Source organism: Pristiophorus japonicus, chromosome 3 (genome assembly GCF_044704955.1).
Source record: "Pristiophorus japonicus isolate sPriJap1 chromosome 3, sPriJap1.hap1, whole genome shotgun sequence".
NCBI lineage: Eukaryota > Metazoa > Chordata > Chondrichthyes > Pristiophoridae > Pristiophorus > Pristiophorus japonicus.
In genome coordinates this window covers 64,076,315-64,148,403 of record NC_091979.1, presented here as the reverse complement: position 1 = coordinate 64,148,403, position 72,089 = coordinate 64,076,315, and the positions used below count along the sequence as shown (strand labels likewise).

General features: G+C 46.3%; 1 protein-coding gene across 1 annotated transcript; it reads left to right on the top strand.

Moving 5' to 3' along the window:
- The first annotated feature begins 13,309 nt into the window (after positions 1–13,309).
- Positions 13,310–62,277, top strand: LOC139253887 (histamine N-methyltransferase-like). Its single transcript, XM_070873601.1, has 5 exons — positions 13,310–13,446; positions 23,639–23,694; positions 31,522–31,629; positions 38,988–39,106; positions 62,176–62,277. Exons 1-5 carry the CDS (start codon positions 13,310–13,312, stop codon positions 62,275–62,277), a joined length of 522 nt encoding a protein of 173 aa, XP_070729702.1.
- Positions 62,278–72,089: the final 9,812 nt, after the last annotated feature.

The window sequence follows — 72,089 nt, the reverse complement described above, 5'->3', positions numbered from 1 at the left end:
ATTGCTATTTTCCCACTTCCCTCTTCTGGAGACTCCCCTTCTCAGGCACCTTTCTGAGCTGAAAGGCAGCAAGCTATCTGCCAGTGTCCCAATATAACCAGTTACTCGGAGGTGTGTCTGAACATAAGAACATAAGAACATAAGAATTAGGAACAGGAGTAGGACATCTAGCCCCTCGAGCCTGCTCCGCCATTTAACAAGATCATGGCTGATCTGGCCATGGACTCAGCTCCACTTACCCGCCCGCTCCCCGTAACCCTTAATTCCCTTATTGGTTAAAAATCTATCTATCTGTGACTTGAATACATTCAATGAGCTCGCCTCAACTGCTTCCTTGGACAGAGAATTCCACAGATTCACAACCCTCTGGGAGAAGAAATTCCTTCTCAACTCGGTTTTAAATTGGCTCCCCCATATTTTGAGGCTGTGCCCCCTAGTTCTAGTCTCCCCGACCAGTGGAAACAACCTCTCTGCCTCTATCTTGTCTATCCCTTTCATTATTTTAAATGTTTCTAGAAGATCACCCCTCATCCTTCTGAACTCCAACAAGTAAAGACCCAGGCTACTCAATCTATCATCATAAGGTAACCCCCTCATCTCTGGAATCAGCCTCGTGAATCGTGTCTGCACCCCCTCCAAAGCTAGTATATCCTTCCTTAAGTAAGGTGCTCAAAACTGCATGCAGTACTCCAGGTGCGGCCTCACCAATACCCTTTACAGTTGCAGAAGGACCTCCCTGCTTTTGTAATCCATCCCTCTCGCAATGAAGGCCAACATTCCATTCACCTTCCTGATTACCTGCTGCACCTGCAAACTAACATTTTGGGATTCATGCACAAGGACCCCAGGTCCCTCTGCACCGCAGCATGTTGTAATTTCTCCCCATTCAAATAATATTCCCTTTTACTGTTTTTTTTCCCAAGGTGGATGACCTCACACTTTCCGACATTGTATTCCATCTACCAAACCTTAGCCCATTCGCTTAACCTATCCAAATCTCTTTGCAGCCTTTCTGTGTCCTCTACACAACCCGCTTTCCCACTAATCTTTGTGTCATCTGCAAATTTTGTTACACTACACTCTGTCCTCTCTTCCAGGTCATCTATGTATATTGTAAACAGTTGTGGTCCCAGCACCGATCCCTGTGGCACACCACTAACCACCGATTTCCAACCCGAAAAGGTTACCCATTTATCCCGACTCTCTGCTTACTGTTTGCCAGCCAATTCTCTATCCATGCTAATACATTTCCTCTGACTCCGCGTACCTCTATCTTCTGCAGTAACCTTTTGTGTGGCACCTTATCGAATGCCTTTTGAATATCTAAATACACCACATCCATCAGTACACCTCTATCCACCATGCTCGTTATATCCTCAAAGAATTCCAGTAAATTAGTTAAACATGATTTCCCCTTCATGAATCCATGCTGCGTCTGCTTGATTGCACTATTCCTTTCCAGATGTCCCGCTATTTCTTCCTTAATGATAGCTTCAAGCATTTTCCCCACTACAGATGTTAAACTAACCGGCCTATAGTTATCTGCCTTTTGTCTGACCCCTTTTTTAAACAGAGGCGTTACATTAGCTGCTTTCCAATCCGCTGGTACCTCCCCAGAGTCCAGAGAATTTTGGTAGATTATAACGAATGCATCTGCTATAACTTCCGCCATCTCTTTTAATACCCTGGGATGCATTTCATCAGGACCAGGGGACTTGTCTACCTTGAGTCCCATTAGCCTGTCCAACACTAAACTCCCTAGTGATAGTGATTGTCTCAAGTTCCTCTCTTCCCACATTCCTGTGACCAGCAATTTTTGGCATGGTTTTTGTGTCTTCCACTGTGAAGTCCGAAGCAAAATATTTGATTAAGGTTTCAGCCATTTCCACATTTCCCATTATTAAATTCCCCCTTCTCATCTTCTAAGGGACCAACATTTACTTTAGTCACTCTTTTCCATTTTATATATCTGTAAAAGCTTTTACTATCCGTTTTTATGTTTCGCGCAAGTTTACCTTCGTAATCTATCTTTCCTTTCTTTATTGCTTTCCTAGTCATTCTTTGCTGTCGTTTAAAATTTTCCCACTCTTCTATTTTCCCACTAACCTTGGCCACCTTATACACATAGGTTTTTAATTTGATACTCTCCTTTATTTCCTTGGTTATCCACGGCTGGTTATCCCTTCTCTTTCCGCCCTTCTTTTTCACTGGAATATATTTTTGTTGAGCACGATGAAAGAGCTCCTTAAAAGTCCTCCACTGTTCCTCAATTGTGCCACCGTTTAGTCTGTGTTTCCAGTCTACTTTAGCCAACTCTGCCCTCATCCCACTGTAGTGAAGCATAGTACGCTCGTTTGAGACACTACTTCCTCGTCTATATTACAAATTCAACCATACTGTGATGACTCATTCCGAGAGGATCTTTTACTAGGAGATCGTTTATTATTCCTGTCTCATTACACAAGACCAGATCTAAGATAGCTTACTCCCTTGTAGGTTCTGTAACATATTGTTCTAAGAAACAATCCCGTATGCATTCTATGAATTCCTCCTCCAGGCTACCCCGTGCGATTTGATTTGACCAATCGATATGTAGTTAAAATCCCCCATGATTACTGCCGTTCCTTTTCACATGCCTCCATTATTCTCTTGATTATTGCCCTCCCCACCATGAAGTTATTATTTGGGGCCTATAAACTACGCCTACCAGTGACTTTTTCCCCTTACTATCTCGAATCTCCACCCACAATGATTCAACATTTTGTTCATTCGAGCCAATATCATCTCTCACAACTGCCCTGATATCATCTTTTATTAACAGAGCTACGCCACCTCCTTTCCCTTCTTGTCTATCTTTCCGAATCGTCAGATACCCCTGTATGTTTAATTCCCAGTCTTGGCCACCCTGCAACCATGTTTCTGTAATGGCCACCAAATCATACTCATTTGTAATGATTTGTGCCTTCAACTCATTTACTTTATTTCGAATGCTGCGTGCGTTTAGGCAGAGTGTTTTAATCCTAGTTTTTAAACCATGATTTTTAGTTTTGACCCCTCCTGCAGCCCCTTTATATTCAGTGGTCCTTTTTGTTTTGCCTTGGGTTTCTCTGCCTCCCTCTCTACCTCACTGTAAGGATGTGTCTAGTCTTTGCTCAGTGCTTCAATAAGACCTGTTCTTCTCAATGTACTTCAGAAAGGAAACAAGTTACAATAAATGAGTAACATTTTCAAGCTGTTCTGATCATACATAAAATGAGTTATGGGAGTTAGCTTTATATATTTGTCAAATTTTTGAATTCATGGAATTCAAGACATTGAAGATAATGCCTGTTTAAATGGATGATTTAATGAGCGATTTATCTCAAAAACGATAGCTGGTTGAAAGCAAACATTTTTGAAGATGTTTCATACTTGCAAATGCCAAAATAATCATTTTGTTTTTTTCATTTTTAGTGAATAATAACCTGATATTTCTAAATCTGAGCTGACTGATATATTCCGAGAATAAAAACATAGAAACATAGAGAATTGGAGCAGTATTAGGCCATTTGGCCCTTCGCGCCTGCATCGCCATTCAATATGATCCTCTATCTCAACACCATATTCCCGCTTTCTTCCCATACCCCGTGATGCCTTTTGTGTCTAGAAATCTGTCTATCTCCTTCTTAAATATATTCAGTGACTTGGCCTCCACAGCCTTCTGTGGTAGAGAATTCCACAGGTTCACCACCTTCTGAATGAAGAAATATCTCCTCATCTCAGTCCTAAATTTACGACCCCATATCTTGAGACTGTGACCCCTTGTTCTAGACTTCCCAGCCAGGGAAAACATCCTCCCAGCATCCAGTCTGTCCAGCCCTGTCAGAATGTTAGATGTTTTAATGAGATCCCCTTTCATTCTTCTAAACTCTAGTGAATACAGGCCTCGTTGACCCAATGTCTCCTTGTACGAAAGTCCTGCCATCCCAAGAATCAGTCTGGTGAACCTTTGCTGCACTCCCTCTATGGGAAGTACATCCTTTCTTCAGTAAGGAGACCAAAACTGCACACAATACTCTAGGTGTGGTCCCATCAAGGCCCTGCATAACTGTAGTAAGACATCCTTGCCCCTGTACTCAAATCCTCTTGCAATGAAGGCCAACATACCATTTGCCTTTCTAACTGCTTGCTGCACCTGCATGTTTGCTTTCAATGACTGGTGTACAAGGACACCCAGGTCCCTTTGGACATCGACAGTTCCCAAGCTATCACCATTTAAGTTATGTCTGTAATGTACTTATGAATGACTCCATGAGGCAATGTGTTGTACTCAAACTGTAGCGACGTTGGTCCTTCATTCCAAATTCCAGAGTGAGGAACAAGCATGGTGTGCAGCCTTTTATACTGGCCCCTACCACCAGGGCAGGAAACCCCCGGTCTCCAGTTGCACCCTTGTGGTGCCAGCATGTATATACACAGTGTAAACCTTATTGAAAATACATCAGGTAAACAAGTCTCCATCTTATGCAACCACACAGTGACTACACAGAGAGTACATCCATAGTCTGCATTTACAACATCACTCTCCCCCAAGTCCTTTGTGCCAATTACCTTTGCACTATGTGCTCTGGCTTAGCTCTCCCCAGACTTAAGTGCCAATAGCCCTTGCACCTTGGCTGTGCTTTGGCTTGGCTCTCTCCCTGTTAAACCCCAAGTTCTTTTGCCACAATGTTGGGTGGTGGTTACCAGATTTGATGGTTCGATGATACAGTGGAGGTTCCAGTGGGTTCTGGGTGTGAGCCATGTGTGTGTCCATGGCTACATACATCCACTTCCCCCACCCCCCGCCCCCCCAGCGAGGTCATGCATAGAAACATAGAAACATAGAAAATAGGTGCAGGAGTAGGTCATTCGACCCTTCGAGCCTGCACCACCATTCAATAAGATCATGGCTAATCATTCCCTCAGTACCCCTTTCCTGCTTTCTCTCCATACCCCTTGATCCCCTTAGCCATAAGGGCCATATCTAACTCCCTCTTGAATATATCCAATGAACTGGCATCAACAACTCTCTGCGGCAGGGAATTCCACATGTTAACAACTCTCTAAGTGAAGAAGTTTCTCCTCATCTCAGTCCTAAATGGCCTACCCCTTATCCTAAGACTATGTCCCCTGCTTCTGGACTTCCCCAACATCGGGAACATTCTTCCTGCATCTAACCTTTCCAGTCCTGTCAGAATCTTATACATTTCTATGAGATCCCCTCTCATCCTTCTAAACTCAGGTGAATAAAGGCCCAGTTGATCCAATCTTTCCTCATATTGCAGTCCAGCCATCCCTGGAATTAGTTTGGTGAACCTTTGCTGCACTCCCTCAATAGCAAGAATGTCCTTCCTCAGATCAGGAGAACAAAACTGAACACAATATTCCAGGTGAGGCCTCACTAAGGCTCAGTACAACTGCAGTAAGATCTGCCTGCTCTTATACTCAAATCCCCTAGCTATGAAGGCCAACATAATGTCATGTATTCAACTGTCTTTGTAACCCATGTATAATCTGACCTAAGTTGTACACTGTGAGAACAATGACCACTAGATGGGAGACACTCCTAACCTGGGCCTTCAGGTACAAAAAGGGAAGCTTCACCCACCTTCATCACTTGAGTGCTAAGGAATAAAGGACAGGTCACAGACTGACCTTCTCTCAAGCATGGGCCTCGTGGGCATTTATACTGTATAGTAAGGACCTATCAATGGCGACGAGAAACTTGGATTTAAACCACGCGAGCATGGCCACTAGCAGAACAGACAAGAGGTACTGTGTTAAGGAATGCTTGGGACAGAGACTTAACATTGTTAAAGCAGCACACAGTTCTCCAGGCAGACAGGGGCAATCGGGCATGCCCCAACATGTAGTCGAACCAAGAGGGGGAGTTCGACAGAGACAATGGCAAGCTGAACGGTGATTCACGCCATTGCAAGGGACAATGCGGACAGTAATGGGGCCATCAACACCTGTTAATGGTGCACTCAAGGACAATAACAGGGGCAGTCAGCGACGATCGACTGGCAAGGAACCTTTTGTTTCCAACAACAGCTCATGTTGGAGGTGTGGAGGCACACACTCAGCCGGAGTTTGCAGAGATGAGCAAAATACCTGCAGAAATTGCAGAAATGAATGCTGGGGGAAATCGCTGGAAGCTGAAGTTCAGCGAGTTCATGTGGAGCACATATACAGTTCATACACCAGGACGCCACCGATAATGATGAAAGTGCTCCTCAATGGCATCCCAGTATCAATGGAGCTAGACATGGGGGCCAGCCAGTCTCTGATGGGTATCAAACAGTTCGAAAAGTTGTGGCCGTCCAAGGCCAGGAGGCCAAAATTAGCGCCGATTGATGCACAGCTATGGACTTATACAAAGCAGATCATTCCGGTGCTAGGCAGCACCACGGTAGTCGTGACCCACAAAGATTTGGAAAACAGGTTGTCACTCTGGATTGTCCCAGGGGACGGTCCCGCACTACTGGAGAGGAGTTGGCTTGCTGTCATGAACTGGAAATAGGGCGATGTCAATGCAATTTCCTCTGTGGAGCGAGTATCATGCTCACAGATCCTGGACAAATTTAACTCACTATTTCAACCCGGCATCGGCACTTTCATGGGGGCCAAAGTAGTGATTCACATAAACCCGGACGCCAGGCCAGTACACCACAAGGCCAGAGCGGTGCCGTACATGATGCGAGAAAAGATGGAAGGCGAATTGGACCGCCTGCTGAGGGAAGGCATCATTTCGCCAGTTGAATTCAGTGACTGGGCGAGCCCGATTGTGCCGGTGCTCAAGACGGATGGGTCGGTCAGGATATGTGGTGATTACAAGGCCACCATCAATCGGGTGTCACTCCAAGACCAGTACCCGCTTCCGAGAGCGGAGGACTTCTTTGCGACGCTATCCGGTGGCAAACATTTTTCAAAATTGGACCTGACCTCAGCTTACATGACCCAGGAGCTGGCGAGTGAGTTGAAGAAGCTGACCACCATCACGATACACAAGGTGTTGTTTGAGTACAACAGATGTCCGTTCGGGATTCGCTCGGCCACCGCGGTCTTCCAACTAAATATGGAAAGCCTCCTCAAGTCGATTCCAGGGACGGTGGTTTTTCAGGGCGACATCCTCATCACGGGTTATGATACTGAAGAACACCTCCACAACCTGGAGGAGGTGCTACGCAGACTTGACCAGATAGGGCTGCGACTGAAAAAGGTGAAGTGCGTCCTCCTAGCTTCAGAGGTAGAATTCCTGGGGATGAGGGTAGCAGCAGTCGGGATCAGCCCTACTGCGTCCAAGACGGAAGCGATCCAGAGAGCACCCAGACCCCGTAACACGACGGAGCTGCATTCGTTCCTGGGACTCCTGAACTATTTTGGTAACTTTCTTCCCAAATTGAGCATGCTGCTGGAGCCGCTACATGTGCTCCTACGCAAAGGTCGCGAATGGGTCTGGGGGGACAGCCAGGAAAGGGCTTTTAATAAAGCACGCAATTTGTTATGTTCCAACAATCTGTTAACGCGATATGACCCATGTAAGAAACTTGTGTTAACGTGCGATGCGTCATCCTGTGGTGTCGGGTATGTGTTGCAGCATGTCAGTGTCAAGGGTCAGTTACAGCTGGTAGCTTATGCCTCCAGGAGTCTGTCCCAGACAGAAAGGGGTTATGGGATGGTAGAAAAGGAGGTGCTCGCATGTGTATATGCTGTAAAGAAAATGCACCAGTACCTGTTTGGCAGGAAATTTGAGCTGGAGACAGATCACAAACCCCTAACGTCTCTTTTGGCCGACAACAAGGCCATAAATGCAAACGCATCGGCCCGCATACAGAGGTGGGCACTCACGTTACTCGCCTATGACTACACAATTCGGCAAAGACCGGGCACCGAAAATTGCGCTGATGCACTCAGCAGGCTCCCACTAGCCACCACTGAAGGGGCTACCGAGCATGCTGCTGAGATGGTCATGGCTGTTGAAGCTTTCGGAAGTGAAGGCTCACCCGTGACAGCCCGTCAGATTAAAGTCTGGTCAAATAGAGACCCGCTATTGTCTCTAGTCAAGAAATGTGTCCTGAATGGGGACTGGGCAGCCACGTACAGGGCATGCCCTGAGGAATTTAAACCGTTTCACAGGCGCAGGGATGAACTCTCGATTCAGGCCGATTGCCTACTGTGGGGAAACCGTGTAGTCATGCCCCAGATGGGCAGAGAGGTGTTCATCAGAGAACTCCACAATGAGCACCCGGGCATTGTCATGATGAAGACAATTGCCAGGTCACACGTTTGGTGGCCAGGGATAGATGCAGATCTGGAACTTTGTGTTTGCAGGTGCAACACGTGTGCCCAGCTGGGCAATACGCCCAGGGAAGCCCCCCTTAGCCCCCGGTCATGGCCCGCCAAGCCTTGGTCATGCATCCATGTGGACTACGCAAGTCCTTTCATGGGAAAAATATTTTTGGTTGCAGTAGATGCCTACTCCCAAATGGATCGAGTGTAACATTTTAAATTCAAGCACATCCTCTGCCACGGTAGAAAGTCTACGGGCAATGTTCGCCACCCACGGTCTACCGGACGTCTTGGTCAGCGACAATGGCCCGTGTTCACAAGCACTGAATTCCAGGACTTCATGGCAGGCAATGGAATTAACCATGTCAGAACGGCACCATTCAAGCCGGCCTCAAATGGCCAGGCAGAACGAGCAGTGCAGATAATCAAACAGGGGATGCTCAGAATCCAAGGGGATTCCCTACAAAGACACTTATCATGCCTTCTGTTGGCCTATAGATCCCGACCACACTCGCTCACATGGGTTCCACCCGCAGAGCTGCTAATGAAAAGGACGCTCAAAACTCGGTTATCCCTTATATACCCCACCATGAAAGAAATTGTCGAGAGCAGGCACCAGCCACAATATGACTACCATGACAGGAATGCGAGGGCGCGATGTATTGATGTAAATGATCCTGTTTTTGTCCTCAACTATGCTGCAGGGCCCAAATGGCTCGCAGGCACTGTGATTGCAAAAGAGGGAAATAGGATTCTGGTAGTTAAACTTACCAATGGACAAATCTGCCGCAAACATGTGGATCAAACAAAAAGGAGGTTCAGCAACCCCATAGAAGAAGCAGAGGAAGAACACGATGTAGAGTTCACTCCACCACAGGTGACCAAACACCGGAACCAAAGGGAGGAGAGCCCAATCACTGTGGGCAGTCTGGACAGGCCTGAGGCACTACAAACAGCGGACACTCAGGCCAGCATCCAATAACCGGAGCCCCAACTCACACGCTCCACAAGAGAGCGTAAACCACCAGAGAAACTCAACCTGTGATCCCAATAAGACTTTGGGGGGGAGGTGATGTCATGTATTCAACTATCCATTCTAACCCATGTATAATCTGACCTAAGTTGTACACTGTGAGAACAATGACCACTAGGTGGGAGACACTCCTAACCTGGGCTTTCAGGTACAAAAAGGTAAGCTTCACCCACCTTCATCACTTGAATGCGAAGGAATAAAGGACAGGTCACAGACTGACCTCTCAAGCATGGGCCTCATGTGCATTTATACTGTAGAGTAAGGACCTATCAATAACATTTGCCTTCTTCACCACTTGTACCTGCATGCCAACCTTCAATGACTGATGAACCATGACACCCAGGTCTCGTTGCACCTTCCCTTTTACTAATCTGTCACCATTCAGATAATCTGCCTTCCTGTTTTTGCCACCAAAGTGGATAACCTCACATTTATCCACATTATACTGCATCTGCCATGCACTTGTCCACTCACCTAACATGTCCAAGTCACCCTGCAGCCTCTCTAGCATCCTCCTCACAGCTCACATTGCCACCCAGCTTAGTGTCATCTGCAAACTTGGAGATATTACATTCAGTTCCTTCGTCTAAATCATTAATGTATATTGTAGATAGCTGGGGTCCCAGAACTGAACCTTGTGGCACCCCACTAGTCACTGCCTGCCATTCTGAAAAGGGCCCGTTTATTCACACTCTTTGCTTCCTGTCTGCCAACTAGTTCTCTATCCACATCAGTACATTACCCCCAATACCATGTGCCTTAATTTTGCACACTAATCTCTTGTGTGGGACCTTGTCAAAAGCCTTTTGAAAGTCCAAATACACCACATCTACTGGTTCTCCCTTATCCACTCTACTAGTTACATCCTCAAAAAACTCTCAAAGATTTGTCAAGCATGATTTCCCTTTCATAAATCCATGCTGACTTGGACCGATCCTGTCACTGCTTCCCAAATGCGCTGCTATTACATCTTTAATAATTGATTCCAGCATTTTCCCCACCACCGATGTCAGGCTAGCTGGTCTATAATTCCCTGTTTTATTTCTTCCCTCTTTTTTTTAAAAAGTGGGTTACATTAGGTATCCTCCAATCCACAGGTACCGATCCAGAGTCCATGCAATTTTGAAAAACGATCACCAATGCATCTACTATTTCTAGGGCCACTTTCTTAAGTACCCTGGGATGCAGACCCTGGGGATTTATCGGCCTTCAGTCCCATCAGTTTCCCTAACACCATTTCCTGACTAAAGGATTTCCCTCAGTTCCTCCTTCTCGCTCGACCTTCAGTCCCGTAGTATTTTCGGGAGGTTATTCGTGCCTTCCTTCGTGAAGACAGAACAAAAGTATTTGTTTAAGTGGTCTACCAGTTCCTTGTTCCCCATTATGAATTCACCTGATTCTGACTGCAAGGGACCTACATTAGTCTTCACTTGTGCACCATGCCATTATGGATTACACTTACATCTGCACTACCAAGGACTGGGATCAACTCCTTGGTGCAGCGCGCAACTTTTCCTGTACTGGAACTAGCTCGGGTCATTTTTTGTTCCATAGCCTCTCGAGGGCATCCTGGCTCATCACTGACTGGCTCGCTCCCATGTCCATTTCCATGAAGACTGGAATGCCGTTTATCTCGACTTCCATCTTCACTGGAGGAAAATCGGTGGTGCAGGTATACACTCCATACAAATTTTCTTGGGGCTGAGCTGCCTCTCTGGCCAAATCATCATACTCCCTGCTGGATTCAAAGTCATCTACCGACTCATCTGCTAGATAGTGAGTCGTATTTCTTTTACACATACGCTGGAGGTGGCCCTTCGTGTTACAGGCTTTGCATACGTACTCAGCAAACTGACACTGGTAAGCCCTATGGTTTCCTCCGCAATGCCAGCATGGTGCTACTCGATTAGCACCCCTCGATGGACTCTGAGTTCTGGAACCCTGAGGTCTGTGCTCTCTGCCCTGGGCAGAGCCACGTTCTACAGTCTTGCCTATGAAAGGCACCATCCTGTGTACAGTACTTGCCAGGTTTGAGTCCACAGAATGAATGATTTGTTTTGTGCTGCAGTTCAAGGATATGAATGCCTGACTGATGCTGATGGCCTTCTGCAGGTTGACTGTGGTGTCGGCAGATAATAGCTTGTGAAGGTGGTCCTCGTGGTCAATTCCTATAATGAAGATGTCTCGCAATGCTTCGTTGAGGTGCATGCCAAACTCACACGGTGCCGCAAGTCTCCTGAGGTCGGCAGCATATTTTGCAATCGCCTGACCCTCAGGTTTGCAGTGAGTGTAGCATCTGTACCTGGCCGTAAGGAAGCTCCCTTTTGGTTTCAGTTGGTCGCGATTAATTCAGTCAGCTCATCGTATGTCTTGTCCTTGGCCTTCGTGGGTACCAGCAAGTCCCTGATGAGGCAGTATAGCCTTGTGCTTCTCCGCCAATGTGTCCGTCTCCCCTGCCAGGTCGTTTGCCACGAAATATTGCTCGAGCCTTTCCATGAAGGCATCCCAATCATCACCCTCTGCAAAGTCTTTTAGTGTGCCAAAGCCAGCCACGATCGCGTGGAAGTCCTTATTCTCGTCGCCAGTTATTATGTCTGTAATGTACTTGTGAATGACTCCACGAGGCAATGTGTTGTTCTCAAACTGTAGTGACCTTGGTCCTTTATTCCAAACTCCAGAGTGAGGCACAAACATGGTGTGCAGACTTTTATACTGGGCCCTGCCACCAGGGCAGGAACCTCCCAGTCTCCACCAGTTGCACCCTCGAGTGGTGCCAGCATGTATATATACAGTGTAAACCTTATTGAAAGTACATCAGGTAAACAAGTCTCCATCTTATGCAACCACACAGTGACTACACAGAGAGTACGTCCATAGTCTGCATATACAACATATACAACATAAATAATACTTTGTCTTTATGTTTTTCCTCCCAAAATGGATAACTTCACATTTATCCATGTTATACTGCATCGGCCATGTGTTTACCCACTCACTTCACCTATCTAAATCGCCTTGCAGTGTTGTCAGCAAACTTGGAAATATTACACTGGAGTTCCCTCATCCAAATCATTTATTTATAGATATATATATTTATTGTGATCCCTGTGGTACCCCACTAGTCACTGCCCACCACCCCGAAAAAGACCAGTTTATTCCTACTCTCTGTTTCCTGTCAGTTAACCAATTTTCAATCCATGCCAGTATATTACCCCCAAATCCTATGTGCTTTAATTTTGCACACTAACCTTTTATGTGGCACTTTATCAAAGGCCTTCTGAAAATCCAAATACATTACTTCCACTGGTTCTCCCTTATCTATTCTATCAGTTACATTCTCAAAAAGCTCCAGTAGGTTTGTCAAACACAAATATTTTAGGTTGCTTTACTTGAGTGCAGACAATATCTTGGCAGAGGTCCAACAACAGTCGATCCATTGACAGTTTTGGTGTTCTGAGGAGCTTTCCGTTCTCTAGGTTTCACACAATAAGTATTGTACTCACCTAAGTGTTACTACACAATGTGAGATCAACTTCTGTGGCCTTATATTGAAAAGATTTGTTAGGTAGAACTTTTAATTGGAGCTTTGTGGAAACTAAATTGTTAGTAATCATTCCTGTGCTTATTCAATTTTTAACTGCAGATAATGGGTTCAAAGGTTTTGTGTTAATTTTGTTTTACTAAGAATTCACAAGCGAGCCTGGTGCTGGTAGGTACATATATTAAGAAGATCGAGGCTGCTGATGGAAAGGAGGCTAAGGTTGAGGAAGATAATTGAGTGGGCCAGGCAGGTGGGAGTTAATGTGTGCTAGCTGTGGACAGTACTGGAGTGTTTCAAAGTTTTACGATTAAAGCAGTTAGAGCAATAATTGTTCAAGGCAAGGTCTACATCCTGATTTCGGCAGATAGCAACATTGAGAGTGAACTGAATTGTCACCCTTTCTTAACTGCAGGAAACCAGAGATGGAGTCATCTATGAAATCCCTCTCCTCAGATTTCAACAATTATGTGAAGACTTTTAACCTCTTCTTAGACCGCTCCACTGAACATATGTGCATGCAAAAATTCATTGATGAGAAGCTGCCAGACATAGTAGCCAGGTACAGCATGTTTAGTGTTTTGTTCAAAACCGAGGAATCTGTAAAGACTATGAGCAATGTAAGTTTTAACTTAATGGTAGACATCTACGTTTAGTTACTTATAAATGTTTTTCTGTTGTTATTTATACATCGGCTTGTGATTGTTGATATCGGTACAACGTTCGAAATTCCGAATCCTCAGGACTGACTCCATTCCGTTTTCCGGATTTCAGACTAGAAAATCAATAATCTGAAATCTGGAATGCTCAACTGAATCCGTGCCGGGTTTTGAGTGGCGAGGTCTGAAATCCGGCAAAACTAGAAATCCGGCGCAGATTCAGTTAAGGATTTAAGATTTCAAACTTGATTTTCTTGCCTGAAATCCGGAATTCTTGACTGAAACCATGCCGGACTATGGGTTTTGCCTCAAAAATGTCAGGTTTTCGGACAATAATTCCGGATTCCGGAAGACTCCATCAGCTATATGCAAAATGTCCGGTTTTTGGACAATTCTGGTTTTCAGAGTTCCGGAGTCGGGACGTTGCACCTGTAACACTCTTGCTCTGAGTTAAAAGATTGTAGCCTATAAATTCAGGTCGGCAGTGCCTGTTTTTCGGGTGCTAACCAGTTAATGAGCCCCCAATATAGGGGCCGGAAGAGCGCACGCATTTCCAGACGGAAGTGCGCCACCCGCCATATTGGGAAAGGGAAAGAAACTGTCGTACAGGGCCTAAAGCCGGTTTGAGGGGACGCTTTATCTGCAACAGAAAAATGCTTTGATTGGGTTCACTTGATCACATGACCTGATTGCTGATTGGTCCCTTGGAGGATAAGACACACCCAGCTGTTTCTCTGGAATGTGTAATTAGAACCGCCCTGCCTATGTAATCTGTGTCTTCCCAAAGTGTAATTCGAGCCATTCTCACTGCCGATCCAGACAGAAGAGAGTTGACTTGGAACAGACAGGGCTCACTCTCGTGGGCTAAGACTTTCTCCCACCCCACCCCTCCAAATAAGTTCCTGCTCCCACCGCCCAAGTGCCTGACCTTGTGAGCCTGATCTGGCAGTCAGCCGACAAAAAAAATAACATGGTATCGTCGGCAGCGCCACCTCCACTTTAAGGGTGGCCACACCGCCAAGCCACAGATAGTATACCGACAGCAAAAGCTGTCAGTGGCACCGACCAGCGGCGGGGCTGCTCCCATGGGGCAATTCTTGAAAATGGGTAATTTCCCGAGGGGCAATTTCAGGAAGAGGCCCCCGCCAATTGTTGACTGATCGGCGGTTGCATGCCCCAGCAGGAAAATGGGCGGAGCGATCCTGGACACTACTCCAAAGCTGAGGAAGGGCAATTTAAAAAATGGCGACCCCTCCATGGAGACTCGGTGGTCATTCTGCACTGATGCATGGCCGCTGCTTTCATGCGGCCAGAGGCTGTATAGAAACGGACAATTTCGGCCCAGTGCAGTTTAAGCATAATCAGATACTACATGCAATGAGATAGATATAGTAGGCATACATCACGTGACATATGAGAATGATCTACGGCCCTGGAACGGAACGGACGGACGTTGAGGCAGAATGTGGTTTCTGAACAGGTCCCCACTGGCGGAGATGTGAGACTGAAGCCTGCATGATATCCACCTTGAGGAAACTCTCTCCTCGGTTTGCCTGTTTCTCTCTCTCCGTTGCCCGTTTTTATACCCTATTTTGGTGGTCAGGTGGATACCTTGCATCAATTATCTTTTACCCATTCAATTGTCCAATCATATGGGAAAGGGTACTTATGAGGTCATTTGCTACCTTTTCTCTGTCTGAATGTCTTGTTGCCCTTTCAAAACACAGCTTGTTTATAGAATCATAGAAATTTACAGCATGGAAGGAGGCCGTTTCAGCCCATCATGTCCGCACCGGCCAACAAGAGGATAGCCAGCCTAATCCCACTAACCCCTGCAGGTTACAGCACTTCAAGTGCACATCCATGTACTTTTTAAATGTGGTGAGGGATTCTGCCTCCAACATCCTTTCAGCCAGTGAATTCCAGACCCATATAACCCTCTGAGTGAAGAGATTTCCCCTCAAATCCCCTCTAAACCTCTACCAATTACTTGAAATGTATGGCCCCTGGTTGTGTTGACCCCTCTGCTAAGGGAAATAGGCCCTTTCTATCCACTATATGTAGGCCCCATATAATTTTATATACCTCAATGAGGTCTCCCCTCAGCCTCCTCTGTTCCATGGAAAACAAAGCCAGCCTATCCAATCTGTCCTTATGGCAAAGATTCTCCACACCCGCCAACACCCTTGTAAATCTCCTCTGTACCCTCTCCAGTGCAATCATATCCTTCCTGTAATGCGGTGACCAGAACTACACGCAGTACTCCAGTTGCAGCATAACCAGTGTTTTATACAGTTCAAGCATAACTACCCCCATGCCACTTCCGCTCTTGTATTCTCTACCTCGACTAATAAAGGCAACCATTCCGGATGCCTGCTTAACTACCTTATCTATTTTGCCTGCTACCTCCAGGGATCTGTGGACATGCACTCCAAGGTCCCTTTGTTCCTCTACACGTCTCAGTGTCCTAACATTTAATGTGTATTCCCTTTCCTTGTTAGCTCTCCCCAAATGCATTACCTCACACTTATCCGGATTAAATTCCATTTGCCACTGTTCTGCCACCTGGCCATTTGATATCTTCCTGCAGTCTATAACTTTCTTCATTATTAACCACACAGCCGATTTTAGTATCATCTGCAAACTTCTTAATCATATCCCCTATATTCAAGTCTCATAGGCCGTCCCTCGAAGCGAGGATGACTTGCTTCCTCACCAAAAAGGGATGAGTTCACAGGTGTTTCAATGAAGGACCTAATATTCCAGATCCTGAACTACATCTTGAAGAGTGGAAGATGCCTGTGTGTGGATTTTTTTAACGTGTAGTGACCGTTGCACACCAGCTTGACAGAGCTAGGTCTTGGTCCAGTGGCAAGGATTAACCAAGACGACTGGAGACCTGCTCTGCTGCACCGACCTAGTGCACACACATATCGCAGTGTGGGCTGGTCCGCGCTGCCCCTGGGCCCTCGCCTCTTCTGAGCCTCAAACTCACTCCTCTCCTTGGCCCTGGTCATTTCCCTCTACAAACTCTTGCCGCTGTTTCGCCCCTCCTGCTGTGCCTGCCCGCATTGCAATCAGCGACCTGGCTTCGCAGCCGTCGCCCTCCTGCAGCAGCAGGCACTGCTCCCTGCAATGGTATGCTGCTTGTAAGGGGTGGTTTGCAGGGGGTCAGCTTTCCCTTCTGACCTTATATGAGCAGTTCCGAATCACTCCCACACCCTTGGTTCTTGACACTGGAATTATGAAGGGAATGTGACAGACTTGGACAGACAATTGGTTTCAAGGTAGGAAGCAGATATGGCTTTATTGTGTTTAAAAAGAAGTAAAAGGCACACCTTTAATAACACACACAGACCAATACACACTGAGGGGTACAACACATTGAATAAAATGTCAAATTACAGCCTGTGGGGAAAAGAATACAGCTTAAACTCTAAATGGGGTAAAGAGGAGAATGCAAATACATTTACACAAGTTATCCCAGCCTCCCCCCTCCCAATTCTCCTAACTAACTAAGTTATAGCTCTGAGGGTTCAGGGGCTATGCTCACCAATCCCTTTAGACAGTTGCCGGTGAATCACGGTTTTGGGGTTCGCTGTACTTGGCCTTCTAGGCGAGCCGCACCCCGGACGGAGGAGAGGACTTCGGACTGCGTAGTCTTCCGTTGGGGTGCGTCCGTTGATGCGGTAAGTTGCGTTTCGGATGTATGGGATAAGTACCCACTTTCTTTGGTTTTAGTTAGTCCTTTTAGGTAATTTCTCACCCGATGGCCGTTCAGAAGTAGATTGTAGAGTGGTTGTCAATTTGGTTGCTGACAACCTTCCGTTTCATGGGCCTCGTGCTCGGTCAGTTCCTGATGAGTTCTGGTAGTTTCCTTCACTATTCCATTTCTTCCCTGTAGAGCAAGCAGGCTGCTTGTCTGTGTCTGTGTTCCAGTCTGTGCTCTGCTTCTCTCCTGTCTTCTGCTAGTTTCTGTGTTCTGCTAGTCTTTCCTTGTAAAACTGGGGGATAGATATATCCCCCAAAAAATGCTCCGTTATCTCCCATCAAATCTCTTGGGCTCTGTTTAAACTGTTCTGTCCGTTAATTTTCAAATGTCTCCTTTGTCAGCAGTAACTCGATTAGGGTGTGAGAATGTGTTATCACTGGTTTTGCATTGTTTTAGGATTGTCCAGTTTTTCTGACCATGATTTCCATTGTGCTTGATTGGGTAATTCGATTATCTCTTAGGGGGTGAATAGCCTGGGGTCCTTAATACACAAATTTGCTTCAGACATTGGCCCCACCTCCTGTATTTGTTAACTCTTTTTCGCAGCCAAAATGTTGTAGAATCTTAAAATTGATATGCTCCTTCCCATAGATGTTTAGGGGATCTCAAGCTTCTATAATTTAGGTCCATTTTGAATTCCCTTTCCTATGAGTCCAAACACTTAGGGGGGGGGGGGTCTCCATGAATGCATCCCCTTTTATCCCCCGCAGGCTTCGTCTGCCCCTTTAAGCTCATTTAAAAAGCCCAGAAAGGGATTCTTCTCCTCTGCAGGAGAAAGGTATCTGGAATCTTTGCGAGATATTGGTAAATTCTACATGCTGCACGCCCACATTACAACAGCGACTATACTCCAAAAGTACTTTATTGGCTACAAAGCACTTTGAGACGTCCGGCGGACATGAAAGGCACCATAGAAATGCAAGTCCTTCCTTCTTTGGAACGGTTTACTATATTGTCCAATGATCTGAATGGCCCATAGTGTCATGTATTTCTCACATCTCTGTCCTACATTACAACAGTTACTACACTCCAAAACTACTCCATTGGCTGTGAAGCGCTTTGAGACATCCGGCGGCCGTGAAGAGCGCCATATAAATCCAGAGTGTTCTTTATCTTTCAGATGACTCTGGGTTCCCCCCAGAGGGATTATTTATCCCTCAATCAACATCACTAAAAAGCAGATTGTCTGCTCTTTGTCGATTGCTGTTTGTGGGAGCTTGCTGTGTGCTGGTTGGCTGTCTTGTTTCCCGGGTTTCAGCAGCGACTACACTTCTTTAAAAAAGAAAATTGGTTCTGTGACGTGCTTTGGGACGTCCGGCGGTCGTGGAGGGTGCTATATAGATGCAAGTCTTTCTTTTTTTTCTTCCTGACATCTTTTATTTTTGTAAACTTGATTCGGGTTATTTACAATTTGATTCAGCACAGCCTGAAATGGAGGAAGCATAAAGATTCAGCAAGTGTGTGAGTGCTGACACTGAGAGTCTTGTCATGAGGGTGTGGTGATTGGAAGAGATAAAGCCCAATGCTTATGTTGAAGGGTGTGGTGCGAAACCAAATTTTCAGTGCCATCTGACAGTACATCAATCACTGTGCAGCTTTTATGGGCTGATGAAACTGTTGGGTATTTGCATTTTTTGAAAGCCTCAATTACCTCTTTGTTCACCGTGAGGAAGCGATGGCTTCAGGCTGCATTCTGGGTGTGGGAAACTTTCAGCGTTCTATTCAAGTCGAGATCATTGATGTATACCACAAGAAGCAAGGGACCTAGTACTGAGCTCCGTGGAACCCCACTGGAGCAACTTTCCAGTCACAAAAATACCCATCAACCATGATCCTCTGCTTCCTGCCTTTAAGCCAATTTTGGATCCAACTTGCCACTTTGTCTTGGATCCCATGGGCTTTTACTTTTGTGACCAGTCTGCCATGTGGGACCTTATCAAAAGCCTTGCTGAAATCCATATACACTACATCAAACACACTACCCTCATTGACCCTCCTTGTTACTTCCTCAAAAAATTCAATCAAGTTAGTCAGATATGACCTTCCCTTAACAAATCTGTGCTGACTTCGTTAAGGCTCCTTTCTAAATCTCTTATCACCATAGCTATGCCTTGGAGGCCTCTGTTTCTGCCTTGACCTCATAACAACTTTAGCTCTCTGTGTTTGCTGAGCTTGCACAAGTTTTTCTTTTTATTAAACCATTATTTCTTTTGTAATTCGTAGTTTCTTCGGATTCATGATTTCTTACAATTGTGGGGGATGGGTTGTAAGCTAGACAAAGTTATTTTAAAATTTAAGCAACTGAGCAGCAGATCAGAAACACAGCAGCCCAGTGTAGAAGGGTAGGGGCGGTAACTGAGGCCAGGCTGGATTTCCTGCACCTTGTCTGAAATTGGTGAGTGGAGCACCGGGCTGCAACATTGCGGCACAGACCACGTGAATTTGTCAATGCAAGGCCACGGCCATTGAAAAAAAAAGGTGTCACACACTTCTGCTTTAATTTTCATCCCGAGAGCAGAGTGTGACCCGGTTCACGACCACGAGGTTGGCGCGGACATCGCCCACGGCAGCTTCGCGGGGAGCTACCAAAATTCCACTCTGCTAGCCGGGCACTGCCGGTTTGTGCCTCGGCGGAATTTCACGGGAGATAGTAGCGGCCCCACGACCCAGGCAAGAAATCGTTTCAGCCCCTGTTTGCGCCCCTTGACGGGAGGTGCATGTGATGTGAATTTCTCCCCCATAGCCTTGATGTCTAGAGAATCCAGGAATTTGGAAATCAAGTTTGAAAGAAAAAGAAAGACTTGCATTTATATTACATCTTTCACCACCTCTGAATGTCTCAAAGCACTTTACAACAATGAGAAATATTGAAGTGTGGTCTCTGTTGTACTATAGGAAGTACAGCAGCAAATTTGCACACAGGAAACTTCCACAACCAGAAATGTATTAATGAACAGATAATCTGCTTTTGTGATGTTGATTGAGGGATAAATATTGGCCAGGACATTGGGATAACTCACCTGTTATTCTTCGAAATAGAGACCTGGGGCCTCTTGCGTCCACCTGAGAGGGCAGATAGGCCCTTGGTTTAGTGTCTCATCCAAAAGACAGCACCTCTGCCAGTGCAGCACTCCCTCAGCACTGGAGTGTCAGACCAGATTTTTGTGCTCATATCTCTGGAGTGGGACTTGAACCCACAACGTTCTGACTCAAAGGCGATGGTGCTACCAACTGAGACATAGCTGACAAAACTAGGGTCATTACAGTTGGCCTTAGCAGACTTGGGCTATGAAGGGAAGACATAAATCAGTCAGGCTTTCTGTTCCTCTTCCTGGTAACAATACAGGGACTGGAAATTGCCTGTTTAAGGAAGACGGGTGAGGACAGAAGCAGGGTTTAGCTGTGATGGCACATGTTCATAGTCAAATTACCTCAACCTACAACCTTTTGACTCAGAGGCGAGAGTGTGACTGACTGAGCCACGACTGACAAGATCCAGTGCTCATTGAGGAAAACAAAGAGCAGGCATGGTCGGATGAGGGGCAGTGGGCAGTTTAAACTTGTGGTTAGGGCTAAAATGCATTTTATTCCACAAAATATAGTTCAAGTAACCAGTATGATTTCTATGGTGTCTTTGCTAGAACTCAGTTAACAACCAACTTAATAAATTCTACATTTTCTCTGTCAGTTAAACCTTGCTCAGTATTTGTATCATTGGCTTTAAACACAAAGGGGTCGATTTTCAGTGGGCATCCGCCTGTTTAAGCTTAAAAATCTGGATGTGGTCTCACCCGCCCATTCTGCACTGAAGCCATTTTGGCTCGGGCCACCTCATGGGTATCCAGCGCATCTGCCTGAAATCGATGGGTGCCGGTTTAATGTATGCAAATGAGGGTCCTGTACTTGTTTAAGACCCCAAATGCCATTTCCAACAACTTTAGCATGCTGTTCGTCAGTTCTACAATCGACTCACCATTTGTGGGTGGGAATATTTGGGAAGAACATAAGAATTTGGAACAGGAGTAGGCCATCTAGCCCCTCGAGCCTGCTCCGCCACTCAACAAGATCATGGCTGATCTGGCCGTGGATTCAGCTCCACTTACCCGCCCGCTCCCCATAACCCTTAATTCCCTTATTGGTTAAAAATCCATCTATCTGTGATATGAATACATTCAATGAGCTAGCCTCAACTGCTTCCCTGGGCAGAGAATTCCACAGATTCACAACCCTCTGGGAGAAGAAATTCCTTCTCAACTCGGTTTTAAATAGAGGCTGTGCCCCCTAGTTCTATTCTCCCCGACCATTGGAAACATCCTCTCTGCCTCTCTCTTGTCTATCCCTTTCATTCTTTTAAATATTTCTGTAAGATCACCCCTCATCGTTCTGAACTCCAACGAGTAAAGACCCAGTCTACTCAAACTATCATCATAAGGTAACGCCCTCATCTCCGGAATCAGCCTAGTGAATCGTCTCTGTAACCCCTCCAAAGCTAGTATATCCTTCCTTAAATAATGTGACCAAAACTGCATGCAGTACTCCAGGTGCGACCTCACCAATACCCTGTACATTTGCAGCATGATCTTCCGTTTTTTGTACTTCATCCCTCACGCAATGAAGGCCGACATTCAATTCACCTTCCTGATTACCTGCTGCACCTGCAAACTAACTTTTTGGGATTCATGTACAACGACTCCCAGGTCCCTCTGCACCGCAGAATGTTGTAATTTCTCCCCATTCAAATAATATTCCCTTTTTACTGTTTTTTATTCCAAGGTGGATGACCTCACATTTTCCGACATTGTATTCCATCTGCCAAACCTTAGCCCATTCGCTTAACCTATTTAAATCTCTTTGCAGCCTCTCTGTGTCCTCTACACAACCCGCTTTCCCACTAATCTTTGTGTCATCTGCAAATTTTGTTACACTACACTCTTTCCCCTCTTCCAGGTCATCTATGTATATTGTAAACAGTTGTGGTCCCAGCACCGATCCCTGTGGCACACCACTAACCACCGATTTCCAACCTGAAAAGGACCCATTTATCCCGACTCTCTGCTTTATGTTCACCAGCCAATTCTCTATCCATGCTAATACATTTCCTCTGATTCAGTATACCTTTATCTTCTGCAGTAACCTTTTGTGTGGCACCTTATCGAATGCCTTTTGGAAATCTAAATACACCACATCCATCAGTACACTTCTATCCACCATGTTCGTTATATCCTCAAAGAATTCCAGTAAATTAGTTAAACATAATTTCCCCTTCATGAATCCATGTTGCGTCTACTTGATTGCACTATTCCTATCTAGATGTCCCACTATTTCTTCCTTAATGATAGCTTCAAGCATTTTCCCCACTACAGATATTAAACTAACCGGCCTATAGTTACCTGCCTTTTGTCTGCCCCCTTTTTTAAACAGAGGCGTTACATTAGCTGCTTTCCAATCCGCTGGTACCTCCTCAGAGTCCAGAGAATTTTGGTAGATTATAACGAATGCATCTGCTATAACTTCCGCCATTTCTTTTAATACCCTGGGATGCATTTCATCAGGACCAGGGGACTTGTCTACCTTGAGATCCATTAGCCTGTCCAGCACTACCCCCCTAGAGATAGTGATTGTCTCAAGGTCCTCCCTTCCCACACTTCCAGCATTATTTTAAAGGATCATCATCTGCTCTCAAGTAAGTCACCAGCCTAGTCATTTTGACTGCCAGTCTGCTGATTTTACTATTTTTGCTGTGTTGGCTGTTTGAGCTGAAATTAATCTTTCCAAAAAGTTATTGGCTGAGTTGGCACTGGAATGTTGACCAGGGGTTTCTGGAAAACATCACAGTGGCATTTTGGATTTGGTGATTGGTATGGCATTGTGTGTAGAAGAGGAGGAGGAGGAGCAGGCAGAAGTCCAGAAATCTGCAACTCCAGAGAGAAGGGGCAGAAGGAGGAAGCTCACAGAAGGCTTTAGTCCACTGGAGTATCTTAGCCAAACTGTTACCCAAAAATTGGACAAAGCAAGTTTGTCATTGGATAGAAATTCTACATTTATTCTAGATTTAATAGCCTTTATTACATAAATGGATTATTATTTCTGTCATTGTGTTTGTGACAGAAAAATAAAAAAGGGAAACAATTTCTTCTTGATTAGTAGGTAAAATAGTTCAAATACTTTGATGTCAATTGCTTTGGAGATTTACAAAGTTAGTGCTGGGCATTTGCATGTTAAAAAGAAGACATACAAAGCTGTGGGTTAGAAAAGCAATTTGTTACAAATGCCATTGTCGGTTGATTCATGTCACTTCAAAATACAACTGTTTTACTTTGCAGCATTGGGAAAGAAGGAAGCTCCAGTCTTAATGTCCTGGGAGTAGGAAGTGGGTCAGGTAGGTTCTGCGGTGTTCATTGTTCTATATCTAATGACTAAGTATTGTATTCATGATACATGTATTTCATCGTCACACACTGCGGATTTAATCAAATACAGTTACTATTACAAACTGAGAAATGGGATCAACTATTGAATGCTAATGGATCCTCTTTATTTTATCCAATAGCAAACACAAGAAGGATGCACACTAGATTTCCAATGTCTCGTATTGTTAAGGGGCATGAACAGAAAACTATAATTGGAAATACGTTGGGCTTAAAATTGGATTGCCCCATAAAGGGCGTGTGGATTGGGATTCGCGATCACCCTGTGGCAAGGAATTCAGGAAGAATGCAACCTTCGTGCTGCCTGCTAATTGTAATGTTTGTAGTGTTCAACCCAGCTGAGCATGCTTCTGAGTGGCTGAATGCTCAGCAGTGGGCCCAAGATCACATGAGGCTTGCACTAATACAAGCTAGACTCCATTTTTTAAAGGTAGTTTATTCCTCTTAAAGGAAAAATGCATTCTACCTGCAGCAACTCATGCAACTAGCTGGAGGAGTCAGTGCAAATGTCACAACAGGGGAGAGAGCATGCACTAAGGTTCTCTGATGCAGCACTGGAGGCCTTGGTGCAGGAGGTGGAAAGAGGAGAGAGGTCTTATTTCCACAGGGGGCAAGGAGGCACAATCAAAAACACCAATGGGAGCAGATCAACATAGGTGTCAATGACAACAGTGTTGCCACGAGGACCTGACTGCAGTGCAGGAAGAAGTTAAAAGATATTACAGGAGTGGTCAAGGTCAGCGAATTAATCTTCAAATGGCATATCCCATCATCTGCACCATTAGCTTCACACACTGCTCAATGAACCACACCCCCATCACTCACCGACCAGCAATCTCTATCAATCATGACTCATACCTCATTTATAGCTTCCCCTCACCCTCACACACTTATCACTGCTGCAAGACTCACAAACATATCTCTCAGCTTTCACACACTGCCCGCTATTCAACCATGACAGACATATTACCTAAACACTTTGTCCCACACTCACTGACACACTTCCCCTTCTCTTGCAGAACAAGGTGGCTCACAATCGGAGCCAACAGGGGCTACCCGAAGGGGCACAGGTGTGCCTGCATAATCTCGCCCTCCTTGGAGGAGATGGTGCTGGCTATTCTGGGGAGGACAATCTCTGTGACCATGGCCAATGACCGGGCAAAGCAAGCCAAGATAAGGGTATCCTCATACCTAATCCACCTTCTCACATCCCACTTCCCCCTCTTCTGGCTTACAAACTGCATGTGGTGTAAGCATGCACTTCTTGCTCTGTCATACCCGCCCCCGCCCATGCCCACCCATTCATTACAACTATCAACAAGAGCGGACATTGACAACGAGATCCAACACCAGCTCCAGTGCATCAGTGCAGCCTTCGGTCGCCTGAGGAAAAGAGTGTTTCAAGTCCAGGCCCTCAAAACTGTCACCAAGCTCATAATCTATAGGGCTGTAGTAATACCCGCCCTCCTGTATGGCTCAGAAGCATGGACCATGTACAGTAGACACCTCAAGTCACTTAGGAAATACCACCAACAATATCTCCGCAAGATCCTACAAATCCCCTCGGAGAACAGACGCATCAACGTTAGCATCGTCGACCAGGCCAACACCCCCAGCATTGAAGCACTGACCACACTTGATCAGTTCCGCTGGGCAGGCCACATAGTTCGCATGCCAGATACGAGACTCCCAAAGCAAGCACTCCACTTGGAATTTCTTCACGGCAAACGTCAAAAGATGGGCAGCGGAAGCATTACAAGGACACCCTCAAAGCCTCCCTGATAACGTGCAACATCCCCACTGACACCTGGAAGTCCCTAACCAAAGACCGCCCTAAGTGGAGGAAGTGCATCCGGGAGGGCACTGAGCTCCTCGAGTCTCGTCACCGAGAGCACGCAGAAATCAAGCAAAGGCAGCGGAAGGAGAGTGCGGCAAACCTGTCCCACCCTCCCTTACCCTCAACGACTATCTGTCCCACCTGTGACAGAGACAGTGGTTCTCATATTGGACTGTACAGATACCTAAGAACTCATGTTAAGAGTGGAAGCAAGTCTTCCTCGATTCCGAGGGACTGCCTATGATGATGACCCTTGTGTTCTTCATTCAGACACCCAAGAACTGCCACCTGGCCAGGCACTGGTAGAGGAGCAGGAAGACAGCTATAATGGTGACACAGCGACATTCTATTTCAAACTTCCAGTCACCAGCTCAGATACTGACATTCCCCGTACTTTAGAGGATAAGTTAGACACGAGATCTGCACATGATGAGACACTGGCTATGATTAGCCTGTGCCCAGGCCAAGGGGAAAGAGTAGCACAGATGCCAGCTCCTCGGAAGGCAAGGTCACACATGAGTTCTGCTGCAGTAGAATCAGATGAGGACTTCGATGGGGCGGCCTACAGAAGAAGGCTGATGGGTATACACACTGAAATGCTTGGTGCAATGGCAGGCCTGCCAGAAAGTCTAAGTGCAATACCAAGGAGCTTGGAAGAGTCCTGGACCAACATTGCACACATTTTGCGCAGAACTTGGAACCCATGATTTTCAGCATGGATTCGATGGGCAACTTCATTTTTGCACTTGTCAACCCAACCATGATGCAACGTCTGATGACCGATGTCTCAGCTTCCATTGCAGCACAGACGGAAGCGACCTAAAGTCTGACTGCTGCAGTGGATGCTCAAATTTCTGCTCATTTGCAGGCTCAGCTTGCAACCATGCAAGCTCAGACTGCTGTCATTGTGACTGCAATTGCCATTGTGGAAAGGGACTTGCAGGGTGTCGCAGCAGTCCAGCAATCAGTCCTCCAAACAGATTACTAGGATTACTGAGGCACTGCCCCAGCAGAGTGGCAGTGGATGTGTGGAACATGAACCTACTGTCCTCTCTCAGGATGACAGCATTCATTCTCCCACCACAGCCATTCCGCCAATACTCTTGCTGTTGGCTGTTAGCCAGCCAGTCCAGGCTGCTGCTGCCCAGGCCGAGGTGGTGCAGTCTACAGCTGGGCCTTCTAGGCCAAAGCTGCTCGAGGTCATCCTGAAAGGCCACCTCAGTCTCCCCCACAGAATGACAGCAGCCTTTATCGGGGGTGATGTGTGGGGTCAGGTTCACCTCTGATCTTCTGAGCAGTTCGAATCGCTCCCACTCCCTGGGTTCTAGACTCTGGATTTATTTGGGGGATGTGATGAAGTGCAAGAGATAACTGGTTTGGTGCAAAAGAACTTCGATTTTATTAAAGGCAAGAAAATACAATGTCAAACTTATAGTCACTTAAGTAAAGAACAGTATATCACACATTCAAAGGAGTTGCAGTGAATAATAAACCTCACACCTCCCAATGCCTACTAGGTTAAACTCCAGGGCAAACAGAGACTATGCTCACCAATCCTTTACTGGTAGTTTGCAGTGGTTCGCGATTTCGGGGTTTGCTGGATTCTGTCGGTTCTGCTTGCCGTACCCCGAATGTCAGAGAAGACTTTTTACTGTGCAATCTTCAGTTGGGTGGTGTCCACTGATGCGGTAGGGCGCGTTTTGGACTTGTGGGGTAAGTACCAGCTTTCTTTCATTAGAAATAGGTTTCAAAGTCTTTTTAGATAATGTTTTTACCTGTTGGTAGTCAGGCCTAGGTTGTAGAATGGAAATTTTCGATTTTTCGGTTTCTTCTTTGTAGAATTTTGTTTCGAAGTTGGTCGGTCGCGGTGTTTTTGGTGGTACCACGTTGGCTGTGGTCAGTTGTTGCCGCGATGGTGATGGTCTTCCTTTTTCCGATTTCAGGACATCGAGGCTGGAGAAGCTAGTTTAAAACTGCTGCGGTGATCTTTCTCCCTCCTTGATGCTCTATGATGCTATACTGCTCTGTGCATACCTTTTGTTAAGCATAGCATGGCATCGCATCAATACCTTTTGTTAAAGCAGGGCCCAGTTATACCTTTGGAGCTGTTCTAATCTTCGCGCCGAATCAGCCCCGATTCTTTGTTTAATTTTGGTGGGCTTAATATTTCTTTGTCATATTTTGGCGGGCTCATTAAAATGTTAACCTGTCTCGGATGTGTCGATTTTCTAAATCTGTTTCTTGATGGAAATATTAGCTTTGGTATTGGCAGTGTCTCTCTGTGCTTGGGGTTTTAATGCAGGTTGGATGTGCCATTGTAGTTATGTATGTGCTGGAATGGTTTTCGAGATCAGGATGATGGTTAGCTATCTCTGGGTTAATTGTTGCTATGTTAAAGTCGCCTGGGGAGAAGAGTTTTCGAGTATCCACAGTTCTCCAGACAATTTGCTTTAGCTTCAATACTCAAAACTGACTTCTTTGAAGGATAGTTCCTTTAGTTCTCAGCCATGCCCAATCTGCTTTGTAAAATCCCAAATTCGATTGAAGTTCATAGTTTCTTCCATGTGCACTTTAGATTCTCAAACTTTCAGGTAGATAGTTCCAAATTAAATATCATTTCCAATGAGTCCAAACACTGCGGGGGGTTCTCCCACGAATTTTGCAACCCTTCACCTTCCACTAGCCATGATGCAGTCACTGGGGAAGCACTGCGTACGAGCATTATGATAGGCAAAGGTACACTGAAGGCAGGCACTAAGGGTGATTAGTTGAATTTTTATGTAATGTTGGATGGATTGATGTATAAAATTAAATTGGAATGTTTGTTTTGTGGTGGGTTTAATTTCAGCATTGTGGCCACAACGACGCTGTGATGGTCAGTATCAGAGGAATGGTAAGATATTAGACTATTGGTGAATGTGGAAATGACGTTGCGTTTACTGGAACCGCAGTCGGACGAGTCGATCACGGAGAGCCCGGGCAAAAAGAGACTGTCTAGATTGCCTCCTTCAAATAAGCTGCTTCCTTTTCCGCTTCCTCCTTCTCCTCTTTTGCTTCCTCTATCTCCTCCTCAGCTGGCCGCCCTATGCCTGGTGGCAAGGGCCGAGCCCTCATGATGGTGAGATTGTGAAGCACGCAGTAAACCAGGACCAATCTTAAGAAGCGCAGTGGTGAGTACTGTAAGGCAGTGGAATGGTTGCTTCAGCAGCCCAGTGGTGGTCTCTATGATGTTTCATGTGGTAGCATGGATCCCATTGTATGCATGCTGGTCACATGTGGTTCAGTTGCGGATTGGAGTCATGAGCCAGAAGTCTAAGGGCTAATCACTGATGCCCAGCAGCCAGCCTCTGGTTTTCATGGTGGCTCACAGACTGAAGGATCAGCGGACTAGCACAGAAGAAAAGCATCATGACTATTGCCAGGATACCGGGCATTTACCATCATGATATGCTGAGCATGGTCACACACCAACTGCTCATTCAGCGAGTGGAAACCTTTGCTATTGTGGTACATCTCAGCGTTTAGATGTGGTGCCTGCAAAACCATGTGTGTGCAGTTGATGGCGCCCTGCACCATGGGAAATTTTAAAGTCAGAACCAAGGCGTTCTCCACTTGCAGCATTATTCCCTGTTACCTCACTAAATTTAAACAATTTAAGAAAACTCCAAATAAGTTCCACAAACTTACATAGAAATCAGTCTGCACCTAACTTTGGAATTACAAGATGCAACTCGCCAAGACTTCTTTGACAGCATCTCCCAAACCCAGACCTCTAACACCTAGAAGGAAAAGGACAGCAGACATATGGGAACATCATCACCTCCAAGTTCTCCTCTGAGTCATATACCATTCTGACTCGGAAATATATCGGCATTCCTTGATCGTAGCTAGATCAAAATCCTGTAACACCCTTCCTCACAGCACTATGGGAGTACTTTCACCATATGGACTTTAGCAATTCAAGAAAGCAGCTCAGCACCACCTTCTAAAGGGCAATTAGGGATGGGCAATAAATGCTTGCATTGGAAACGACACCCACATCCCAGGAACGAATAAAAATAGAACCTGTTAAATATGCTAATGGGGGTCCTTGATGCTGAACGCATGTTTAGCTGTGCGAGTTAGCATGGGGCATTATCTTGATAGACGTCATGATCTGCATATTTCCAATGCACACTTTTAACGCCCACCTTACCACCCTCACCAAGATGGCATCCGGCTTAGTTCTAGCATAGGATAAACCAGCGAAGATGGGAACTGAGTCAATGATCTGTAGCAGGACTGCCATATTCCAGGTACTGTTGATGGACTGGAATGGTATCACCTCAATTATGTCATCTCAATTACTTCATGAATTACCGTAAAATGTGTTTATTCCTAAGTAACTGATGCACTGTTATTTTATGAATGTTTGTTTTTACCTCACATTTAAAAGAAAATGTAAATATTTTAATTCCTTGAAAATTGTATTAAATAAATGGTTGTTTCTAAATGTGTGTTTTATTTAACATTTCAACTTAAAAATAACTAACTTTTATCTGTTATATAGGAAATTGTGTGATTAAATATTAATCCGTCTTCTCCGAAATGTTAGAAATGAATTCAAACATTGCCTGAGATTGAGTCTAAAAGTTAGATGGAGCAAAATTGCCCCTTTTTATAGTCCCATTACCATCCCTGGGGGACAATGACATTTTTGCCCAGGAGAGGTGGGGTGTTACCACCGCCCGGGAAATTGCCCCAGAGGTTTGGGGGGCGCTGTCCTGCCACCGGTGCGCCCCACGGTTAGTTCCCGGGCCGCTCTCAATCGCCGATGACGTCAGCACAATGCATGCCGACCCTTCGCCAACCCATGCTGACCCCTTTGCATCTCATGGGGAAAATTGCCCCGCGGGCTGCGACGACTACTGCCTACTGCCGAGACGACCCTTAAATGGGAGGCCGTTAGAGCCCCAGGCCACCACCGTTTTAGGTGGGGGCTGCTGGCTCGGTCGATCGCGTCGCTGGTAACCCAGCGGCGGCCACCAAAGGACCATGCAGAGTGCGTAGCGGCCCTCCCCTTTAATGGATGGGAAGGGGTGTTGTTGTGCATCAGCACTATGTGGACCATCCGTGTAGCGCTGGCCTGCTCTGTGCGACGCTGGACTCAACACCACGATATCGCCCCGGGAGCACCCTGCAAAGGAAGTGGAGTGCCAGCGACAGCGCTCCGCTTCCTTTGAGGGGCATACGGCCCTATTCCCCGTCGGGGGTGGGGTTTCTGAGCCAGCTGCAGGAAATCCCGAACCCGGAAAATTACTGCCAGAGCGTCTGTACAGCTGTGCAGAAAACAATTAATTAGCCAACTTCTGGGTCGATTAGAACGATACCAGAAGACAAATAAAATTTGCATAATTTGTTAGAAATTGCTGCAGAACATTTTCCTGATGGAGAGTGCACTGCATATAAACAATGGCGGATTCCAAGAATAATGCGGAATTTTGTTTGACTTCGGGAAAGGAATGCGGCATATCTACCCATCAGTTCCCATGTCCAAGAATCTCACTGCAACTTTGAGAAGGAGTAACTTGTTCAGAACAAAATCCTTTTATTATTTGATGTCCATTTTCCATAATTTGAGTGCTACTTTAACAAAATCTACAGTATGTTTTCTTATTTCAATGTATTCATTTTATTTCCTTATATTAAAACAAATAATAGACTTGTGAACTGAATTCAATGAAAATATAATTAAGAAGTATTGTTTTTGCAAAATAGCACTGGTTGTAGTTCTGTGAAAATTGATTTGAAAGGTAAAGGAAAATTACAATGAAAGGTATATAATTTAAAAGACCATTTGAAATCCAAGCAATTTTAATGCATCTTACTTATTCCCATTGATGAGGCACTGTAAGGAATTCATGGAAAGAAGCATTCAGATGTGTTTTGTTTTTCCATTCAGGTAAAATAGACTTTGAAATACTTGGTAAAATTAAGTCCAAACATCCAGGCCTTTCAATTCGGAATGAGGTGGTGGAGCCTAATCCTGAGCAACTCTCCAGTTACAAAGGTATTTTTTTAAACTTAAATTTTTATATACACCACGTGTTTCCAGGTGAAAACTGCAGTTTTATTTGAGGTGTTAAATCATCTTGGAACAACAAGTCTGTTTCAGGTAGTGACCGAGTGTATGTGAGACATCGCTGTCCTTTTGATTGATCATGGAACCAGTAGTTGGTACTAACCTATGTAAAGATGCTGAGAACCATTTTACTGCTAACTAAATTTCTCATTTATTTATTATTCTTCTGTGATTATGTTTTCATGAACTTTTTTGAGCATCGATGAACTTTATTGTTTTCTTTTGGATGAATTTTGTGCTCTATCGCATTGAGACTGTGTATAACCAATTGCAGAGAAACAGAAATAGAAACAGATTGGGGGAGCACAATGGCCCAAGTTTCCACACAATAAAAAACGGGCGCCCCTCCGAGCTGGGCGCCTGTTTTTCGCGCCGAAAACGGCGCCGGAAAAAAAACGCGCGATTCTGGAGCGCCCTGCAGCTCCATGTCTGCTTGGCATGGCGCCCAGGGAGGCGGAGCCTACCACACGCGCCGATTTTGTAAGTGGGAGGGGGCGGGTACCATTTAAATTAGTTTTTTTCCTGCCGGCAACGCTGCGCGTGTGCGTTGGAGCGTTGGCGCACGCGCAGTGTGAAGGAAACATTGGCACGCGGCCATTTTTGTAGTTCTCTGGAGCTGTTTAATTTTTGAACATTTTTTAATAAAAGCACATTGCCATCAGCACATCAGCACTGAGGCTTCCTGCAGCCTTCTCACTGACTCCTCCCCCCCCCCCCGCGGGAACGAACGGCTTCCTCCTCCCCCCCCCCCCCCCCCGCGGGAACTAACGGCTTCCTCCCCCCCCCCCCGCGGGAACGAACGGCTTCCCCCCCCCCCCCCGCGGGAACGAACGGCTTCCTCCCCCCCCCCCCGCGGGAACGAACGGCTTCCCCCCCCCCCCCCCCGCGGGAACTAACGGCTTCCCCCCCCCCCCCCGCGGGAACGAACGGCTTCCCCCCCCCCCCCCCGCGGGAACTAACGGCTTCCCCCCCCCCCCCGCGGGAACGAACGGCTTCCCCCCCCCCCCCGCGGGAACTAACGGCTTCCCCCCCCCCCCCCCGCGGGAACTAACGGCTGCCTCCTCCCCCCCCCCCCCCCTCGGGAACTAACGGCTGCCTCCTCCCCCCCCCCCCGCGGGAACTAACGGCTGCCTCCCCCCCCCCCCCCCCTCGGGAACTAACGGCTGCCTCCTCCCCCCCCCCCCCGCGGGAACTAACGGCTGCCTCCCCCCCCCCCCCCCCCGCGGGAACTAACGGCTGCCTCCTCCCCCCCCCCCCCCCCGCGGGAACTAACGGCTGCCTCCTCCCCCCCCCCCCCCCCGCGGGAACTAACGGCTGCCTCCTTCCCCCCCCCCCCCCCCCGCGGGAACTAACGGCTGCCTCCCCCCCCCCCCCCCCCCCCCGCGGAACTAACGGCTGCCTCCCCCCCCCCCCCCCTCGGGAACTAACGGCTGCCTCCTCCCCCCCCCCCCCGCGGGAACTAACGGCTGCCTCCCCCCCCCCCCCCTCGGGAACTAACGGCTGCCTCCTCCCCCCCCCCCCGCGGGAACTAACGGCTGCCTCCCCCCCCCCCCCCCCCGCGGGAACTAACGGCTGCCTCCTCCCCCCCCCCCCCCCCGCGGGAACTAACGGCTGCCTCCTCCCCCCCCCCCCCCCCGCGGGAACTAACGGCTGCCTCCTCCCCCCCCCCCCCCCCGCGGGAACTAACGGCTGCCTCCTCCCCCCCCCCCCCCCCCGCGGGAACTAACGGCTGCCTCCTCCCCCCCCCCCCCCCCCGCGGGAACTAACGGCTGCCTCCCCCCCCCCCCGCGGGAACTAACGGCTGCCTCCTCCCCCCCCCCCCCCCCCGCGGGAACTAACGGCTGCCTCCCCCCCCCCCCCGCGGGAACTAACGGCTGCCTCCCCCCCCCCCGCGGGAACTAACGGCTGCCTCCTCCCCCCCCCCCGCGGGAACTAACGGCTGCCTCCTCCCCCCCCCCCCGCGGGAACTAACGGCTGCCTCCTCCCCCCCCCCCGGGAACTAACGGCTGCCTCCTCCCCCCCCCCCCCCCCCCCGCGGGAACTAACGGCTGCCTCCCCCCCCCCCCCCCGCGGGAACTAACGGCTGCCTCCTTCCCCCCCCCCCGGGAACTAACGGCTGCCTCCTCCCCCCCCCCCCCCCCCCGCGGGAACTAACGGCTGCCTCCTCCCCCCCCCCCGCGGGAACTAACGGCTGCCTCCTCCCCCCCCCCCCGCGGGAACTAACGGCTGCCTCCTTCCCCCCCCCCCCCGGGAACTAACGGCTGCCTCCTTCCCCCCCCTCGGGAACTAACGGCTGCCTCCTTCCCCCCCCCCCCCCCCGCGGGAACTAACGGCTGCCTCCTCCCCCCCCCCCCCCCCCGCGGGAACTAACGGCTGCCTCCTCCCCCCCCCCCCCCCCCGCGGGAACTAACGGCTGCCTCCTTCCCCCCCCCCCCCCCCCGCGGGAACTAACGGCTGCCTCCTTCCCCCCCCTCGGGAACTAACGGCTGCCTCCTTCCCCCCCCCCCCCCCCCGCGGGAACTAACGGCTGCCTCCTCCCCCCCCCCCCCCCCCGCGGGAACTAACGGCTGCCTCCTCCCCCCCCCCCCCCCCCCCCGCGGGAACTAACGGCTGCCTCCTCCCCCCCCCCCCCCCCCGCGGGAACTAACGGCTGCCTCCTCCCCCCCCCCCCCCCGCGGGAACTAACGGCTGCCTCCTCCCCCCCCCTCGGGAACTAACGGCTGCCTCCTCCCCCCCCCCCCCCCCGCGGGAACTAACGGCTGCCTCCTCCCCCCCCCCCCCCCCCGCGGGAACTAACGGCTGCCTCCTCCCCCCCCCTCGGGAACTAACGGCTGCCTCCTCCCCCCCCCCCCCCCCCCGCGGGAACTAACGGCTGCCTCCTCCCCCCCCCGCGGGAACTAACGGCTGCCTCCCCCCCCCCCCCCCCGCGGGAACTAACGGCTGCCTCCCCCCCCCCCCCGCGGGAACTAACGGCTGCCTCCTTCCCCCCCCCCCCGCGGGAACTAACGGCTGCCTCCTCCCCCCCCCCCCCCCCGCGGGAACTAACGGCTGCCTCCCCCCCCCCCCCGCGGGAACTAACGGCTGCCTCCTCCCCCCCCCGCGGGAACTAACGGCTGCCTCCTCCCCCCCCCTCGGGAACTAACGGCTGCTTCCTCCCCCCCCTCGGGAACTAACGGCTGCTTCCTCCCCCCCCTCGGGAACTAACGGCTGCCTCCTCCCCCCCCCTCGGGAACTAACGGCTGCTTCCTCCCCCCCCTCGGGAACTAACGGCTGCCTCCTCCCCCCCCTCGGGAACTAACGGCTGCCTCCTCCCCCCCCCCCCCCCCGCGGGAACTAACGGCTGCTTCCTCCCCCCCCTCGGGAACTAACGGCTGCTTCCTCCCCCCCCTCGGGAACTAACGGCTGCCTACTTCCCCCCCCCCCCCCCCTGCGGGAACGGCTGCCTCAACATGTGAGGCTGACTGCAGCATTCTCCGTGCCTGAAGCACTTTCACACAGGTAGGAAGATGGTTTATTTAACCTTTTCTTTGCTTATAAATGTTTATTCAGGTTGGATTTATTTGTATAATATTTGTAGAAGTATAAATAAGGATTTATTATAGAATTTAATGACTTCCCTCCCCCCCCCCCCCCCCCCACCTCGTTCTGGACGCCTAATTTGTAACCTGCGCCTGATTTTTTAATGTGTAGACAAGGTTTTTTCAGTTCTACAAAAATCTTCACTTGCTCCATTCTAAGTTAGTTTGGAGTACGTTTTCACTGTGGAAACTTTCAAATCAGGTGTCAGTGGCCGGACACGCCCCCTTTTGAAGAAAAAATTCTGTTCCAAAGTGAAACTGTTCTAACTGACTAGAACTGCAGGAAGAAAAATGTGGAGAATTGCGATTTCTAAGATAGTCCGTTCTCCACCAGTTGCTCCTAAAAATCATGTGGAAACTTGGGCCCAATGTTGCCGCGTGAAGAGCATTAACACTCTGAGCTGAAAATGAAAGATCAAAGTATTTTCAATCCCTGTTTCTGATCTGAACCATGGTCAAATGAGAAGGCTGCTATGCAATGTTCCCTAAATGCGCATGTGCATTTCTTGTACCTGTATTGAAAAGTCAACAAGCCGGCTGTGCAGCTTACAGGGAACATTGCTGCAGTGTCATCTTGGAGGTGAGAAGAAAAATTGCCCGAGAGTTTCCAACATATCCTGGCAGATACTGGGGGACAGTGTCTGATGCCCCTATGAACAAGCTCCGCACACATCCATTTGGTAATAGAGTTTTTCTTTTAATGCAGCAAGTTGTTGTGATCTGGAATGCACTACCTGAAAATGTGTTGGAAGCAGATTCAATAAAAACTTTTAAAATGGAATTGGATAAATACCGTATATACTCGCGTATCCTACGATCTCACGTATCATGCGACCCCTAAACTTTCGTCCCCAAAACATTATTTTATCATGTATCTTATGTATCATGCGAGTCACTTTTTTGAGATGCCAGATGACACTAGGCTAGGCTTTCAAACAAGTTTAACAAGTACCCAACACGTAACAAGTACCCTAACACATAACAACGATCGAATACAGACCTTAACAACCGAATCATGAAACGACTCTTCCGCCGTAAACAACCGAATGAGAAACAGCTGTTTTGCATTCTACCCTTAGCCACTATGGAGAAAAGATCTGCGAAGAAATATACTGCCAAATTTAAGCTGCAAGTTGTTGCCGAAGCGGAACAAAGCAACAACGTTAAAGCTGCAAAGCTGTTTGGTGTCGGAGAAAGCTGTGTCTGAAACTGGAGAAAACAAAAAGAAAAATTGAAGGAAACTCCTTCCTATAAATGCGCAAATCGCGGATCGAAATGTCATTGGCCGCATTTAGAAGATAAAGTATCAAAGTGGGTGTCCGAAAATCGAGAAAATGGTTATATCATTAAGAATCGTTTCTGTTTTCCTCTCAGCTGATTTGGAAAGCGTAAACATTACGTGTGTATCAGCAAGTAAAACAGCAGTTTTATCAAAATCATCTTTATTTGATATACATATGTACTATTTGACTTACCGTAAATGGATACGGTCTGCTTAACAGCCTAACAGCCTAATCTTGGCCAGCACTTCACACCCGCAAATTTTGTATCTCGCGTATCATGCTACCCCCCAAATTTAGGTTACAATTTAGGTCTTCAAAAGTCGCATGATACGCGAGTATATACGGTAGTTGAAAAATAAAAAAATTTGAAGAGCTCAATTTTGCTCCACTCTCCACCCAGAAAAATCTTAACAATCAGTAAGTGCCCCCCCCCTTTCAGGCGAGGGGCAATTTTGGTACCCTTGAGTTTCTCGACAGTGTCTTCAAATGACGTATCCTTCGCTTTCCCTGGTGTCAATGCTTCGTAGACATCTGGCCCAATCTACGTTAGAAAAATTGCTTTCTTCCATTCACGAATTACTTTATTTTGAGCTTGAATATTCTCATCTGCACCTTCGGACACAATAAAGTCATTGGCTCCAAGAAATCATGGTCATCCGCTCAATGTAAGAACTGAATGGTTCATGAGCTCAGTTATACATGCCGAGGTTTCCGATGAATCCCATAGGAATGGCCATGATTGTCTCTATTCCATTGTACAGTGACTCAGCACACTACCTGTGTATCTATGAGAATCAACGCCGCTGTGTGCACAGACGATTCTGCATCAGCATTAAAGGTAAAACATTGCAAAAATTCAGTTTAGATGTCACAAATTCATCTTAAACTTGTTCACTTGAAGGTTGAACTCTGTGTCCTTTCATGATCCCTAAAAATGGCTTTGGGATCCCATCCATGTCGCCAGAATGTTATATCTGTGGTATTATAAATGTGGATAGAACAAATGAAGGACAGAGTCACGATGAGTTGCTAGTCCACATGCTTGCTTTACTAGGCCAGAGCGAACTAAGCATGCTCATACTAAACCATGTGACAAACCATGTGATAATACATGACACTAATGAGGGGGTGGTAAATACTGACAGTGAATATCTAAAATAATGGCGAGTTTTCAACTGCCAGCCAACTGGTTCTCACCTGAAAAACGGTCAACTGGCAGAGGAAAATCTGGTAGGGACCTTGTCCACTCCAACTGTCTGTTTGATTCAATTTTTCTGTATAATTACATAAATAGATTTAAAATAATGAGGGATTCCAGCACTTTCTACTAGATATTCTGATTGATGTGTACCATTTGAGAAATCAATTAAAGATTTTCAATGATGGGGCTAAGATTCCAGCCTCACGGGTCCGTACACAGTGCGGACGGACCCAGCGAAGCCCCAGAAAAGTCTGTTTTCGGCGCCCCGAAAACTGGCTTTTCCGATCTGTCAAGATTTCTCTTGACAGATCCTCCGCATCCCCGGGAGAGGGACATTGGCGTGGGTGAGATTCAGCTATTTGCCCAGCAAATGTCCTTCAAACTCTGACACTTGGTGAAAGCAGGTGCGCAGCTTGCTTTTACCAGCATAAGAGTTTTACAACATATATAAAGGTAATTGAAATACACATTTTTATAGTTTAAAAACCCTGTCCGTTGAGGTAAGTTTATTTTAAATCCTATTAAAACACGTTAAAAAAAAATTTCTAAAATATACAATTAATTTTAAATATGTGATGTGTTTTTATTTATTATGTTGTGTTTCTTGTTTTAGGGGTTTATCCTCATTGATAATAATGGGAATTCGGAGAATTGGAGTTCCCATTACTATCAATGACACTACTGCAGAGTGATTGGTGGTCCAGCATTGCCGTGTGTACGAGGAACATAAGAACATAAGAAATAAGAACAGGAATAGGCCATACGGCCCCTCGAGCCTGCTCCGCCATTCAATAAGATCATGGCTGATCTGATCATGGACTCAGCTCCACTTCCCCGCCCGCTCCCCATAACCCCTTATAGTTACAGGATGTCCTGTCCCCATACGTTACGCATCCAATGAAGACCTGTGACCGCAATCAAAGGCAACTCCGGGACCATCAGGTACTTGCGTAAAAACATTTTGGGTCGGAGACGTTCGTCCGAAGGAAGCCTCCAACCGGAATTTTAGGCCCAATGTGATACACAAAAGTGTGAACAACTTGCTTCAGCCTTTGCATATCTGCTATCTTTCTTCAGCTAAACCTAACGTACCAATGTTGTCTCTTAAAACCAGAAGGTCATGAAATGTGTGAAATTGGATATGGTATAGCAAAAAAAAGTAGTGTTTACATTTACTTTATTTAATTCCTTCTAATTCTACCTGTGTGCCAGCACTTGTGAAAGAAAAGAGTCAGGGTCTGAACATCTCCTTCACTTGGAACCAGATGAGCTCAGAAGAATTTGAAAAGAAAACCAAGGAAAGCGATGAAATCAAAAAATTTGATTTCATTCACATGATCCAGGTAACTGAAGCTAAAAATAGCCTTACAACCGAGAGTCTAACCTCCGCCCGTTGACATTCAATGGCATTACCATCGCTGAATCCCCCACCATCAGCATCCTGGGGGCTCACCATTGACCAGAAAATTAATTGGACCAACCACATAAATACCGTGGCAACAAGATCAGGTCAGAGGTTGGTTATTCTGTGGCGAGTGCCTCACCTCCTGACTCCCCAAAGCCTTTCTACCACTTACAAGGCACAAGTCAGGAGTGTGATGGAATACTCTCCACTTGCTTGGATGAGTGCAGCTCCAACAACAATCAAGAAGCTCAACAGCATCCAGGGCAAAGCAGCCCACTTGATTGGCACCCCTTCCACCACCTTAAACATTCACTCCCTCCATCACCGTGCACCGTGGCTGCAGTGTGTACCAGCTACAAGATGCACTGCTCCAACTCACCAAGGCTTCTTCGGCAGCACCTCCCAAACCCGCGACCTCTACCACCTAGAAGGACAAAGGCAGCAGGTGCATGGGAGCACCACCACCTTCACGTTTCCCTCCAAGTCACACACCATCCTGACTTGGAAATATATCACCGTTACTTCATCGTTGCTGGGTCAAAATCCTGGAACTCCCTTCCTAACAGCACTGTGGGAGTACCTTCACCACACGAACTGCAGTGGTTCAAGAAGGTGACTCACCACCATCTTCTCAAGGGCAATTAGGGATGGCCAATAAATGCTGGCCTTGCCAGTGATGCCCACATCCCATGAACGAATAAAAAAAATCAACCAGCAGACAGGGGAAATATTTAACCTATCATTCTGGACTGGATGTGAATCCAGATCTGGACATCAAATGCCTAACTGTGCCACTTAGTGGTTGCATGTACCACAAACATTTTTAGAAGTAATATTCTTTCTTCAGGTAAATTATTCTCCATCTTTGATCTGTCTGCCCTTGACACCTCAGGTGCAAACAGGTGTGTGTGTGGGTAGCCTGTTTGTAGACTTCAGACAATGATCCCGAGCATCTGCCAGGTTGTGTTGGATGACTTGATTCTCTCTCGTAATTTTCCTTCCATGTTGCAGGAATGCACTGCAGCATTCCCACTTGACCATAGTTTAGATCAGGAAATGAGTGGAGCAGGAAAAAGTGATTGATGCCCAGGTCACAGGACTTATTTTGGAATGGAATGCCATAATAGGGTTGGTAACTTGAGAGGATGATCTGGAATGGGCTGACGGGCTCCTTTCATCCAAACCTAGCTTGTGCTGTGCTGTGATGTAACTGTGGTGAGAACAATTTGCATGTGTTGTGGATCTCATTCTTTCCACACTAAGGCTGAAATCTTACCAGCACTGCAAGTGCGAGTTTGGAGATGAGTCCGCTGTCAAAATGGAAGTGATTGACAGTGGGGTTTAAAGGTATTTAAGTAGCATTTTACAACAGCCTAACGATTTTCCACATTTTTTTGGAGGTTCCCGGCTCAGGGATCACGTTAAGTAAGTGGGTCCGGTTCTCAATGACTCTCCATTGCTGTGAATAGTTGACAGCTGCAAAAGTGGTATAAAAGCTACCGTTTCACAGCTGTTCAATTTGCAATCATAGAAGCTGGAGCCTTCAGGATTCTGGAATACACTTTTCAGGTTTATGGAGGTTTGAAGTGTTTGGATTAAATTATCAAGTGTCACTTCCTTGGAGCAACCTGTCTCACCATTGACAGATCGCTCCTGTCATCTCAACTTCAGCTGCCATAAATTCCAGCAGCATCTGTGCCCTTGAAAAAATCTCACCTTGGTCCTCAGAATCCCACCATGATCATCCCCAACACCAACATCACCAGGCACACCAACAGCACCAACAACAACACCAACCTTCTCCACAATCACCTGATGCTGCTCAGGACGCAGGGCATTAGCACATGACCACATTGCTGTCTGGGAGGCCAGGGATGGTCTCACAATGGCCACATTTACTTCACTTGATGCTGTGCACCCTGACTTCCACATGATGCACCAGTTGGCACCACCCCACTCCAACACCATTCAGCATCCCTACAATGCCAAAGCCATTCCTGTTACATTCATCATCATTGCAGGGCCACCCTTATATCTCACCATTCACTGCAACTCACTAAACTGCTTCCAAAGGAACACACACATCTGTCCAAGAAGGCAAATTGAAAATAAAGCTTTCTCTGTTTGACAACTTATTAACATAAACTTTACATTAACATTGGCTAAAAGACCCAAGTGCCTCCCTTAGTGTGTTATTAGTTGGTATGATTGCACTAGGGTGAGTGTGAGGGGTGGCTAGTGAGATGGGGAAGTGATAATGCAGATAGAGAGAGAGAGAGATGGGTGGATTTGCAAGGCAGGTTGGTGTGAGTAAGGATGTACAGGAGTAGGATAGGGAAGACAGAGTGATGGGAATATGATGAGTGGCACAGCAGGATGAGGTGGTGTGTGGCTTTGCAGTAATGTTTTGAGATTTCCTGAAGTCATTGAAAGCTTTGCACCACTGCAGCCAGGTCCTCCTGACGACATCCCTGCTTGTGCCCTCCTAGGCAATGTGCAACCAGGCTGCATTGGTGTCTTGCGGAGTTTTCTTCCGCCAATAGAAGGGAAGAGATCCTCCCCGCGTGCTGTGCCTCCCTTCATAAGCATATGGAGGGTGTATTGGGAGAACCTGGGTGCAGCCGTGCACCTCTGTGCAGTGCATGTCAGTATTTGCAGCACCTCAATGCTGCAGAAAACTGACAGCACAACTGTCAAAATGAATGTGGTCATGGTCCCTTTAAGGAAACCGGCTGATGACACGTCATCAACTTATGTCATGAGACTCGCTTCTTTTTAATTAGCCGGGAACCTCGCTTAACATGCCCAATCAGGGGAAAGTCATGGGGGAAGCTGACTTGGAGCCAGGAGCTGATTCGAATCCACCCCTGACCGCCCGCCTCTCTCCCACCTCGGATGGGGAAATCGCGGCCTAAGCTTCGCCAAATACCCTCTGATGAAAGTGGTGCCCTTTTAAGGTGTCAGCTGCTTGTGCAGTTTGACTCTTGTAACCAAAGCAGTAACAATACTATATCTCGGTCAGCTGTACCTGATTTTTAGGAGAAAATGAACTTGAAATTAATATAACTCCTTGAGTGTGGAACTGATAGCTCTTTCAAAGAGGTGGCACAGGCACGATGGGCCGAATGGCCTCCTTCTGTGCTGGATTCTAGGTGTCAAAGGAAGCCAGATTAAAAATGTCGAATAATTTTGCAGAAGAAAAAAATGTAATTGTAAACAATATGACTTGAAAAATTGCGATAAACCACTGATTGTTTGGGCAGCTGAGTGACACACTCTGTTAGATAGACTACTGAGACTTGGGTTCAGATCCAACCCAGACTAATGAGATGAAAGTCTTCTCTGTTTGTTGGCTACAAGGGTTCTGTGTGAAATGTATTTGGGGAGAGTCATCTGAGGCCACAGTATTTTGTTGGGGCAAAATACAGGGAGCCAAGAAGGCCCCTGGTGTATGCTAAGTTTACTGATATCAGTTGGGAGAAAACTAGAGTCATTACAATTGGCCTTAGCAGCCTTGGGCTGAGGAGGGAAGGGAGAAATCAGTAAGGATATCTGTTCCTGGTAAAAATACAGTGACTTCTATCAGAAGTTGCTTGTTTTTAGAAGATGGGTGAGGACAGAAGCAGGTTCAGCTGTTTATTTTTCAATTATCTATGGAATATGGGCATCGCTAGCAAGGCCAGAATTTATTGCCCATCCCTAATTGCCCTTGAGAAGGTGGTCATGAGCTGCATTCTTGAACCACTGAAGTCGGTGAGATGAAGATAATCTCTCAGTGCTGATAGGTAGGCAGTTCCAGGATTTTGGCCCAGCGAAGTTGAAGGAACAATAATATATTTCCAAGTCAAAATGGTGTGTGACTTAGAGAGGAACTTGGAGTTGGTGGTGTTCCCATGCACCTGCTGTTCTTGTCCTTCCAGGTGGTAGAGCCTGTGGGTTTGGGAGGTGCTGTTGAAGAAGCCTTGGTGAGTTGTATACAGTGCATCTTGTATATGGTACACACTGCAGACACGGTGCGGCAGTGGTAGAGGAAATGAATATTAAAGTGGTGGATGGGGTACCAATCAAGCGGGCTGCTTTGTCCTGGTTGGTGTTAAGCTTCTTGAGTGGTGTTGGAGCTGCACTCATCCAGGCAAGTAGAGAGGATTCCATCACACTGCTGACTTGTGCCTTGTAGATGGTGGAAAGGCTTTGGGGTGTCAGGAGGTGAGTCACTTGCAGAATACCTAGTCTCTGACCTGCTCTTGTAGTCGCAAGATTTATGCGGCTTGTCCAGTTAAGTTTCTGGTCAATGGTGACTTCAGGATCTTGATTTTGGGGATTCAATGATGGTAATGCCGCTGAATATCAATGGGAGATGATTAGATACTTATTGTCTGGCACTTGTGTGGCACGAATGCTACTTGCCACTTCTCAGAAGTTGTAGGCAGCCGATTCCTTCTGGGATTCATCACCTTGGGCTTAAGATACCAGACCTTTCCAAAGGCAACAATGGAACTCACCCGCTCTCTGTTGAGGCCTTATGTTGGGCCCGTCACACAGCACTGCCCCCCAGTAATCAAGATCCACAGCGCGGCCCTGGACAACGTGGACCACTTTCCATACCTCGGAAGCCTATTGTCAGCAAGGGCGGTCATCGACGACGATGTTCAACACCGTTTTCAGTGCACCAGCGCAGCCTTCGGCCACCTGAGGAAGAAAGTGTTCGAAGATCAGTCCCTCAAATCTGCCATCAAGATCATGGTCTACAGGACTGTAGTGATACCCGCCCTCCTGTATGGCTCAGAGATGTGGACCATATAAAGTAGACACCTCAAATCACTGGAGAAATACCATCAACGATGTCTCCGCAAGATCCTGCAAATCCCCTGGTAGGACAGACGCACCAACGATAGCGTCCTCGACCAGTCCAGCAGCGAAGCACTGACCGCACTCGACCAGCTCTGTTGGGCGGGCCGCATTGTTTGCATGCCTGACACAAGACTTCCAAAGCAAGTGCTCTACTCGAAACTCCAACATGGCAAGCGAGCCCCAGGTGGGCAGAGGAAATGTTTCAAGGACACCCTCAAAAGCTCCTTGGTAAAATGTAACATCCCCACCGACACCGAGGGGAGTCTTTGGCCAGGGACTCCTAAGTGGAGGAAGAACATTCAGGAGGGCGCTGAGCACCTCGAGTCACGTCGCCAAGAGCATGCAGAAAACAGGCGCAGGCAGTGGAAGGAGTGTGCGGCAAACCAATCCTGCCCACCCTTTCCTTCAGCGACTGCCTGTCCCACCTGTGTCAGGCACTGTTATTCTCGTATTGGACTGTTCAGTCACCAAGAACTCACTCTTGGAGTGGAGGCAAGTCTTCCTCGGTTTCGAGGGACTGCCTATGATGATGATATTAGAAACATAGAAAATAGGTGCAGGAGCAGGCCATTCGGCCCTTCTAGCCTGCACCGCCATTCAATGAGTTCATGGCTGAACATGAAACTTCAGTACCCCCTTCCTGCTTTCTTGCCATAACCCTTGATCTCCCGAGTAGTAAGGACTTCATCTAACTCCCTTTTGAATATATTTAGTGAATTGGCCTCAACTACTTTCTGTGGTAGAGAATTCCACAGGTTCACCACTCTCTGGGTGAAGAAGTTTCTCCTCATCTCGGTCCTAAATGGCTTACCCCTTATCCTCAGACTGTGACCCCTGGTTCTGGACTTCCACAACATTGGGAACATTCTTCCTGCATCTAACCTGTCTAAACCCGTCAGAATTTTAAACGTTTCTATGAGGTCCCCTCTCATTCTTCTGAACTCCAGTGAATACAAGCCCAGTTGATCCAGTCTTTCTTGATAGGTCAGTCCCGCCATCCCGGGAATCAGTCTGGTGAATCTTCACTGCACTCCCTCAATAGCAAGAATGTCCTTCCTCAAGTTAGGAGACCAAAACTGTACACAATACTCCAGGTGTGGCCTCACCAAGGCCCTGTACAACTGTAGCAACACCTCCCTGCCCCTGTATTCAAATCCCCTCGCTATGAAGGCCAACATGCCATTTGCTTTCTTAACCGCCTGCTGTACCTGCATGCTAACCTTCAATGACTGATGTACCATGACACCCAGGTCTCGTTGCACCTTCCCTTTTCCTAATCTGTCACCATTCAGATAATAGTCTGTCTCTCTGTTTTTACCACCAAAGTGGATAACCTCACATTTATCCACATTATACTTCATCTGCCATGCATTTGCCCACTCACCTAACCTATCCAAGTCACTCTGCAGCCTAATAGCATCCTCCTCGCAGCTCACACTGCCACCCAACTTAGTGTCATCCGCAAATTTGGAGATACTGCATTTAATCCCCTCGTCTAAATCATTAATGTACAATGTAAACAGCTGGGGCTCCAGCACAGAATCTTGCGGCACCCCACTAGTCACTGCCTGCCATTCTGAAAAGTACCCGTTTACTCCTACTCTTTGCTTCCTGTCTGACAACCAGTTCTCAATCCACGTCAGCACACTACCCCCAATCCCATGTGCTTTAACTTTGCACATTAATCTCTTGTGTGGGACCTTGTCGAAAGCCTTCTGAAAGTCCAAATATACCACATCAACTGGTTCTCCTTTGTCCACTTTACTGGAAACATCCTCAAAAAATTCCAGAAGATTTGTCAAGCATGATTTCCCTTTCACAAATCCATGCTGACTTGGACCTATCATGTCACCATTTTCCAGATGCACTGCTATGACATCCTTAATAATTGATTCCATCATTTTACCCACTACTGAGGTCAGGCTGACTGGTCTATAATTCCCTGTTTTCTCTCTCCCTCCTTTTTTAAAAAGTGGGGTTACATTGGCTACCCTCCACTCTATAGGAACTGATCCAGAGTCAATGGAATGTTGGAAAATGACTGTCAATGCATCCGCTGTTTCCAAGGCCACCTCCTTAAGTACTCTGGGATGCAGTCCATCAGGCCCTGGGGATTTATCGGCCTTCAATCCCATCAATTTCCCCAACACAATTTCCCGACTAATAAAGATTTCCCTCAGTTCCTCCTCCTTACTAGACCCTCTGACCCCTTTTATATCCGGAAGGTTGTTTGTGTCCTCCTTAGTGAATACCGAACCAAAGTACTTGTTCAATTCGTCTGCCATTTCTTTGTTCCCCGTTATGACTTCCCCTGATTCTGACTGCAGGGGACCTACGTTTGTCTTTACTAACCTTTTTCTCTTTACATATCTATAGAAACTTTTGCAATCCACCTTAATGTTCCCTGCAAGCTTCTTCTCGTACTCCATTTTCCCTGCCCTAATCAAACCCTTTGTCCTCCTCTGCTGAGTTCTAAATTTCTCCCAGTCCCCAGGTTCGCTGCTATTTCTGGCCAATTTGTATGCCACTTCCTTGGCTTTAATACTATCCCTGATTTCCCTAGATAACCACGGTTGAGCCACCTTCCCTTTTTTATTTTTACGCCAGACAGGAATGTACAATTGTCGTAATTCATCCATGCGGTCTCTAAATGTCTGCCATTGCCCATCCACAGTCAACCCCCTAAGTATCATTCGCCAATCTATCCTAGCCAATTCACGCCTCATACCTTCAAATTTACCCTTCTTTAAGTTCTGGACCATGGTCTCTGAATTTACTGTTTCATTCTCCATCCTAATGCAGAATTCCACCATATTATGGTCACTCTTCCCCAAGGGGCCTCGCACAATGAGATTGCTAATTAATCCTCTCTCATTACACAACACTCAGTCTAAGATGGCCTCCCCCCTCGTTGGTTCCTCAACATATTGGTCTGGAAAACCATCCCTTATGCACTCCAGGAAATCCTCCTCCACCGTATTGCTTCCAGTTTGGCTAGCCCAATCTATGTGCATATTAAAGTCACCCATTATAACTGCTACACCTTTATTGCATGCACCCCTAATTTCCTGTTTGATGCCCTCCCCAACATCCCTATTACTGTTTGGAGGTCTGTACACAACTCCTACTAACGTTTTTTGCCCTTTGGTGTTCTGCAGCTCTACCCATATAGATTCCACATCATCCAAGCTAATGTCTTTCCTAACTATTGCATTAATCTCCTCTTTAACCAACAATGCTACCCCACCTCCTTTTCCTTTTATTCTATCCTTCCTGAATGTTGAATACCCCTGAATGTTGAGTTCCCAGCCCTGATCATCCTGGAGCCACGTCTCCGTAATCCCAATCACATCATATTTGTTAACATCTATTTGCACAGTTAATTCATCCACCTTATTGCGGATACTCCTTGCATTAAGACACAAAGCCTTCAGGCTTGTTTTTTTAACACCCTTTGTCCTTTTAGAATTTTGCTGTACAGTGGCCCTTTTTGTTCTTTGCCTTGGGTTTCTCCGCCCTCCACTTTTCCTCATCTCCTTTCTGTCTTTTGCTTTTGCCTCCTTTTTGTTTCCCTCTGTCTCCCTGCATAGGTTCCCATCCTCCTGCCATATTAGTTTAAATCCTCCCCAACAGCACTAGCAAACACTCCCCCTAGGACATTGGTTCCGGTCCTGCCCAGGTGCAGACGGTCCGGTTTGTACTGGTCCCACCTCCCCCAGAACCGGTCCCAATGCCCCAGGAATTTGAATCCCTCCCTCTGCACCACTGCTCAAGCCACGTATTCATCTGAGCTATCCTGCGATTCCTACTCTGACTATCACGTGGCACTGGTAGCAATCCCGAGATTACTACTTTTGAGGTCCTACTTTTTAATTTAGCTCCTAGCTCCTTAAATTCGTTTCGTAGGACCTCATCCCTTTTTTTACCTATGTCGTTGGTACCAATGTGCACCACGACAACTGGCTGTTCTCCCTTCCATTTCAGAATGTCCTGCACCCGCTCCGAGACATCCTTGACCCTTGCACCAGGGAGGCAACATACCATCCTGGAGTCTCGGTCGCGGCCGCAGAAACGTCTATCTATTCCCCTCACCATTGAATCCCCTATCACTATTGCTGTCCCACTCTTTTTCTTGCCCTCCTGTGCAGCAGAGCCAGCCACGGTGCCATGAACTTGGCTGCTGCTGCCCTCCACTGATGAGTCATCCCCCTCAACAGTACTCAAAACAGTGTATCTGTTTTGCAGGGGGATGACCACAGGGGACCCCTGCACTACCTTCCTTGCACTACTCTTCCTGCTGGTCTTCCATTCCCTAGCTGGCTGTGGACCCTTTCCCTGCGGTAAGACCAACTCACTACACGTGATACTCACGTCATTCTCAGCATCGTGGATGCTCCAGAGCGAATCCACCCTCAGCTCCAACCCCGCAAGGCGGACAGTCAGGAGCTGGAGGTGGATACACTTCCTGCAAATATAGTCGTCAGGGACACCGGAAGTGTCCCTGAGTTCCCACATGGTACAGGAGGAGCTTAACACCCGACCGAGCTCTCCTGCCATGACTGAACCCTTAGATACACTTAAATTGGCAACAACAATGTTAAAAGTTACTCACTGATATAAGAAGAAAAAGAAAAACTACTCACCAATCAGCAGCCAATCACTTACCCCCTAGGCTGTGACGTCACCTTTGTTTCTTTCGTTGCCTTCTCCCTGTAGCTGCACCGGCACGCCTCTCGCCGACCCCGGACTCGCGCTGCTCCGAGCTCCCGCCTCCTCGACTGACTGCTCGAACTGCTCGACTCCCGCTGGCCTTTATAGGCCTCTCGCTGACCCCGGACTCGCGCTGCTCCGAGCTCCCGCCTCCTCGACTGACTGCTCGAACTGCTCGACTCCCGCTGGCCTTTATAGGCCTCTCGCCGACCCCGGACTCACGCTGCTCGGAGCTCCCGCCTCCTCGACTGACTGCTCGAACTGCTCGACTCCCGCTGGCCTTTATAGGCCTCTCGCCGACTCCGGACTCGCGCTGCTCCGAGCTCCCACCTCCTCGACTGACTGGTGTATGGGGTGGAATTCCCAGGTTATGCAAAACACACCCAGATGTATTTGGGTGCTGAGGGGGGGAGGGGTAGCAGCAAGTTTGTCCACACCTGCCCTATGAAAATGGCAAACCAGAAAAAGAGCGCAATCCTGGCCGAAGTAGGTTTTGCCCATCTTCTGGCCCTCTGATCAGAAGTCTCATCGGATTCAACCGAGGCCCTACCAAGGGCTCAGGTGGAAAATGTAGTATAAATAGTAGTTCAAATACAAACAAAAGGGAAGGGAGTAGAGTAACAGTCCGAAATTGTGCGCAGGCATGACAGGTAAAGGTGAAACTAAAAGATGTAAAGTGATTAAACCAGGAGAGAGAAATAAGGATCAAGTGAGTAAAACATTAGAGCTAAAGAACAGGCTAGGGTCTGTGGCCCAAATAAGGCATTCTTTATACAAACGCAAAGAGTATGAGGAATAAATTGAATGAACTGCAGGCACAAATTCAACTTGGAGGGTTATTACATGGTAGCCATTACTGAGACATGGCTGCACGACCATGTCAGACGGTCAGGACTGGGAACTAAATATACCAGGTTGTAAGGTCTACAGGAAAGAGAGAAAATGGAAGAGGGGGAGGAGTAGCCTTAGTGATTAAGGGTGAAATCACTTTAATGATAAGCAGGCAGTGGAGACTTTGAATAGAATTAAGAAATAGAAAAGGATTTAAGACACTAGTGGGATTTGCATATAGGTCCCTTGGTAGCAGCTTCAAAGTGCTAGATTTTAATAAATGTAGAGATTAGACAATCATGTAGCAAAGGCAGAGTGGTTTTAAAGGAGGATTTTAAACTTCATGTAGATTGGGATAAGCAGACTAGCACATGCCAGAATTTCTTGAGTGTGCCCGGGATAGGTTTCTGCAACAATATGTCCTAGAGGCAACAAGGGGGTATGCCATTTTAGATTTAGCAATGAGTAATGAGCCAGATTTAGTTAACAGCCTAACAATGCATGAACATTTATCCAGCAGCGATCATAACATGATCAAGTTCAACGTAGTGTTTGAAAGGGAGAAATGTGAAACATAGTGTTTGAAAAGGAGAATAAGTAATACAAAATTTATATTAGGAAAAAGAAGGTGGTCAAGAGAAATGCTGGCTTCTTTAAAACTGATGATGGTGATATTGTTAATGATAAGGAAATGGTGCACATGTTGAGTAATTACTTTGTATCAGTATTTACAGTAGAGGAAGAGGATAGCATACTAGAAATTGCAAGGAAACTAATAGCAAATCAGGGACAGGGACGCAACAAACATAATTTAAGCAAAATAACAGTAATGAAGAAAAGGAAGGCATTAAAGAGCGACAAATGCCCAGGACCAGATGGCTTCCATCCCATGGTTTTAAAGGAAGTAGGTGAGCACATTACAGATGGCCTAACTATAATCATCCATAGTTCTCTCAATTCAGGAACCGTTCCTTTAGATTGGAAAATTCTGCATTTCACTCTGCTATTTAAGAATGGTGAGAGAGGGAAACAAGGGAATTGTAGACCAGCTAACCTAAGATCTGTTGTCGGGAAATTACCATAATTAAAAATAGATTGGAGGGTTGGAGGGTAGCTAATGTAACCCCACTTTTTAAAAAAGGAGGGAGAGAGAAAAAAGGGAATTATAGACTGGTTAGCCTGATATCAGTAGTGGGGAAAATGTTGGAATCAATTATTAAAGATGTAATAGCAGCGCATTTGAAAAGCAGTGACCGGATCGGTCCAAGTCAGCATGGATTTATGAAAGGGAAATAATGCTTGACAAATCTTCTAGAATTTTTTGAGGATGTAACTAGTCGAGTGGACAAGGGAGAATCAGTGCATGTGGTTATTTGGACTTTCAAAAGGCTTTTGATAAGATCCCACACAAGAGATTAGTGTGGAAAATTAAAGCACATGGTATTAGGAGTAATGTATTGACATGGATATAGAACTGGTTGGCAGACAGGAAGCAAAGAGTAAGAAGAAACGGGTCCTTTTCAGAATGGCAGGCAGTGACTAGTGGGGTACCGCAAGGTTCAGTGCTGGGCCCCCAGCTATTTACAATATATATTAATGATTTGGATGAAGGAATTGAATGTAATATCTCCAAGTTTGCAGATGAAACTAAGCTGGGTGGCAGTGTAAGCTGTGAGGGGGATGCTAAGAGGCTGCAGGGTGACTTGGACAGGTTAGGTGAGTGGGCAAATACATGGCAGATGCAGTATAATGTAGATGAATATGAGGTTATCTATCCACTTTAGTGGCAAAAACAGGGAGGCGGAATATTATCTGAATGGTGACAGATTAGGAAAAGGGGATGCGCAACGAGATCTGGGTTTTTTGGTACATCAGTCATTGAAAGTTGGCATGCAGGTACAGCAGGCGGTGAAGAAGGCAAATGGCAAGTTGACCTTCATAGCGAGAGGATTTGAGTATCGGAGAAAGGAGGTCTTACTGCAGTTGTACAGGGCCTTGGTGAGGCCACACCTTGAATACTGTGTATAGTTTTGGTCTCCTAATCTGAGGAAGGACATTCTTGCTATTGAGGGAGTGCAGCGAAGGTTCATCAGACTGATCCCCGGGATGGCAGGACTGACATATGAAAAGACTGGATCGACTAGGCTTATATTCACTGGAATTTAGAAGAATGAGAGGGGATCTCATAGAAACATATAAAATTCTGACAGGATTGGACAGGTTAGATGCAGGAAGAATGTTCCCGACGTTGGGGAAATCCAGAACCAGGGCTCACAGTCTAAGGCTAAAGGGTAAGCCATTTAGGAGATGAGGAGAAACTTCTTCACTCAGAGAATTGTGAACCTGTGGAATTCTCTACCACAGAAAGTTGTTGAGGCCAGTTCGTTCGATATATTCAAAAGAGAGTTCAATGTGGCCATTACAGCTAAAGGGATCATGGGATATGGAGTGGAAGCAGGAATGTGGTATTAAAGTTGCATGATCAGCCATGATCATATTGATGGTGGTGCAGGCTCGAAGGGCCGAATGGCCTACTCCTGCACCTATTTTCTATGTTTCTATGTTTCAACTAGGATGACAAAACACCATGAAAATTTCCAGTTAATCAGGGAGAGCCAACATGGATTTATAAAAGGTAGGTCATATCTGACGAACCTGATTGAATTTTTTGAAGAGGTGACTAAAGTAGTGGACAGGGAAATGTCTATGGTGTTATTTTTATGGAGTTGCAGAACTCATTTGATAAAATCCCTCATAAGAGATTGTTAACTAAGGTTGAAGTCCATGGAATTGAAGGCAAATTAGTGACCTGTTTAGGAAATTGGCTGAGTGGCAGGAGACAGACAGTATGGATATTGGGCAGGTATTCTAATTGGCAGGATGTGACAAGTGGTGTCCCTCAGGGATCTATGTTCGGGTCTCAACTATTGACTTAGATGATGGGATAGAAAGCCAGATATCTAAATTTGCCGATGACACAAAGATAGGTGACATTGCAGGCAGTGTAGATGAAAGCATAAAATTACAAAGAGAGACTGATAGATTAAGTGAATGGGCAAAACGGTAGCAAATGGATTTCAATGTAGGCAAATGTGAGGTTATGCACTTTAGACATAAAAAAGATAGAACAGGGTATAGTTGGACCTCTCTAGTCTGGCACCCTTGGGACCTGACCGCTGCCAGACCAGAGAATTTTCCGAGCCACAGGAGGTCCACTGATGACAACACTGACACTGACCCGGATGTGTTCTGCGCATGCACTGTGCAGCATTTAATCATCGAAAATCACTTCATTTTTTTAAATCCTCAGGCCCGGCTTCGACGCCTCAGTCAGCCACTTGCCCTTCCCTTCTCTTTCCTTGCCTGGCCCGCTTACCTCAATGAATACCGACATCAACACCTCAAAAAACCACATACATACACACAAAAAAAAACTAGAGCTCGGAGATAAAATGGAGGATAAAGTCAAGGAGAGCTGCCAACCCTTATCCATGATCCTACTCCTGGCGCCAGTCCATGTGTAAGCCGCGAGCAGAGCCTGACTGGTGGAAGCGGCAGCCTCCTCGCACCAATACACACACAGACAACCCCCTGAGACTGGGGGAGTGGAAAATGTCGGCTCAGCCCGGCGCTGCAGCTGCAGCCTTAAGAACATGTGCGCACGCCGCCAATCAGGCAAGGAGAAGCGGCCTCGGCAGTGAGGAGCGTGTGTCAAACCACAGCTCCAGCCAAACCTTCAGCTGGCCAGGGAAAGGCTGTCAAGATTTGTCATCCAAAATGCATCACATGTACATTTAACACGTGGAGCCACAATTATTTTTTTCAATGGACGCCACCCACGCCGGGACTGATGGTGGACCAGGGATGTTTCCAGACTAAAGAGTCCCGGACTGGAGAGGTACAACTTGTACTTTCTAAATGGTGAAAAGCTAGAAACAAAGGGCTCAAATTTCCCCAACCCCAAGCACTGATCCTTGCAGTACCCCACTAATTAGAGCTTGCCAACCTGAAAATGACCCGTTTATTCCTACTCTCTGTTTTTGAGCCCTCATTTTGTTCAATAACCTCTTGTCTGGCACTTTATCGAATGCCTTCTGAAAATCGAAATACACCACACCCACTGGTCCCTCCTCTAAGCTAATCTACTACTTATAACTACAAAAAACTCTAACAGATTTGTCAAACATGATTTCCCTTTCATAAATCTGTGTTGACTCTGCCCATTATTATTTTCTAAGTGCCCTGTTACCATGTCCTTAATAATAGATTCTTGCATTTTCCCGACTACTGATGAGAGGCTAATTGGTCTATATTTCTCCATTTTCTCTCTCCCTCCTTTCTTAAATAGGGGCTTACATTAGCTACCTTCCAATTTGCAGGAATTATTCTAGAATCTATGGAAGTTTAGAACATGATAACCAATGCATCCACTATCTCTACAGCCACCTCTTTAAAAACCCTAGGATGTAGGCCATCAGGTCCAAGGAATTTATCAGTTTTCAATCCCATTAATTTCTCCAGTACTATTTTTTTACTAGTAGTAATTTCTTTCAGTTCCTCATTGTCGCTAGACCCTTGGCACTCCACTATTTCTAGGAGGTTTTTTGTGTTTTCTTCCGTGAAGACAGACGCAAAATATTTGTTTAATTTTTCTGCCATTTCCTTATTCCCCATTATAATTTCTCCTGTCTCAGCTTGTAAGCGACCCACATTTACTTTCGCTAATCTTTTCCTTTTTACATGCCTATAGAAGCTTTTACTGTCTGTCTTTAAGTCTCTTGCTAGTTTACTCTCATATTCTATTTTCCCTTTCTTTATCAATTTTTTGGTCCTCCTTTGCTGAATTCTAATATCCTCCCAATCCTCGGGCTTACTGCTCTTTTTGGCAACATTATAAGCCTTTTTTTTAATCTAATACGATCTTTAACTTCTCTTGCTAGCCACGGTTGGACCACTATTCCTGTGGGGTCCTGTGCCCTAAGAATGTATGTTTGTTGTAAATTATGTATTAATTCTTTAAATGCTAGCCATTGCTTGTCTACTATCATACCTTTTAATGTAGTTTTCCAATCTACCTTAGCCAACTTAACCCTCATATCTACTTAATTTCCTTTGTTTAGATTTAAGACCTTAGTTTTGGATTTAACTAAATCACTTTCAAACTTAATGTAAAATTCTTTCATATTATGCTCACTCTGCCCTAAGACCCCCTTTCGTACAAGGTTATTAATGAACCCTGTCTCATTGCACAATATTAGACCTAAAATAGCCTGTTCTCTAGTTGGTTCCTCAAAATACTGATGTAGAAAACCATTTTGTATACATTCCATGAATTTGTCCTCCACACTATTACTACAAATTTGGTTTGCCCAGTCTATATGTAGATTAAAGTCCCCCATGACGATTGTATTACCTTTGTTACATGCACCTCGAATCTCCTCATTTATACTGTGCCCTACATTACCACTACTATTTGGAGGCCACTCCCACCAATGTTTTCTGCCCCTTGCTGTTTCTTAGCTCCACCCTCACTGATTTTACTTCTTGATTTTCCGAGTTAAGATCCTTTCCCCCTATTGTCTCAATCAGTAACTAGTGGGGTGCCGCAGGAATCAGTGTTGGGACCCCAACTATTTACAATATATATTAACAACTTGGAAGAAGGGACTGAGTGTAACGTAGCCAAGTTTGCTAATGATACAAAGATGGGAGGAAAAGCAATGTGTGAGGAGGAAACAAAAAATCTGCAAAAGGACATAGACAGGCTAAGTGAGTGGGCAAAAATTTGGCAGATGGAGTATAATGTTGGAAAGTGTGAGGTTATGCACTTTGGCAGAAAAAAAATCGAAGAACGTTATTATTTAAATGGAGAAAAAATGCAAAGTGCTGCAGTACAGCGGGACCTGGAGGTCCTGGTGCATGAAACACAAAAGGTTAGTATGCAGGTACAACAAGTGATCAGGAAGGCCAATGGAATCTTGGCCTTTATTGCAAAGGGGATGGAGTACAAAAGTGGGGAAGTCTTGCTATCGTTATACAGGGTACTGGTGAGACCACATCTGGAATACTGTTTGTAGTTTTTGTTATGTAATGATGTGTGTATCGTCACAGTACCTTAAATGTAATGTAAGCACCATACCACACCACAGAGGGCGCTGTGGTGGGAAACCTGGTAGTACCTGCAACAAGGGCTATATAAGGCTGACCACCACACCTGAGAGGCACTCTGGAGCTGAACAATAAAGTACGAAGGTCACAGCAGTTAGATTTACACCAGACCGTGTGGAGTCAGTGATTTGTGTGCTACATACACCACATTGGCAACGAGGAAGCGGACGAACTCCACGCAACCATGGCTACTCTGGGCTCGCTAAAGGATTTTACCGTGGGCAATGATTGGGAGGCCTTTACGGAAAGGCTCGAGTACTACTTCACAGCAAACGACCTGACGGAGGACACATATGCAATGAGAGATAAGCGTAAGGCGATATTGCTCTCCAGTTGTGGAGATGAGATTTACTGTCTCGTCAGAGATTTGCTGGCACCTGGGAGCGCCAGGGACAAGTCATACGAGGAGCTGACTGAGCTCATTTGTGACCAGTTGAAACCGAAGGAGAGCATCCTCACAGCCAGATACAAATTTTACCATCACTGCAGACCCGAGGGCCAGGATATCACCAAATATGCTGCGGACCTCAGGAGACTCGCGGTGCCGTGTGATTTTGGCGCACACCTTGACGAGGCTTTGCGGAATGTTTTCGTTATGGGGATTGGCCACGAGGGCCTCCTTCACAAGCTGCTGGCCACGGAACCCACAGTCACTCTGACAAAGGCCATCGCCATCAGTCGGGCACATATGACCTCGACTTGCAGCACCAAGCAAATGATCCACACAGTCTCGAACCCGGCAGGCACTGTCCACAGGATAGCGCCCACCACGGACAAAACTGCAGAACGTGGCTCTGCCCGGGGCAGAGAACACGGACCTCGGGATCCTGGAACTTGAGTCCGTTGAGGGGGGCCAATCAAGTAGCACCATGCTGGCATTGTGGAGGAAGCCATGGGGCTCACGGGTGCAGGTTTGCGGAGTATACGTGCAATACCTGCCACGTTAAAGGCCACCTTCAGCGTATGTGTAAAAGAAATCGGACTCACCATGTGGCTGAGGAGATAGGGGATGATCTACTGTTCAGCGAGGAGCAGGTAGAAGATGATGAGATGTTTGGACTGCACACGTGTACCGACGATTCGCCCCCAGTGATAAGGGAAGTAAAAATCAACGGAGTCCCTGTGAGTATGGAAGTGGACACGGGCTCAGGTCCATTGTTGATGAGTCGGAGAACTTTTGATAAACTGTGGATTAACCCAGCTGCACGACCCAAGCTGGTCCCGGTTACGGTGAAGCTGCGTACTTACACCAGGGAACTAATACCTGTTCTTGGCAGAGCGGAGGTGCAGGTATCCCACAGGGACGAGACGCACACTTTACCTCTGAGGGTCGTTGCAGGCGATGGGCCGACACTCCTCGGCCGGCGTTGGATGGGGACGGTCCGTGGGAGCTGGGAAGACTTCATCACCCCACAGCAGCTGCTCCCCGGGGTGCTGCCATGCCCCGGGTCCCCAGAGAGCAGCGCCGACCGAGCTGGAGCTGCAGCCTCAATCCACCCACAGGCAAGTCCCAGGCCCAGACCTCACACAGAGACCCTGCAGCCTCAGCCCCCACAGGCAAGCAGCCCTGTACAGAGGGGCCTAGTGGGGGGGGAGTGAGCCGGCGGGGTGCGAGGGATCCAGGATGGCCGGCGGTTCGGAAGAGCCCCGCCGAGGAGCTGTTAGCGTCGGGCAGCGGCAGCAGCTGGAGGTTGGTGGCCACGGCGGCCGCATGGGAGGCCGTGGGGGACATGGCAAGTGCGGCTGCTGGAGAAGCGGCAAGTCAGGTGGCAGCGGAGGGGAGCGGAGGCTGCGACGGCGGAGGGCATCCGGAGCGGCGGAGAAGAAGATGGCGGCGGCATCGTGTCGGAGCAGCAGAGCATCAAAGATGGCGGCGCCCAAGGAGAAGCCTCGTGGAATCCTCCTGCATCAAAGATGGCGCCTTAAAAAGGAAATGCACCCGGGAGTCTTAAAAGGGCCTTACCAAGAGGTGGTCCCCACAAAGGACTTCTGTAAGGCAGAGCGAGTCTAAAATGAGCTATGTTAATGTGAGATAGTGAATTTATAATAAGAATTACTTTTTAATGCTGAATGGCCACTGTATTTGTGTAAAATAATGGATGAAGTACAATTAATGATAACGGCTAACAAGGAAATCAAGGATCCGTTCCCAATCAATAACCAGTTAATGTACCAGATAATATGTACCATACTAACGCACTATCTATGTCCACCTGCCTTCCGTTGGACAAGTGTGATGTTATGTAATGATGTGTGTATCGTTGTCCTGTGTCCTGGTGGGGGGGGGGAAGGTGATGTTATGTAATGATGTGTGTATCATCTCAGTACCTTAAATGTAATGTAAGCACTATGCCACACCACAGAGGGCGCTGTGATGGGAAACCTGATAGTACCTGCAACAAGGGGTATATAAGGCTGACCACCACACCTGAGAGGCACTCTGGAGCTGAACAATAAAGGATGAAGGTCACAGCAGTTAGATTTACACCAGACCGTGTGGAGTCAGTGATTTGTGTGCTACATACACCACAGTTTTGGTTTCCGTATTTAAGAAAAGATATACTTGTTTTGGAGGCAGTTCAGAGGAGGTTCAACTAGGTTGATTCCGAAAATGAGAGGATTGACTTATGAGGAAAGCTTGAGTAGGTTGGGCCCCTACTCATTGGAATTCAGAAGAATGAGAGGTAATCTTATCGAAACGTATAAGATTATGAGGGGTCTTGACAAGGTGGATGCAGAGTGGATGTTTCCACTGATGGTGGAGACTAGAACTAGGGAGCATAATTTTAGAATAAAACTGAGATGAAGTATTTCTTCTCTCAGAGGGTTGTAAATCTGTGGAATTCGCTGCCTCAGAGAGCTGTGGAGGCTGGGTTATTGAATAAATTTAAGACAGAGATAGTCAGTTTCCTAACTGATAAGGGGATAAGGAGTTATGGGGAGCGGCCAGGGAAGTGGACCTGAGTCCATGATCGGATCAGCCATGATCGTATTAAATAGCGGAGCAGGCACGAGGGGCCAAATGGCCTACACCTGCTCTTATTTCTTATGTTCTTATGTTCACCCCATCCTTTATTATCAGGGCTATCCCTCCATTTTGCTTATCTCTTCTAAAAGTTAAGTATCCTGGAATATTTAGTTACCAAATGTGGTCACTTTGCAACCACATCTCCATAATGGCTATTAGATCAAACCTATTAGTTTCTATCTGCGCTGTTAATTCAACTATTTTGTTGCGAATGCTTCGCACATTCAGATATAGTGCCTTTCGCTTTGACTTTTTTCTATTTTTCCCTGATGTCACCTTAGTCAGTGATGCCCGATTACCTTTGTTACTCTCTGTCCCTTCCTGACCCACTCTGCTTATTTTTACCCAAAACTCTGCTTTGCTCTAGAGCCTTGACATTCCTCTTGCTGCTTTTAAATTTACTCTTTCCTGAATTTCCCCCCCCCCGGTCATTAGTTTAAAGCCCTGTTTGCTGCCCTAGTTATTCGATTCGCCAGGATACTGGTTCCATCCCAGTTCAAGTGGAGCCTGTCCCAATGGAACAGCTCCCTCTTTCCCCAGTACTGGTGCCCCATGATGCAAAACTCCTGCCTCCCACACCACTCTTTGAGCCACACATTTAACTTTCTAATCTACTTATCCCTTTCACAATTAGTGCGTGGATCAGATAACAATCCAGAGATTATTACCTTTTAGTTTCTGCTTTTTAATTTGGACCCCAACTCTTGAAAATCTTGAAACTCTCTCAGCAGAACCTAGTTCTATCTATGTCATTGGTTCCTACGTAGACCGCAACCACTGGATCCTCCCTTCCCACATCAAGTTCTTCTCCAGTCACATGGATGTGTCTTTAACCCTGGCACTGGGCAGGCAACACAACCTGCAAAACTCTTGGTCATGGCTGCAGAGAACAATATTTATCCCTCTGACTATACTGTCCCCTACCAAAATTGCATTCCCTTTCACTCACCGCGCCCCCACCCCACCACATACTTGAATGGCTTCCTGCACCACAGTGCCATGGTCAACCTGCTCATCCATGCTGCAGGATTTCCCTCATCCACAGGCAGCAAAAACCTCATACCTGTTCGATAAGGCCAAAGGCTGAGGCTCCTCCAGAACTGCACCTGTGGTCCCCTTATCTGCTTGAGTTCAATCACACCCTCTTTTTCCTGACCACTAACCAGACCTATACCACTACCTAACCTAAGGGGTGTGACTGTCACCTTGATCAAAGTTTCCAGGTAACTCTCACCCTCCCTGATGCCCTGCAATATCTGCACCTCAGACTCCAGCTTAACAACTCTGAGCTGAAGTTCCTCAAGATGCAGGCACTTACTGCAACCGTGGTTGTCCAGGATCACAATGCTCTCCACAAACTACCATATGCTATAGTTGCAGCACACCACCTGCACTGCCATTCCTGTATGACCTTGTTCTATTTAATTAATTGTAATTACATTTGTATTTAAGTAACTTAGTTTACAGTTTAGTTCCTTGTCTTACTTGATCTAGATTACATAACGGGTAATTTAATTAAATATCTAACTGCAACACAAAGCACTAAAATAGTTTGGGGGAAAAGCTGCAACTCCTTCCCACTCTTCTCTGAATTCCCAAATAAACCACTCTTTAAGTCCACTCTGTGCTCTGAAAAACTTGACTTTGTTACTCTTAAGATCTACACCCAATTTAAAAGTGTTGACTCAAATACCCTATCTCCTGTGATTGACACCTGTTCAAAATGAACACTAACACTTAAAGCTGACTGACAGTTAATTGCTACTGGCAGGCAACTTCTGTGAACTAGAGTTTTAAAATTTAAATCAAAATGTTACACTAAATTTCACTTGTCTAAAGCAGAGTCAATAGAGATTTGCAAAAGGGAATTAAGTACTTGAAAAAGGGAAATGTTAAAAGGTATGGGAAATTGAATGGAATTAGATGTGTGGAGAAACACTTGATGGGTTGAATAACTTTTTTTTGCTGTGCTGCATCATTCTATGATTCTCTCATATTTGAAACTGAGAAACAGTACATTACTTTTTAACTCAGCAAATCAAGATTAGCAATATACAATCTATACATCAATTGACAAACTCTTTCCTAATGTATACCAACCGTTAATGATATACATGGGTAGAAACATAGAAACATAGAAAATAGGTGCAGGAGTAGGCCATTCGGCCCTTCTAGCCTGCACCGCCATTCAATGAGTTCATGGCTGAACATGCAACTTCAGTACCCCATTCCTGCTTTCTCGCCATACCCCTGGATCCCCCGAGTAGTAAGGACCTCATCTAACTCCTTTTTGAATATATTTAGTGAATTGGCCTCAACAACTTTCTGTGGTAGAGAATTCCACAGGTTCACCACTCTCTGGGTGAAGAAGTTCCTCCGCATCTCGGTCCTAAATGGCTTACCCCTTATCCTTAGACTGTGACCCCTGGTTCTGGACTTCCCCAACATTGGGAACATTCTTCCTGCATCTAACCTGTCTAACCCTGTCAGAATTTTATATGTTTCTATGAGGTCCCCTCTCATTCTTCTGAACTCCAGTGAATACAAGCCCAGTTGATCCAGTCTTTCTTGATAGGTCAGTCCCGCCATCCCGGGAATCAGTCTGGTGAACCTTCGCTGCACTCCCTCAATAGCAAGAATGTCCTTCCTCAGGTTAGGAGACCAAAACTGTACACAATACTCCAGGTGTGGCCTCACCAATGCCCTGTACAACTGTAGCAACACCTCCCTGCCCCTGTACTCAAATCCCCTTGCTATGAAGGCCAACATGCCATTTGCTTTCTTAACCGCCTGCTGCACCTGCATGCCAACCTTCAATGACTGATGTACCATGACACCCAGGTCTCTTTGCACCTCCCCTTTTCCTAATCTGTCACCATTCAGATAATAGTCTGTCTCTCTGTTTTTACCACCAAAGTGGATAACCTCACATTTATCCACATTATACTTCATCTGCCATGCATTTGCCCACTCACCTAACCTATCCAAGTCGCTCTGCAGCCTCACAGCATCCTCCTCGCAGCTCACACTGCCACCCAACTTAGTGTCATCCGCAAATTTGGAGATACTACATTTAATCCCCTCATCTAAATCATTAATGTACAGTGTAAACAGCTGGGGCCCCAGCACAGAACCTTGCGGCACCCCACTAGTCACTGCCTGCCATTCTGAAAAGTACCCATTTACTCCTACTCTTTGCTTCCTGTCTGACAACCAGTTCTCAATCCATGTAGCTTAGCATACATATGTTACAGCAGGGTTATTTGTTTCCCAGACAACAGAAATAATTTATAAATACTATCAAGACATAAAGAAATAATTTACCGAGGACTCCTATTTAATATAACCAATTTTGTCAGCAGCTTTTCAATCAAATTAATATATCTTTGAAAGTATATTTCAAATATTACTATCAACAGATGGCAGTGGATGGCATTCACTTCGGAAAATATTTGGATCCCGTTTTCCTCGCGGTTGTCTTTTGCTTGATGTCCGCAAAATGCTTGATGACATGCGAATGAAGTATAAGATCTATGAGCTTTCCTCTGACCTGGATATTACAGAGTGTTTCACTGAAGGAAATGAAAATGGAGAGCTTCTGTTCCATTTCCTCACAGAATCCTTGAACCTTAGGAAAACTGACCCCGCGGATCTGAAGGCTGAAGTTCTTCAATACCTGCGCCAGCCTCAGTGCTCAAGAGAGGAAAATGGGAAAATTATTTTCAACAATAATATGCAAGTAATAGTGGTTGACTATTGATTTGATTTCCTTCAATTAGTCATTATCCAGCTAACTTCACTTCTCATTTTCTTATTAGCTGCAAATCTTTCTCAAGATTTGTTGATGTTAAGATCTAGTAGTTATTAGATTGTGCTTGCACCAATGTTTTGACTTAATCTACTAAGTTGCTCTCTAATTTTTAATGTAATTCCTCACAATATAAATGATATAAAATTCATGGATGAAATGCTGAACCTTTGAAAATATCTTCTTGTAACTTAATCATTTTGATGAATCCTACACTTGACCATTCATTGTTACATTTCCCTGGTGTCTATGCCACAATGTCCCGTGGAAAGCTAATTTTGTTTCATCTAAGAATTGGCAGAGGGGATTTTTGTTGCGACAGAATGAATTATTTGCTCTCTTTTTACTTCTGACATCTTTATACCTATTGCCAGTTGCATTCTAAGATAAAGGCTAATTTACTCGCAATATTTCTGAGACAAGGATCAGGAACTGAAACATACATTACTAAGGACTAGTTTTCTGCACTTTTCATTAGGTTCATTGGGCTGGATTTTCGGCTTTCTCCGTTCCGGGGCGAAAACAGAAACATGTGGGAAAATTACCGGTTTCACTACATTACCGATTTAAGGCCTAACATTTGGCACTTGGGGTCTGCACCAGGGGCGCAGTGCAAAGGGAGGCATTGCATTATTATTCGGAGCTCAAAAACATGATGCTCACCAACTTTACTGCGAGGTCAGGAGCGCTGCGAGAGAGGCCTTGGGAGGGGCAAAAAAAACATTCAAAAAATATTACCAAGACCCTTATCTAACAAATCGCTGCAACAAAATTAAAAAATGAATACTTTAACTTAAGACACCAAGAATAGCGATCGGGCTTAATGACCTTGCTTAGCGACTGGGTTTTTACCGCAGAGGGTCAAAACATGGCAAAAACCAGGTCACAAACCAACCGAAAATCCAGCCGCTTTATGTAGGTAGAGAATATTTTTGCAGGCTACCAGAATTATTTTATAACATTTAATTCTAGTTGATAAATATTGGTTTTATTGTCTGAGCATTGCCAAGTAAAATAACAGAGGTCACCAAACTCCAGATAGATTGAAAACATTTTCAGTAATCAGTGGGAACTGTAAAATATATGACTCTGGCCTATCTTTGTGTATTTGCTTGTAGTTTAATAGACAGATAAGGAGTATTTTCTGTATCATTTAACCCTAAAAATCTTTTCATGCATATTACAATGGCTACATGATAAACATTTTAGAAGAGTCACGGAAACTTATAACGATATATTGGTTTTATTGTCTCGATGTGCCCATGTAAAGTAGACTGAAGCCACCATACTTCCGATAGTTTTGAAGCATTTTTAAAAGCAGATAATAAAAGGACAATGTTCTTTGTGTTTTGTGATGTACACAAATATCCACATAGAGCTTGTTTATTGGCAACTGATTTTCGACAGTAATTTGCTTAAAACAATTTTCTTTGTAGAATGTCAGGATTATCACAACTTTTGCAAAGCGTACACCTACAACCTTAAAACAGCCCTGAAATACTTCATTTGAAAACACTGATCATGTGATCCATGAGACAAAATTCTTTGGTGTAAGTCCAGTACCCAGTATATCTATAAAAGTGCATTGAACTATTGATCTATGTGACAAATACCAGCTTTTTGGCAAAGCATGATGATATCTGCAGTAAAAGTTTGTTAATACGTGATTGTAACTGTACATGTTTCAGTAATAACACATCCTGTGATGTTACCAAGAGCTTAGTAACATGGCTAAATCTTAAATATGGTCAATAATCACAATGTTTTATGATTGTCAATAAAAGTGCAAGGAATAAGTATTTGTAATTATAATTCTTTTCAGGTACACATCACAATTTGTTCCATAGTGACATTCTTCAAATCAAATTTGTATTAATTGTCTTTAAAACACACTTACATTTATATAGTGTGTCTTTTAATGTAGAGAAATGTCTCCAGGCACTTCACAGAGGAAGAAAAGGAATGGATGGATGCAGGATCTTTGTGGGTTTGTTTGGAGAGGTTTCAAAAGACTGTCTCCTCCTTGTGTTCATTCCATCTCAAATACCCCTATTACTGTTATATTTTGCATTGGTACCTCACTGATTTGCAACATACTTCATTCATCCTGTAACTTATAAGTCACCATTGCCAAGTAGCACATTATACCACTGCTCTATACGAGGTTTATTTGTGCTTTTCTAGTGCTGGAACTCAATAATTTTCCTAAAAATATCGAAAAAATGATTACCCTCTCTGGTATTTTGCTGATATACCTTCAGCCAACTCTATAAGGAAAAGAGTACCTGATAGGAAATTGCATCTCTATCAATATTATTTCCTTTTTATATTAATGTATGTAATGATGATTTAATAATCAAGCCAGGTGTAACAGTTCACTTGATATAGTTGTGGAAACTTTCTTTTGTAAAAACATTAAGTTTCTGTTTTTGCCTCATTTTTCTCTTGTCATCTGCACTTTAGTTAAACTTTCAACTTACTGGCTCTCACAAACACCATCACCAGATATATTGGGTTCTTGCTGGGAATAACATGATGTGTTAACAACCCACACTGTTATTAATGTGCAATCGGCCAACAAATTCAGGGATTAAGAGGTACGGCACGAGTTGCGACTCTCCAGAACTTGCTGGTTATTTACACCGTCTCACCATTTTCTTTGCACAATGAGCAACGCAGATTTGCTACACGACTTGCTAGTTTTGACATCGCCGTTCCCAGCAATGCCCTTTCCTAAACATGCACAGGTGAATGTGCGTTCAGCTGCACAGGGGACCCCCAATCAACACTACTTAAAGGGATACATCCAACTTGCAGGCAAGTCGATTTCTTTCCCTTGTACTGGCTCTTGCAGATTTTATATCAATTCTGGCTTGCTAGAAGTCATATTGGGGGAGAAATTCGGTATGGTAGCGCACCCAGTTAGTGCCTGGCGGGGACGCTGGTGGGTCGAATCCAGCGTCGCACGGCAAATTCGCTGGCCCCATAGCGCCGGCGATAATAGTTAGCGCCTTGGCACCTTCCACTATATAGATCATAACGTCATCAATCATGCAATGCTTGCTGGGTGCCTGATCTGAAAACTTCAGTAGCGCCCCCGCCTGACTGCCTCGTGTGGACAGAGCCAGGGAGTGGAGGCGTGAACCAGACGGCTGGCAAGGCACTACAAAGAGTGTATGGGGAGCTGGCACCTGCATTACTTTTTCCCCCTCACCTGAGTGCAGTCCACTCGTGCCCGGTGACTCACCATGTGCAGATCCTGCCTCTATACTATTCCCTCAAGTTCACACAGTGAGTTTCTGAACTGGTGTCAGGGAGGGTCAGATCAATTGACGGTGCCTCTTCTCCATCACTCTCCTCTACCTCTTGCTGCACAGGCTGGGCTGCTGGCAATTTCTTGGGTACCTGAAAAGAGAAAGGCACAAGGGTCGGGTTGTGGTGAGGGGAGGGGCAAAAGACAGATGTGCATGTTTAAACCACTAGCAGCTTGTAAGTGAGAAGCGATTCTGGGATGAGAGGAAGTTAGATGTGGGAAGAATGATTAGGAATGAGCAAACTGTTATCAATGCTTCCAACCTCACCAAGTGCCACGGCCTCAGTGGCAGCCCCTCAAATGATCTCCAGCACAGTCTGCTCCAGCACAAAGAGGTTGTGCAGCCATGCTTACCGCCCTGCCCCCACCCCTCCGCCCCCCTCCACCCACGCCTGATTGTTCCTGCTTGCACCCGTTGTGAGACCCCATGGTCTGCAAGAGAAAGGGAAGTGTGTCTGTGAGTGTGGTGCAATGTGTTTAGGTGATGTGCCTGTCATGGTTGAATTGTTGGCATTGTGTGCATTGTGTGAGCTATGGATGTGAGCCTTGCAGCAGTGGTAAGTGTGTGAGGGTGAGGTGAAGCTATGATTGCGAGGTATGAGTTGTTACGCACTACTTTTAAATGTTAACATCTCAAGATGGAGACTACTGAGACTACTATTACTATTACTACTTCAGTAATAGTAGTAGCAGTAGTATAATGTCCCAAGGCTCTTCACAGGAGTATTATAAGACAAACAATTTGACACCACAAGAAGCAGAACAAGTCCAATCCAGCCAATTACGGCCCCATTTTCTACTCTCAATAATCAGCAATGTGATGGAAGGTGTTGCCGACAGTGCTACCTAGCGGCACTTACCCACCAATAACCTGCTCACCGATGCTCAGGTTGGGTTCCACCAGGACCACTCAGCTCCAGACCTCATTACAGCCTTGCTCCAAACATGGACAGAAGAGCGGAATTTCAGTGACTGCCCTTGACATCAAAGCAGCATTTGTAGTAGTAGTAGCAGTAGTATGCTCCTGATGATTTGACCAAGTGTGGCATCAAGGAACCCTTTTTAATTTGAAGTTAATGGGAGTTGGGGGCTGGGGAAGGGGGGGGAGGGGGGGCAGGGGGGGGGAGGTGGGGGGCGGGGTAAGTCTCCACGCTGGATTTATACCTAGTACAAAGAAAGATGGTTGTGGTTGTTGGAGGTCAATCATCTCAGCTCCAGGACATCACTGCAGGAGCTCCTTAGGGTAGTATCCTAGGTCCAACCATCTTCAGCTGCTTTATCAATGACCTTCCCTCCATCATAAGGTCGGAAGTAGGGTTTTTCATTGATGATTGCACATTCAGTTCCATTCGCAACTCCTCAGATAATGTAGTCCATGCTTGCATGCAGCAAGACCTGGATGATATTCAGGCTTGGGCTGATAAGTGGCAAGTAAAATTCGTGCCACACAAGTGCTAGGCAATGACTATCTCCAACAAGAGAATCTAACCATCGCCCCTTGACATTGCCGAATCCCCACCATCATCATCTTGGGGTTCCCAATTGACCAGAAAGTTAACTGGACCAGCAACAAGAGTGGGTCAGAGGCTGGGTAGTCTGTGGCGAGTGTCTCACCTCCTGACTCGTCAAAGCCTTTACACCATCTACAAGGCACAAGTCAGAAGTGTAATGGAATAGCCTCCACTTGCCTGGATGAGTGCAGCTCAAGAAGTTCAACAGCATCCAGGACAAAACAGCCTGCTTGATTGGCACCACATCCATCACATTAGCTGTGTCAGCTGTGGGTCTGTGGGTAGCACACTCGCCTCTGAGTCAGAAGGTTGTGGGATTAAGTCCTACTCCAGGAACTTCAGCACATTAATCTAGGTTGACACTCCACTGCAGTGCTGAGGGAGTACTGCACTGTCGGAGGTACCGTCTTTCAGATGAGGCAGCAGTGGCAGGACAAAAAGGAGAGACCGAGGAACAGCGCATCTGCGAGACTAAGAAGTTCATGGGTAGCATGTTGCAGGAGGTGGTCACTCAAGAGAGGGAATGGGTGACCACCAGACAGACAAGGAGGACCAGGCAGGTAGGGCAGGCATCCTCTGAGTGCATCTCGCTCATAACTGGTTTTCAGTTCTGGATACTGGTGAGGGCAGCCAGAGCTAAGTCCATGGCACCATGGGTGACTCAGCTTCAGAGCGGGAAGGAAGAAGAGTGGAAGAGCAATAGTGTTCGGGGATTCAGTAGGGGAACAGACAGGCGCAGACCTGATTCCAGGATGATATGTTGCCTCCCTGATGTCAGGGTCAAGGATGACACTGAACGGCTGCAGGACATTCTGAGGGGAGAATGTGAACAGTCGAAGAACGTGGTCAATATAGGAACCAATGACATAGATAGAAAGAGGGATGAGGTCCTGAAGGCAGATTTTAGGGAGCTAGGAAAGAGATTAAAAACCAGGACCTCAAAGGTAGTAATCTCCGGATTACTCCCAGTGCCACGAGCTAGTGAGTACAGAAATAGGAGAATAGAACAGATGAATGCGTGACTGGAGAGATGGTGCAGGAGGGAGGGCTTTACATTCCTGAAACATTAGAACCATTTCTGGGGGAGTTGGGACCTGTACAAGCCGGGTGGGTTGATCCTCAATATCCAATATCCTTGCTGTGCAGTGGAGGAGTAAGGGGGGTTTCCTGTTCACCAAAAGCTAGTGCATTTATGGAGGGTTTAAACTAGCTTGGCAGGACGGTGGGAACCTGAAAGTAGATTCAGAAGGGAGAGAAGAAAATCTGGAAATGGAAGACAGAAAATTAGTAAGCAGTGCTAAATGGTATATATTTCAATGCAAGGAGACGAGGGAATAAGGCAGATGAGCTGAGGGCACAGACAGACACATGGGAGTATGATATTACATTTATTACTGAGGTGTGGCTGAAAGAAGGGCAGGAATGACTCAGCATTCCTGGTTACAGGGTTTCAGACTTCTGCAGCTCCTTTAACTACTTTTGAGGAGCTTTCCATTAGCTATAGATTTCACACAGTAAGTATTGTGCTCACCTAAGTATTACTACACAACGTGAGATCGACTTCTGTTATCTTTAATTGAACAGATTTGTTAGGTAGAACTTTTAGTTGGAGCTTTTTGGAAATAAACATAAAGATTAGTAATCATTCCTGTGTTTATTCAAAGTTCTACTGAAAATGTTCGTAATTTCAAAGATTTTGTTTTAATTAGGTTTTACTGCGGTTTCACAAGCTAGCCTGGTGCTGGTAGATACGTATGTTAAGAAGGTTCAGGATGCTGGTGGACAGGAGACTAAGGTTGAGGAAGATAATTGAGCAGGCCAGGCAGAAGGGAGTTAATATGTGCTAGCTGTGGATAGTACTGGAGTGTGTCAAAGTTTCATGATTAAAGTCCAGTTAGAGCAATAATTGTTCAAGGCAAGGTCCACATCTTACTTTCTACATTGTAGCGGTAGGGGACAATATCATTAGGAGGTTAGATATTGTTCTCTGCAGTCGCGAGCTTGAGTCCCAAAGGCTGTGTTGCCTGCCTGGTGCCAGGGTAAAGGGCATCTCCTCAGGGTTGGAGAGGAACTTGGAGTGGGAGGGGGAAGATCCAGTTGTTATGGTCCACATGGGTACCAATGTCATAGATAGGAAAAAGAAAGAGGTTCTGTTTATGGAGTATGAGCAGCTATGGGCCAAATTAAAAAGTAGAACCACAAAGGTAATAATCTCTGGATTACTACCTGAGCCACGAGTAAATTTACAAAGGGGAAATAAGATCAGAGAGTTAAACACGTGGCTCAAAGATTGGTGTGGAAGAAATGGGTTTTGGTTCATGGGACACTTGCACCAGTACTAGGGTAAGAGGGAGCTGTTCCGTTCGGATGGGCTCCACTTAGACTGTGCTTCGACTAGGGTCCTGCTGAATCAAATAACTCGGGCTGTAGAGACGGCTTTAAACTAATTAATGGGCGGGGAGGATTCAGATGAGCGAAAATGTAAAAAGTCAAAGAATAAGGAGAAGGCAATCGAGCACAGTGCACTGGGGAAAATGAAAACCAGGGCGTGCCAGGAAGGGACAGAATATATAAACATAACGGTGAATCAGAAAGTGGGGTCAAAGCATGAAAAAATTGTAAAAAAAACATTTTAAATGCTCTTTATCTGAATGCATGTAGCATTCATAACAACATAGGTGAGTTGACGGCACAAATAGATACATAAATAGCCATTGCAAAAACGTGGTTGCAAGGTGACCAGGTCTGGGAACTAAATATTTTGGGGTATTTGACAATTCGGAAGGACAGACAGAAAGGAAAGGGAGCTGGGGTAGTACTGTTAATAAAGGATGAGATCAGTGCGTTAGTGAGAAATGATATTGGCTCAGAAGATCAAGATGTTGAATCAGTTTGGGTGGAGATAAGGAATAATAAGGAGAAAAAGTAATTGGTGGGCGTAGTCTATCGGCCCCCTAGCAGTAGCTACATTGTCGGACGGAGTATAAATCAAGAAATAATGGAGGCTTGTAATAAAGTAACGGCAATAATCATGGGCGATTTTAAACTTCATATTGATTGGACAAAGCAAATTGGCCAGGGTAGCCTTGAGGAAGAGTTCATAGAGTGTATCTGGGATAGTTTCCTTGAACTGTACATGGCGGAACCAACCAGGGAGCAAGCTATCTTGGATCTGGTACTGTGTAATGAGACAGGATTAATAAATGATCTTGAAGTAAAGGATCCTCTAGGAATGAGTGACCATAACATGGTTGAATTTAAAATTAAGTTGGAGGGTGAGAAAGTTGGTCCTATGCTTAGATAAAAGAGACAACAAAGGTATGAGGGCAGAGTTGGCTGAAATGGACTGGGAAAATAGATTAAAGTATTGGATGGTTGATGAGCAGTGGCAGACATTTAAGGAGATATTCCATAACTCGCAACAAAAATATATCCCAATGAGAAGGAAAGACTGTAAGAGAAAGGATAACCATCCGTGGCTAACTAAGGAAATAAGGGATGGTATCAAATTGAAAACAAGGGCATACGATGTGGCCAAGACCAGTGAAGGGCAGAGGATTGGGAAACATTTAAAAGCCAGCAAAGAATAACTAAAAAAATGATAAACAGAGGGAAGATAGTTTATGAAAGTAAACTAGCACAAAATATAAAAACAGATAGTAAGAGTTTCTACAGGTACATAAAAAGGAAAATAGTGGCTAAAGTAAATGTTGGTCCCCTAGAGGATGAGACTGGGGAATTAATGATGAAGAACAGGAAAAGTTGAGAACAGGAACAGAGACGTTGAACAAATATTTTGTATCGGTCTTCACGGTAGAAGACACCAAAAACATCCCAATAGTGGATAATCAAGGGGCTATAGGGAGGGAGGAACTTAATACAATCACTATCACTAATGAAGTAGTACTCGAAAAATCATCATCATAGGCAGTCCCTCATATCGAGGATGACTTGCTTCCACACCAAAAGAGGCGATGTCACAGATGTTTCAATGAAGGACTCGATATTCCAGTCCTGAACTCCAATTGAAAGGGTGGAAGATGCCCGTGCATGGATTTTTTTAACGTGTGGTAAACGTTGCACATCAGCCTTGACAGAGCTAGGCCTTTATCAGTGGCAAGTGTTAACCAGGACGACTGGAGGCCTGCTCTCCTGCACGGACCCAGTACGCACACATGCCCGTGCTGCCCCTGGGCCCTCAGCTCTTCTGGGCCCCGTACCCTCATTTGCTGCACCTCCACCACGATCTCCCGCCACTCCTCCACCACAAATAGTGCTCGAGGCACAGGACCGAGAGGAGCCACTTGATAAAATCATGGGACTAAAGGTGGACAAATAACCTGGACTTGATGGCTTCTATTTGAAGGGTCTTGAAAAAGGTGGCTGTAGAGATAGTGGATGCATTCATTGTAATCTACCAAATTCTGGGGCGGCCCCAGCGAATTGGAAAATCGCAAATGTAACGCCCCTATTTAAAAAAGGAGTCAGACAAAAAGCAGGAAACTATAGCCCAGTTAGCCTAACATCTGTCGTTGGGAAAATGCTGGAGTCCATTTTTAAGTAAGCAGTAGCGGGACATTTGGAAAGGTTCCCTCTGGACGGGAGCGCACTTCACAGCGCAGGAAGAGAAGACCTCCCTCGTCGGAAGGCAATTGCCCACGTGAAGCCTGCGACTGGAATTTTCGGGCCAATATGTTCTTA

What these genes read in the sequence shown, in the direction of transcription:
- LOC139253887 (XM_070873601.1), top strand. Translation starts at nt 13,310, where the DNA reads ATGGAGTCATCTATGAAATCCCTCTCCTCAGATTTCAACAATTATGTG. An exon ending in GCAACTCTCCAGTTACAAAG is followed by an intron (nt 31,630 to 38,987) that starts GTATTTTTTTAA and finishes CACTTGTGAAAG; the next exon opens with AAAAGAGTCAGGGTCTGAAC. An exon ending in ATTTCATTCACATGATCCAG is followed by an intron (nt 39,107 to 62,175) that starts GTAACTGAAGCT and finishes TACTATCAACAG; the next exon opens with ATGGCAGTGGATGGCATTCA.